Here is a 60,948-nt window from a genome sequence, read left to right on the forward strand (position 1 = left end):
AAACAACCAGGTGTTAATTGTCACCAGGTTTCAACCTGGCGACACCAGGTAATTTGTCTCCTATTAACAGGTAACCAGGTAATTTGTCTCCTATTAACAGGTTGAAACCTGTTAATAGGAGACAACCAGGTTTCATTTTCTCGTGAGGAATATTTATTGGATTGTGCTGAAAATATTTGCAGATTTGCAAGTGTAAATTTGATTTATATAATTATATGCAGCAGTGGCCAATGAAAGCGCAGTACTTAAATTTATTTTTATGAATTATATATTTAAAGCGGGCAAATAATAATGCTAAAAAGAACATGTAATAATCTTTTTTTCATTATGGAAGTTTCAGAACCTGTTTTAAGTTAATAACATTTAGGCTGCAGACTTTTTTCTCAAAATCAATCTCTATGTAAATTATTCTAGAGGAAAAGAATATATTTGATAAAATTATTAATAAAAAAATACATAACTAAAACGTGATAATATGATGGTTTTGATAATAAATTCTGTTAAAATAAAATGAAATCATTTATTTAAAATTTTGTACACAGTTAAAATGCTAATTTTCTTATAGATTTTCATCTATTCACATTTTCTTTGAGAAATAACTACTGTATTTTAAATCTTCTTTCAATCATTCTTCAAACATCATTTGTCATCATTCATTGCCAACGGATTAATTGACTGATGATCATTGTATACCTGTAGAAGAATCATCATTGATTATTAATACAAAATCAGGTTTCACTATCATTTAACCCTTTAAAGGGCCATTTTTTTTCTAGTCATATTATGCTAAAATATTTTTAGGCTTGAAATTAGAATAAGAAAAGGGATTCATTTAGCTTATTAGATAAATTTAATTTGATTAATGAATTAATTTGGTTAATTAATAGTTAACAAATCAAGACACATCATTTTGCCTGAGATAAAGAAATTAAGCATCTAAGTTTCTGACTTACTAAAAAAATTTGTCAGAACTTCTGCCAACCTACATAATTTCATACAATGATTGATAAATTGGGTGGGAAGCATACTTCTCACGGCCCTAGAAAGGGTTAAAGTTACAAAGAGTTTTTTATTCTTTAAACTGTATTTTATCATAGGTATAGAAAATAAAAATTTTTAATACATATAAATGGATAACAGACTATATAAGTTGCAGAATCAAGCACATAAAAATAGAAGCCACTAAAAGTTGCCAATTTTTATTTATAAAATTTTAAAGATTATATTTGATTATTCCAAATCAGGAAAGACAAATACATAAATGATATTCAAGTAATAAGTTCTATTTCAATGGACCTGATTTCATATAATCTGTATGAAAAGCTAGTGCGATTTTCATTACTAATCTTATTAATATAATATACCTTTGCATTGAGTGAATAACAAACAAACAAAAGCCACGTAAAATTCAATAATAAAAAATTAAATTGATAAATTAGCATCAAGCTGATAATACTAGATATTATTTATGGGTTTTAATACGATTTACATCGGTATTTAAAAAAATATTAAGATATTTATACTCCAAAGTGCAATACTTTTAATAATTTCATCTAAAATTTATTATGTTTCATTCATTAATCAGTATAGCCAGTAATAAATGAGGTAATAATTATTTTTCTATTTCGTCTTAAGGTGTATGTACACAGTTGAAACTTTGAAAATCGTTCAAAATATCGAATATTTTTTTATTGCTTAATAATGTTCTCTGATCCTTTAGCTTTCAAACGATACCAAGATGTTGTCAATATTCGAAATATTTCTCGAGTTATAATTATTTTTCTTCAGGTGCTTTCATTAAAATCTCTAGTTACGGTGTTTTTAAAACTCATTTTATGAAGAATGATATTTTACCACTATGTTGCTTCATTCAAACAATCATAACTCAACAAGAAATTAACCAAATGCAATTATTTATATATCAAAATAATCTGTATAAAATAGCGGATGTTTTGTGTCTCAATCAAAGCTATATTTATAGGAATAAATTTTTAATACCTGTTTAAAAGTTAAAATTACAGAAAAAATCTCGCTTTTTCTATTCATCGTTGATGAAAAAATTGTTTAAAAAAAACTATACATGTTTATAACTTGTTTGAGGTAGACAACATGAAGACTAACATTAGGCATTATTTCCAACTAGAATTGTGTGTCTGTACAAATTAGAATTTAAGATATCATGTTTCAAAAAATAGGCTCATTAGCACATTAAATATTATTTAATTAATTAATAATTAGTGTAATATGGTTTTTTTCTCACTGAAATGAGTTTAAACATATATTAATAACCTACTGTAAAAAAACTGGATTTTTAAAGTTAAATTTTTAAAAAAAATCTTAAAGTGTGTACGTACACCTCAATCTTCCAGAAAATTCCTACTATAATTTTGGAAATATTTAAAAGTTTCAGAAATAGCTTGGAATGCTATCTGAAAATTAAAGTGGCGTATAATTCATCTTTTACTTCAATATGTCATCTTTTAATAATTTCATAAGGTTTTGCATAACGAGGAATCAATTTTTTGACAAAAGTCAAACACTCCACAGAAATCCAATCCCTAGTTTGAATCCCAACTTAGAGATGATTCTTGATAAAACCTTATTAAATTGATTTATTTTTTACTTTTTTTTTTGTTAATTCTCAACAGCTTTCAAATTTTCCCAAGTCTGATGTTTCTGGATGACAAATTTCTTCATTTTCAATAAATATTTCAGGTATACGTTCTACGGCTTAATCACTTTCAACACGTCTTTATGCTTTTATCACAAAGCGACCCAAAATATTATGAAGTTCTAGTGAGAAAATAAGATAAACAATTTGGAAGAAAGAAACAAATCTTTCAAAATACTATATTTTTTCACAACTTCTGGAAAAAAGCATCAGTTATGAAGCATTTAATGGAATGCAGCTTATAAAAAAGATTGTAGCTAGAAAATTAACTTCACAATTTTAATTTTATTATTATGTTTTCATCAATATTCAAAAACAGTTATATTGCTAGCTTCTGTATATAAAAGAATTCTCACCTGCACATGCGGGGTCATTAACTTTCGTCACTCTGAGATTCATTCTGACGCACTGACCACACAATAGCATGGGTTCATTGATGGCCAAGGAGTTGCTGGTCTTTGCACATCCGACATCCGTGAACATCTGGAAGAACCGCTGGACTTCTCCTGCGTAGGTTGCAGAGCTCAAAGCGAGGAATAATAAGAACAATGCCAAATACTTCATCCTTTCTCTTCTTTTAATCTATAAAATGAAGATATACATAAGTATTCAATATTTAGGCATTATTATTTTAAACTTTGATTAATGACAGAGTATTCAGTAGCGATCATCTGATGGATGAGAATCAACTTCACCGAGTAAGAATAGCTGGATTAAAGGTCCATAGAATTTTTAGAAATGATTCACATTAAGATTTCTTTCGTTGTTATCATATGAAAGTTTTGAGGTTGGTATGGTGGCTTGTTGTTTGACCAGGATTGAGATTTGTAAATCTCATTCAAAATTGATCAGTACATAGCATCAAAACACATGCTTTAAAACGAAACAAGGACTGATTATTTAGCTTACTTTTTAACAAGCAAACCTCTCTTATTATCTTACAGAAATTATTTCTCTGAATTGAAAATTATTGTGCGTATTTATGGAATTGTTTTGTCTTTTTGTTTTCAGATGAATTTCTATTAGAAATATTTTAACCAGTCAGTTGGCTATTTAATGTTTGTTTCAAGAAAGACCAACGATCACAAATAAAATATTTTCTTCTCTCGCAAATTGAAAATAAACAGAAACAAATTTTGTATGAGCATTTTTTTTGTTTTATTTTTATTTAATAGCTTAAAATTTCAAGTATAATTAGTTCGATATTGTTGAATTGCTACCATCCTTCCTCATAATTTACATTTTTACTTTATTAAAACCATGAAAATTTTTTTAATTACCTTATGAAGATATTTAAAATTGCCTCCTTGGTTTAAAAATATTTAAAAGAGGTAGTATAATGAAGTCGCAATTATTATATAAAGTACTTTTTAAATTTACTTTCAAGAAAAGTATTTCACCCCAATTTACAATCTAACATTTAAATGATTAAATTTCACACATTGAAGGTCAAACTCATAAATCAGAAATTTCAAATAATTTATTTTAAACGGCTTTTACATAACATAATTTTTTGTTAGAAAAATATAAACATTTTATCAATTTTGTCAAAATTTCTATAATTAATATTTGTACTTTAATTCATATATATCATTAATGTATTATTAATTACTTAATCATAAACATTTTTTATATATATTTATAAACAGTATATATATATATATATATATATATATATATATATATATATTACTATAAGTTAGCTCTTATAAATAATTATTTAGTAGGAGAGAATGGGTCAAGGTGACGATTTCAACAGTTGATAATTTTTAATAAATTCAATTTTTCTGTTATATTGATTTGCTTTGCATATGTTGTTAGAATGAACGTTTCTTAAATATAAATAGATAAATTTTGATTTTTATTTTATAAATATTATTTTGCGATTTTAAAAAGCTAATACTAAAATGTAATTTTTTCTTTAAAAGGTGAAACTCCTTAAATAATTGAATACATTTTTACTCTAAGTAGGATATAACTGAATTCATTATTATTCTTATATTAATAAATTAAACATGGTTTTGTATTTTTTAATAATATTTAATGAAAGTATTATCTGTTTAAAAAACTGACCTTCAATAAATTAATATAACTCATATAAATTTATTATCAGAAATTAAACACATTTCCTTAGTTTTAAATTTGTGTATTTCTTGCTCCATCATATTAGCTCTTACAACATTTTCAATCAAAATTTTCTGCTGGAGGATCAAAATAGATCTCACAACAAACAGGAATTAAAGTACATTTTCTTTAAAAATTTCAGTAGATGTCTTGAGTTTTGGACTTGTCAGCTCCTTTTTCTCCGAAAAAACTTAAGTTTTTTTTAGCAACAACTTTTTTTTGTAACCTCTTGCCTTTGTTACTTTAGAATTTCTAGGTAAGCCTTATATTTTTCTTTTTAATCTAACATTTTTTCAGAAAATTATATCATTAAAATAGTATCTGTAAGTTTATGAGCCCTTATTGTAGAGTATGAAATAGTTTGTGAATCATGTGGGTCAAAAACATTACACAAAATAAGTAAAAAAAAAAAAAAATACACGTAAACGCCTGAAATAAATAAAGTAAAAAGCATCCGAAGCAGGACGGCGAGAGCATCAGCTTACCCGATCTTATTGCTCCGACTAGAAAAGCTAAAAACTTTTTATTTCTTTGATGGAATTAATAAGAATAAAATATGAATAACTATGAAAAGTATGTTGTCTAAAGTACTAGTAATCACGTATACAAAGGAACAACCAAATATTTTCTTTGCCAGTCAACGAGCTCTTACGTTTAAAATTTTGAATATTAGAACACATTAGACAAAATGCACAAACGCCATCTGATATACAAATAAATGGTGGAAATGACTCCGCTTTAGGAAGTTTTGATGTTCATTATTGTGGAGCTCTGGTAGTATCCGTAAGGTGATAAATTTAAGAAATATGAACATTCTTTATCTTGCCGCACTCGTCCACTTGCCCCGGTCTCCCCTATTAGGTATTATGTTGACTTAAGCAATAAAATTCTAACTATAATTTAGAAATGCGAGATCAAGATAAATCGTTGATGTTTCTTGCACTTATAGCATAAATTCTGAAATGTACACTACTGGATAATAAAAAGACACCATTTACATTTTCTTTCTTATAAAAATGGAATATCATTAATTTAAATTGATTAAAATAAGTAAAGAATGTTTAAGAAAAAGAATTTTGAACAACTTGTAAATCCGGCAAGACGGCACGATCATTTTTATTTAATAATTTTAAAATTAATCATTATCCAGTCCTATCATCCTTTAAATGATGACATCATCCTCATATATAAAATAGGTTAAAAATCTAAAGTAACGTGTTTTCATTGGCAGCTAGGATATTAAAAATAACACAATGTCACATCTCAATAATTAATTGTGATAACATACGCAGTAATTATCTATGCATTATCTTATTAATATCATTAAATCTGAAAAATATATGCTTAAATGCATTTTTTATCAACATAATCTAAACATTTAAGCTTATATCTTTTCTATCAATATAATTTAATAATTGGTAAATATTACTTATTCGTTCATTTAACTTTTTAAAGGGAGATAAAATAAATATTGAGTTATTTCAAAAACATTCCAACCGAACTTACCAGAAGCTACAAAGAGTTATCTTGTAGTAGTATCAATTCAGTTATATTGGATGGTACTAAAAATGCTCCAATTTTATATGGAAATTTTATAAAGAAAAATATTTTTTCAACTATTATCTTCCCGTCAACAGCTGATATGCTCCAGCTGCTGAATTGTTTTCTAGCTATATTGCTGCCGTCTGATAATCCCATTGCGATACGAAAATCAATCTTTTTAACAAAGACAGATTCACTTTTTGTCATAGTATAAAGCCTATTATTTTGAAATGAGAATATGAAAAAAATTGAATAGTGTATGTAAAATGCAATTCAATTCAAAATTATTATATTCTTTAAAAGTAATATTTACAAATACTATTGGAAGCAATCCAAATCTTGATGTTAATGATGATTTTTTTAAATATTATTTTATTTCTAAACTATTATGAAAATTATATTAATTATCGTAAGCATAAATTAGCATAGTTTTTTATTGAAAAGTAATATTACTCCTTTCATAATATATATAGAAATAAATGGATATAGATATGGATATTTTCAAATTTACAATTTTTTCAATAGATTTCTTTACAAGAATTGCACTTAAAGGAAAGTTTCCATTAAAAGGAAAGCGGTGCAATTCTATCAGAAACATTAAAGAAAATTAGTAAATAATCATCCTCAGTGTAGTGTTACAGTAAAAGATAGCCCTACATCATGTTAATAATTAATATTTCAGAATAAACGAAACATATATGTGTCTTAAATTCACTTATTTCCAATAACATGGTGCAAGATTCTTATCGAATCACCGATCCACCATGAATTTAACTCTGTTTGTTGGTCCCTATATACTTTTAGTTATGCAGAATTAATCAATTTATATAATGTTACAGTTCTAATGTTTGAGCAGATAACGTGAAAAAATGCAATAAAATATATTAGTATTTGGGTACCTATTATGCATTTAATTTATTAGTATACAGGTGTAATTAGTATATTTCTGGTATTTTATTCCATTCAATTCAACAACGAGAAAATATCAATTTTTGTAATTTTTATTTTGTAGTTCCCATTTTGTAGTTTTTGATGTTCTCATCATTTCGTTTTGTTTAGAGAATAAAAAAATTCAGCTCCTTAGAATGCTAATATTTTTCTAATTATTTACGAGATTTAAATGCAATTTAAGAATTTTTCCTATAAATATGTTGAAATTATAAAGGGGGGAAAATGTGATGTGTTTCCCATACGCAAGGTTAAAAATTATTGATAACAAATGCTGATATTTCCTAAGATATTTAAGTGTTTACTTCTAATTTTAATATGATATAACGGTAATATATTGTCACATATTCTGCAATTTTCATATGATTTAATTGAAAACTATACCTTTTCTAAGCAAGCAAAAAAACAGGCAGAAAAATAAGGGACTTTTTAAAATAAATTCGTTATATTTTTCCGAATACGCGTGTTATTTTTACGAAAGTATTGTACGCACCAAGCAAAATTATTGATGACTCCAAATAATATTTTCTTTCATCAAATTTTAGTCTATCTGCTAATTGTCCACAACCAAAATTTCAATGTAGACTATGAAAGTCATGCATATCCTTTGCATAGTCATTTTAAGAGCAGTTCGTCTAGCCTTACAGGAGAAGGTATCTCCTGTAAGGCTAGAAGGAGAGGAAAAATGTATAAACTAGAAATTGTTCGGATATTTTTTGATCAAGTACGTATAAATACATATAAAACCAAGAAAACTAGCCTTTTGAATCGACAAAAAGCATTTCTTCACAAAATAATTTTATTATGCCTTTTTAGTAATGACTTAAAAGAATTTTTTAAGTTATACAAAATTATATATACAATCAAAAAGTATACTCTTTTGGAATCCAGTTTTTCTGAAAATTAAATTCTTAAATGGATGAAGTAATTAAGCATGCAAATAATATTTTTATTTAACAATAGCTGCCTTTAGCAACCAGCCGGTTCGCCAGTGTTAATGCTAACTACTCTATTGTTTTATGTTACTTATTCTCATAATAGGCTTTGCAACAAAAACTTTTAAGCGTCAAATTTTAATTGTCATATGATTCACTTATATTATTAAGTAGGCCTTACGCCATTCTGTTCATTGTACTATGCCTCTCTCTAATTTTCTGTGAGGGCCTGTAAAATTCTCTATTCTAAATTATAGTGATGAAACGGCAATTAATATAAAGACATTTTTTTTTATAACGGAGCTCTCGGTGCAAATTCTAATGAATATTTGCAAATAGCCGCCTTTGACCACCTGTAGATCTATTGGGATCAATCCTCGTTGAAGTATTCAATCAAATATTTTATGTAACTTGCTTTCTTAATAGCGTTTTAGGCAAAATATTTTTAAATTTCAAAATTTTGATAGTCATATAACTTATACTATTATAAAAACTTTATGCGATTCTGTTCAATGTATTATGTATCTCTCACATTTTTTCGTCAGCACCCGTAAAGTTTGAAATTTAATTTCAAGCGAAAGTGATTAAACTTCAATTAATACAAAAATATTTTGTTGAAATCAAACATATTTTTTTAAAATATGAATGCTGAAAACAGAATCGTTCAACATCAAACATTGCACTACGGAATATTTTTTATAATTTATGCAATATCTGAAAGAATTATTCAATAAAAATTCTCTGGTCCATCATAAAATTCAGTTTTTAATTTTACTTTCAAAAAGGTTTAAATGATGTGAATAATAACATTTCATTTAGTTTGACTCAATAAATACAATTTTGAAAACATTTTGAAGTCTAAATTTTATACATTTTTCTTTGTACAAAGAAATCATATTCAGTAAAATATTCTTGACGCTTCAACTTTTAAAAAATAAAAACTTTTCCATATTCGACGGGAAATTTAGCCTAATTATTCTTGAGGAGACTTAAGTCGGTCATTGGTATATTTTCTGTGAGATAGTCAATGGAGTAGTCTAAAAATCGTTTTTATAAGATTACAATATTCAAATTTCATAGGTCACTACGTTTGTCACAAAAGAAATTTTATATTTTATTTAAAATATTAGAGTCTCAACAATCTTTTACTATGTATATATATAAACATAATTTTCGAAGCAGAGTCGTGGCCGAAGACAGAAAAGGCATTTGAATTTTTAACTTCGCTTTATTACCATCCCTGGAGGCAAGATTTTTTGTACAAGCAGAAGCGACCAGCACAATACAGAACGACACAACACGAAAAGCTGATGAAAAATTTATCTCTCTGATTATAACCATGACATTCTGATAGGAATTTCCGTGTCGACCATAAGCAAAGAAATCAGATATTTTAAAAGAATAAACTAGGCTTGCCATCCCCCCCCCCACTTAGCACGTGTGTAAGTGCAACTTTAAGCACCCTCACAGCGCTTCTGTTAAATTAATTAAATAGAAAAGTGGAATGGGACCAGCGAACAAGATAACATTCTAGAATGAAGTCAATATGTGCTGAATTGAGCTAAAAATTAGGAAATCAATTAAATTTAAACCAGACCTTAAAATAGCATTTATATATATATATTATTGGATCAAAAATCTATAAAAATGTAAAATTCGTATTTTTTCAAAACATTTATTGATTCAAACTACATGAAATAGTATTATTTACCTCATTTAGATCATTTTTCCTATTAGATGTATATGCCTAGTACTAACTGTTTAGTAATGAAAAGTTGGGACCCAATTAGAGTGCATATCCTATATATATATATTATATATATTCACAATATTTGTCTTAAACACAACAGATTTATTAAATTAATAATATAGATATTTTAAAAATTCATCTTTCTGAAAGATATCATTTTCATGTTTATTTCATTTCTTATAGACACGTGCTAAAAATTACTCTTTACTATCTCTAACTTGTAATAGGAGTCGATTATTTAATTTGAGCTTTTACACTAAAGTAATAGAAACACATTGATGAAAGCTAATTTTTTTCAATACTTGACCAGGTTAAATTTTATTTTTACTTTATTTGATATAAATTGTTGAAAAATATGCTTCAAATACTTTTTAAAATCTATTAAAAATAGAAACTTAATTTATATGTTTGAAACACTGCCATTATTGAAAAGAAAATTTCTTAATGATGAGATGATGTAAAAATCCTCTTTGTTGTGCGTTATTTAGGGAATACGTTATAGCGGGAAGATGCCAGAATTTCGCTTAATTGGTAATTAATTAAAGTTTAACTAAAAATTTCAAAAATTGCTTGGAGATTGCACATCGTATCTTCTAAAATTTCTATGAGCCAAGTTCTGTAGCTCTAAGTCAAATGGTCTAGCCAGTAAAGCGATAACACGCACAAACACATATTCATATTTATTATAATTAAATTTAAATGTTATAGAACAATTATGAAGTATTAATTTAATTTAACTAAATTTCTCATTTCTGCGGTTGTAAAATGTCGAATCAAAATAATATCTTATGGTATTATGTACGGCACATTTGTTACTATTTACAGAAGTATAGACGCGGCACATGCTACATAAATTATCTTGATTTGATGTATAATTCTTTCATAAAGCAGTACGTCATTCTTTATTGAATGTAACACTGCATTTCAAATATTGTATGCTGAAGGGGCGGAAAGGTAGAATAATAATAAATGTCTAAAATATCCAAAACTGACAATACTCCTTTCTTTACTATACTTTACATGACATGTATCTGCTAGAAATCTCAGTTAAACGTGTATAACAGAAATGTTGCATCATAACTTGATGTTTTTAACTTTGTGCAAGTATGATAAAAATAAAATACTTTTTGGATGCGGAAAGTCATTTCATTGTACAGAAAGCTATTGAGTTAACAATGTTGACTTCATTTATATATATATATTTCATTTGTGTTGGAACAAGAAGAAAGTTTTAACTTACCATCTGCTAGCAACAAGTAAAATATTCTATAACATCTTTGTTTTCCAATGAATTCTTTTTATATAGGCACCATCTTATAAACATTTGGAGCAAAGAGTGAGGACATAACCGAACAAGTAGTATCCGGTAAGCCGAAAAATAATTGTTATTCTAAAACATTCTGTATATCATTAATATGAATTTTTCTAGAAAAACTTATAAATTTGAAATCTTTATACATCTTTAAACAAGCAATTATTTTAAACTAGACAATATAATCAATATTATTGCTTGCCTAATTTTTCGCAAGTCCTTCTCTTTGCATAAGATATATCAGAAAAAGGAAACAAGAATTACATTTTTAAATTAAAATCTAATTTTATAAGCCATGTGTTTCTAACGTGTGTAAAACTTTTAAGATTTCAATATTATAAATAGTATTTTAAATATTACAAATTTGTTAGTTAAATAATAAGATGAGGTATTTTCATTTTTTTTTTACAAAATATAATTTAAATTCTACTGCCTAAAAATAATTTTACGAAATATTTATACAATAATATCTTCAACAGAATCCATAATCCAGTAATTTATATTTTATTGGTTGATAAAAACTTTTAAAAGAATCATTGTATAAAACATAGCAAGCAAGATACTTATCAAGATTCTATGATAAGATTCTCTTTAAGACCTATGCGGAATATTTTAATATATTTTGTTAAAAAATTAACAATTTTTGAAATTTGTTAATTTAATTTAAATTAATTTTTTTTTGAATTTGAAATGTACAAATTTTAGAATTCATTAAACATGAAACTATTCAATATATTTTGATCTATTTGCAAAAATATAACACCTGATATGAGTAAAGTTTGTTATGTTCCATACAAAACTAAATTACAGATTTTTCGATTAATTTAATCTTTAAAAATCAAATAAAGTCTTCGATTATTAATCCATTTTTTTACTTTTTAGTGGAAGATCTCAGCTCATTTATATGAGTTTTTCATTTATTTAATGTGGTTGTGCATTTAGATTATATTTTAAAATACTTAATTACATAATCTTATATATAAATGCAGTCTTTGTAATGAATCTTCATTCTCGAACAATATTTTTATAGGTACACTACTTTTTATAACTCAATTAAAATAATAATTTCTATTCTGTCATTGATCAGATAAGTTCAGTGAGTTTTTTCATCTAATAAATTTCCGTACAGACGACTTATATAGCCTGAATCATTTCTGGATGACATCATTCAAACCTTTCTTTAAATTAATGCAGTAATATAGATTCCTCCTTTTCAATCATACCTGATTATTATTCAATTAAATAAAACCTCTGTTACTAGTTGCAAAACATCTTTATTACCATTAAAATTGTCAATATTAATTGGCAAGCTACAAAGAATGTCTCAGAGAAATATTTCGACATTTCTTTTGTTAATACCTATAAAATATGTTTTTTCACTAAATTTATTGTTTATTCTATTTATAAAATGACAAATTTCGTATCTAAAAGTGATCTATTCTCAATGTATTTTAGAAAGAGATTCATAAATATATTTTTAGAAATCTTTTTCTATTTTTAATTATACTTATTTTTTACGACATTTTTCCATACATAACGACATTTTTTTTTCAGCCTTTAGTGCAAAAAAATGAAGTACCTGGCATTTCTGGTAGTTTTCGTCTCAGTTGCATCAGCCGTTGTTGGTATTGATATGACACAGTTCTATGAGCATTTCGTCGCTGTGGGTTGTACCAAGACCCCTTCCTCGGGGTCTAACGTGCTGTTGAAAGTATGCGGAACATGTCTGCGCTTCGTTTTTGATGTAAAGAAAATTGATCAGGGATCGTGCGCTAGTAAGTACTGATTTGGCTTTTCTTTTGACTGATTAAATGCAGGTGCAAAATATTACAAATACATTTCAAATATCGTGGTAATGGCGAAGTAATTAATTTATCATATTTCGAAAATATATATATATAGAAAATATAAATATACTTATTAACAGAAACATTTGATAAAACTATTTAACTTTAAACGAAGGAAAATTTACAGAAATTCGCATGTTTCATAAATTTATCGCATTCCTTTAAAAAGATTAAGGTTATGGTGGTAAAATGTAAGGTATTCTATGAAAGCAGAAAGGGAAGATATGCTGAAAATGTTAAAATTACCTAAAAAAATCTTAAAAATCTGAAAAATTAGCATATTTGTATTTAAAAAAAGATTCAAATAGAATTTTCTGTACGGATACACATCTTCAAGGATCAATTTCAGAATTATATATTCCCTTTTTTTGAAAAAAATAGTTAGACTTATAGCGATTTAAAGTTATAAACAGAAACAATAAACCAAAATTCTTCTTATTCATTACAAAAAGAATCGTTATCAATTTTCTATCACTATCGATATAAGGTCAAAATGAATGTATTAAAATAGTATTTCTTTAAATAAACACACAAAATTGAATGTTGTGATTGAATGTTGTATTATTTAACTATTGCGAGATATTCAACTTATTTATTTTTTTATGTATTTTGCAGTATTACACCACTTTAATTAAGTTACATCGACCGGTTAAATTTAAACAGTAAGTAATATAAGAGGTTTCTCACAATTTTCACTTCTCCCCAGTTTACAAAAATATTTCTCTGATCATTTAAGAAGGAGAAAATAAGAGTAATATTGTATTTATCAAAGACAATATTAAAGCCATTCAAGATGAATAAGATAGAAAAACCCAGCATTAAAATTAATCGGAATCGTAGATGTCATTTTTTTTACTTTTATAGGTTACTACAGAACATTTTTAGGCGCATCTTTCCTTTTTTATTGTTTTGCAATACAATTCTTTTACATAAAACTCTGAAAAGCTCAGCGTTCTATTCATTAATCTGACCAAAAAATTTCAATAAATTGTATATGAAACAAATTGTTGTATTAATCCTCGCTGAGAATGAATGAAAGGCATTCAAGGTTATCCAAGATAAAACTTTATCACCGGGGGAAAAAAATCATAATTTTGATGTATAAGTTACATAATTTAATAGTGCAATCTTTCTATTTTAATGAAATAAACAGAAAATATCTTTGAATTTTCTTCCTTCATTAACACTTTGGAAGGTAAAAGCATTTATTTTCGCTTCGTTTGAAACGCCTTCCATCATAGGATCGGCTCTAGAAATGAATAGCCTCTGCCACGGCATAGGATACCAAACATATAAGAACACCATTTCCTGAATATAAATTTGAAAATTTGCACTCTTCATAATGATTGTCGGCTGGAACATATCATAAAGGACAACATATAGAAAGCTAACGAAAATTATTGATATTGAGTCTGTAAGAGAACTCATTTCTTTTTCTTTATATTATGAGAGAGAAAAACTGCGAGCTATCTACTATTCTTAACTTCATACTATTTTCCCTCTTCTACTGCGTTTTAAATATACATTACACCGAAAAAATATTTGTATAGTTAGAGTTTATTGAGCGTTAAATGTATGTACCATTATACTATATATATATATACAGAGATGGGAAAGGAGCACAATTATTTCGTATCGGGTACCAAAAGCACAGAAGCTGGCCCTAATAAACTGCATATAATTCTAGCCTCTATAAAGTCTTTTCTTTGTTCAAAGCATTCGTAAAGAATCTAAAGTGAAGATATTCATTCTATTTTAAATATATTAATATTAAAATCCTGAAGGCGATAAAATATTATTTTTAACAAATTTCTTTTCTTTTTATCCAACTAGATCTGACGAGATAATTCCGAAGTATTTGATGAGACATTTGAAAGAATTGCCGATTTCTAAATGAGAGGCATCTTCTCAAGACTGCAAATTCACACAAGAGGTTTCATCATTTATTTTATATATTATAAAATTCTAAAAATTCATTGGTTACTTAAAATTATGAAATCGAATGATCTTTGAATATTATTATTATTATGCTTATTCCATTATTTTCTGCATTCACAATCAAATAAAATCAAACTCAAATATTCTGTTGTTTTTTTCACAAAATCCATTGTGATAAAGTAATTGAATTTTCTTAGTTTTAATTTGGTTGCATAATAATTTCTCAAAGAAATATTTTACATCTTATTTTCTGAACCTAATGAAAAAACGATAGGAACATAAATTGAGACACGTTTGTTTATATTGACCATCCTCATAAAGTTATGTTTAGGAACGCATTTCTTAAAGCTGAATGTAAAGAAAACCAAAATTACCACACAAATACATTAAACTTATATTAACCTAAATATATACTTTACTAATATGTAGACCATAAAGCTAAAGTGCAAATATCGTCTTTCATAAAGTTGGTTTCCTTCCAGTTGATATTTTCCCAATAAAAATCAGTCACTACAGACAATAACTTTTATAATTCATACCCAAAAAAACAAAAATTCATCGACTTCATATAATCAGGAATATATAAGAATTTATATAAGAATCGTGAAATTAATTTCATTACAGTTTATCCTTTTCCTTTGCTTAAATTATGCAACGATTTCGAAAATGTTCGTTTCTGATTTGAATAGATTGCATTAACATACACGTGGAAAACATTAGTTGGTGGCAATAGATAAAATTTGCTATGCAGTCTCATCCTTTGTAGATACCTTAGGATGATTAGTATGATTTTTTTATCAGCTTATTTTGCACAATGATTTATTTTTACACTTTTATTGATGGCTCTTTGACTTTTCAACTGAATTGTGGGTCATATTTTCGGCAGTTCTCGGGATATAAACAAAAGTACAATAATTCTCCACATAGATAATTCTTCACATAGTAGGTCCTCTATTAGGCAACTCGTGTAGAGCTGTTTCACCGATACAAACATTTATGATAAGAATTGATTTAATTCGAAATTATTTCAACCAATCAATACCACCTATATAATGAGTCAATTTAGAGCTCTATATGCATAATTATACTAAAAGAATTTAATTAGCACCTTTAATAGCAAATTTACATATATATTTCCAAACATTTTTCTTCCAAATTTTTCATTTCAACAGTCCCAAAATAGAGTTATAGGATACTTCAAGTGACCTACTAGCAGCAAGACAAATTTTGAACAGCATTTATTACTGAGGTCCTGTTCTTACCGTAACTTGTTTCAGAAACAGAAACCAAAAAATAGATAACGGAAAGTTTTCAAGTCGCGATGCAAGTACAAAAAAAAAAAAAAAAAAAAAAAAAAAATTAAAAAGTTTTTCATAAGAAAATATTAAAAATGTTTTTAATTGAATACTTATTTTCGCTTACGCAATTGGAAGCCTCAGCAGGATAAGGGCATCCCTCCCACTTCCTGTCCCATTTGGGTCTACATAAATAAAATATTAAATATTGCTTTGCTTCATTCCTGTGACCCTTTCTAAAACTGGATCTAAGGCACATCCCTCCTACGGGTTTACTTTTATACAACCAGCAAGCCAGTAGTATCGAAATGAAGCTAAATACAAATGAAAAAAAAGACGAAAAACAAACTATGTTCCAATTATAATATCAGTATTTTGCATCTTCTGTGCTTATAGGAAAAAACTAATAAACTTTCCCCCACGTGTGCATAAACACACACAAAAGTTGTGTCGAAGTCTTATATGATGCATGGAAGTTTTTAATCGGATGTTTTGACTTTATTAAGGAATACATATATCAAACAAATAAATGTGCATTTCTTCAGTTCTATATCCTCTTTGTTCCATTATAGATAATATTAATTTTTAAGCACAATATCTACAAGTATTTTAGTGACCAAATCACCTGAAACAGTTGTTCCATAATGAGCGTGCCATTACCTGCCAATTTTTTCTCAAATTTGCTTCTCAAGATTAACGTATAATTTAACGAGTTGTAAAAAAGCAATTCAAAATTGCATTTCGTTATCATTCATCGGCATTTCTAGCACTTCAAAAATATAACCATATAAATAGAAATGTTAATATACAATATTCTATTCGTAACTGCATTTTATAATCAATAATAACCATTCAGAGAAATATCTAACATATCACATGACAAAATGGAGAACAGAAAAATAGTTCCATATTTCGTTTCCAGTCTAATTCTCAAAATTAATGTGCAATTAATGCTCTATTAATATCATTGTAAAATAAATATCAATTTATTTTTATTGTACCAGAAAAATAAATTGTTCCTTAGACCAAAACTATTCACGAAATCTTTCGAGAAATAGATTTGAAATGAAACATTCTTCACTTAGAGTATGCATTTTTACTTTTAGTTCTATTCGAGCTGTCTTCCAGAAATCAGACACACCCATCCTTGTTCTTATTGTAGTTTCTATGGGCATATTTGATAAATACAGTCAAATAGAATGTTAAAACTATTCGCATTTATAATTTACAGAAAATAAATTGACGTCTATTTATTAATAAACACAATAGATTAAAATTTTCAATGAATTATGTTCACTACGGGAAATAAATTATGAAGTATCCTTATTAATAATTAACACGATAGATTTAATAAAATTTGCAATAAATTATGTTCACTATCATGACTCCTGCTTGTGATCCAAAGCTTCCATTCAATTTGGTTACTACTTCTGTACCATCCAATAACTATAGAAAGACATCAAATCAGATATTAATTATAAAATACAAGCGGAAGACAATGGTATGAGTAACAACATGTTAAATAAAATACTAAGTCATGATATATACGTATAAAAAAACTTTATTGGCATACAAAGAAACATATACAAGATTACAGCTATGAAGATCCTAGATGCATTTTAAATAAGATACAATTCTATTTTGTTGAATGAGCTTGATAAGAAATCGAACAAAAGTCAAAGTATTCATTTAATAATATAATTAAAACATTATTATATTTAAGCCTCTCACAAGTTTACGAATCTATGACAACTAAAATACAAGTAATTTGAAATACAAGAAATCACAAGTAAAAATTTAAAAAAGGAGTAACTCCATACAAAAAATTGTTCATTTAATGCAGATTAATCATTTCTTTAAAATTAATCATTTGTTCCAGATCATACTGCATTTATTTTAATTATTTAATAAGTTATCCTTTTAATCATTTAATAAATAAATTTTAAATCCAATAATTTGTAGGAATGCAATTCTAATGAAAATATAATTTATAATATAAGCTTTCACATCGATAATAAAAAGAATTTAAAAGAAAAATAATCTACGGCGACGCTATTTAGAATTCATCGCATCCATTCGATATTTAGATTTAAAAAAGAAAATACTACATTTTATTCTTAAAAAGTTGTCCATATACAATTTACCTCGGTCAAACGAAAGCGACACATTTTATCCTTAAACACATTGATCGCCATGTTGATCAGACATGGCGATCAATTAATATTTTTGAGAATTCAAAGGATTCTTGATTGACTGGCCGGCCGAGCCAATCAATAATCCTTTTTCCAAGAACTTAAATATTTCTTTAAAGCTTAGATTATGAGAGCATATTTCTCAAAAACCGCTTTCATGACAATTAGATGTAGCTAAAATACTTCGGACTTAAAATATTAAATACTAAATATTTGTTTTTAAATATAACAACTATTAAAATAACTAGTTTAAAAGAGTAAATGGATGCAATGAATATTCCCTAGCATATTTACAAATAACAGAATTAAAGTTTAGAGTAAGTTAAATATTTAAATTTAATTATTTTATATAGTTACATTTAATAGTTAAATGTAAATATAATTGTGCACAATAAATTATTGTGCATTACATTCGAGTTACTAATAATTTTCTGGTTTTATAAACTAATGAAAGTTCATAAAAAGTGAAATACACAAAATTTTTCAATTACATTCACATTAAATACTTGCTAATCCAAAGTTTTAATCAGTATACAAAATCATTTGTACAAACATGATAGCAACATCAACAATATCCGTTAATTATTTTTATTTTACTTTCAGTTAAATCTTTTTATCAATATTGAAATAAAAGATTTTTTTAGCACTGCTCAAATTTCTTTGCCTTATTTTTTCCCATTTATTCTACAGAGAAAAATTTTATTCAGCATAAATAACTACTCAAACACAACTTAAAATTTATTTTGGACGCATGACCATAAAGTGAGCTCATGCAGAAACTTTAATTATTTGATTGAATAATTCTGAAAACCTTCCGCTTAAAATCCGATATCTTTAAACCAAAACAGATCTCGAGATCGTTATACAAACATCTATATAACAAACAAAATATACAGCAAATAAAACAGTTCATTATTGGAAATATATTACATTTGTAGAATTTGAAATAATTTCTCTTCCAAAAAATAAATATTTGAAATAGCACAAAATTATGAAGGCGCGGATTTCGTTTTCATTTCTATTGCATATTTGAAGGAAAAACAAAATGATTTTTTTTTTTAACTGAAATGCTGAAATTTGCATGAATTCTGGAGGAAATTCTGCTAAAATTTAAAACAAAAACTTCCATTCAAGGAAATTAATTTCAGTAGGGTGGTAAATTTTTAAAGCTTTCAGAAACAATTGGAAGTAGGTTTCTATTTAAAATATTTCTCTTAAGTTCCAATAAGCATCAATTACAATGAAATTCCTAAAAAGGCATAAAAGTGTTTTCCATAGCTACAATAATTATGGAGTTATTTTGGTAATTATAATTCTAGAAGCTGTTACTTCAATTAAGAAAATCCTGTACAAGTACGTTACAACTTTATAAGTAAAAGATATTAATAAACCTGTAACGACAAACATGATTACTATTGCATTTTCATAGCTACAGTATTAGAAAATTGTATCTAAAACTTGGACAGTACTGGAAAAGTGAATCAAGATTACAGGCGAAATTTACTATAAATGTTTTGGTTTCAATATGCTTTGAATGTACACCCCTTAAGCGCAAGATGTCGAACAATATTGTTACAGTATTTCCACGATACTATATGGCATTCAAAATATTTTACAGTTCTTGTGACAAGATCAACACAGTTCATAACTATTCTGGATTATTGCCAAATTAAAATAAGAACAGAATATGCATGAGGATATTCATTTTTCAGTCTTAATTTGTGTCAAAACTTCAGGGCAATAAATGCAATATTATTTCATACAAAATTTGTTTTGAATACCACAAACATAATTGAAAATAAATGCACAAAAATTCATGTAATATAAGTTTTTATAATAAAGGACAGTTTCAAAAGTTAAATATTTGCATAATGATTAAAAATCTCTCAAAGTGTGTAAATAATGACATTTTCTTTTATAGCTACATCATTCAGTTCCTCTGAGCAATTCTTTATGCGATACATTGCCGGTTAATTTTGCCTTCATTCCTCAAGAAGTTCTTTTCAACCACCTGAAATGCAACTCTATTTGTGTTACTTTCCACTAAGTTTATTTTTAGCGCGCTATGACGATATTGGGTTTCAACTTCTGCCCCTGTTAAAGCCAAATGATATTCAATATCAACGATCCTTTCAAAAAAGCGTTTAAAGATGCACAGACTTCCAAAAATAATGCTGATTGCATGAAGTATCACATTTTCGCTTTACTGAGACATTTCTATCTATATATAGTTGGTTTGTATCAAAGCACTTTAATAACATATGTTGAAGTTGGTATAATGTCACAAATTTGACAAATCATCCACACTTGGATCTTTATGGATCTCCATATGTAATTTACTTAAATGCTTAACATTTAAATATAACTTCATATTTATTCAACCTTGCATGTTTGGTCATGATCAAATCTTGAATCCTGAAAAAAAAAAAGTTAAAAAGATTTTAATATAAGCCAGTTGGAATTTCTCAAGGTTACTGTGAAATGGAAATGAATAGATAAAAACTTCTCAAAATCAAATAATTCAAGAATGAATCTGGAAATATGAATCTAGAAAATGCGTTATGAAGGAGACTGAATAATACAATGTTCCTTATTTGAAGATGGTAATGTGAACATAGTAATGTCACAATTCTGCTGTCTTTTGGACTAGAAATTATTTGCAGTGAGTTATTTTAAATGCAATGCAAAATTTAGATAAAAATTTTAAGGAAATTTGATAACAAGCCCTAGAACCCCTTCCTCAGCTATGTGTATTTATTCCCTTTGAAGGAGGGAAAATTCAGAATAAAATGAATAGATTTTTTTCACATGTCAGGAATAATCAAGAATATAAATACTTAAAAATATTTCTTTTAAATGTTTTGCATATATTATAATATAAAAGCTTACCATTCCTTTGAATTACTAACACTTTGATGCAATCGTTCAAAAAATATTTTCCTCCACATCCAGCTCAGTTTTTAGCTCTCGAAGATGTCCATGGAGCTGAGGAGGAAATAGCACTGTAAGCAGTAATTTAGCAAAACGGCATCAGCATGTGAAGAATGAAATGAAATTGATGAGTGCCTTTCAAAATAAAAAGGAAAAAATGTTTAAATATCTAAAATTTGTTTAGATCATTTAGTTACAGCTTTACAATTATAATTTAGCAACTTACCTAGTTCATTTGATATCTTCCTTCCAGACATCTTCCAAAAATAACTGGAGTCATTCGAATTTTTATCTGGATCCAAGAAGATGGTTGCCTTACAAGTGGAAAATATGCCGCTATTGAAGATTTGAATAATTACTTCTCTGCGGTATCCTGCTCAATAATAAGAATACGCTGCAATTTATCTTCATTTTTCGTTTGGAAAAGTCCGATCGAAACTTGCTCTTGCCTCTAACTTAAATACAACATCTAACTCGTACTACACGAAGAATTTCAACCACATGGATTTTTTGTAACCTCCAAGAATGCCATCAATTACATTAATTTTTTTCGTTCAATAATAACAGCACAAAATACTTTAACCAGGATTTTCCACTTCTGTCGCACAGGTCTACATCAAGAAATCCATTTGACCTAAATACCTTCGCCTCCAGACGGTTGTTTCGGTGGAAAATTCGAAGATTAGAAATATTTTCTTCGTACTCATTCAGAATATCCAGATTTAGATTCAAATGTATTTTGGAAGCTTTAAAAAATGCAAATGTTTAAGAATTAAGTTCTCTGCTTGTAATTTACTTACAAATCGTAAAACAAATTATAGCTTTTGAATGAATTCCCAAAATTCTTTAAGTTTCTCTGCTATGGTTTCCAATTAAAAAGATGAATTTTAATTACTCAAATAAGTTCAAAAGCCGATTTAAATCTTTCTTCCTGTTTACGATAGACATTTTGATATTGTGATTATTTCATCCATTAGACACCGAAACTATTTTTGTCTTTATGATCACAATTAACTCCTATGATAATGTCTTTACGGGATATTTTTAAACCATTTTGAAAGTTCCATCCAATGCATTGGGAATTTTACCTCAACTCCAATTTTGCCGAGGTCAGATCATTAAGACAATCCAAAATCCTATTCATATTTTCTGAACATGTCCCTATTCAACCTACTTACGAGAAATTATAAAACTTGCATTTTATCAGATCAGAGCTCTTAATATATTCAGTTAGTTTTTAAAACACCGTATTAGGGCCGTACCAAAATGAAATAGCTATCTTTTTAAAAATTCAGTTAAGATTTTTCTTAAGTTGAAGATTTTTTATAGAAAGGGATAATGAACATTTAAAAATTGCAACATCTATTGGACTAACTTTTGCATTGTAGGTTGAAAAATAATTGTAAAGATCATGAAAAGAGAATGAATTAAGCATTTTAGCAAAATGACCGAAGTAAATTGCATAAATAAATAATTAAACTGATGATTACAAATAAAATAATTTAAATAAAACATCGAATTATTTTTGGAGTCGCAAACCGCTTTCAAATGTACTGAAAATGAGTACTTCTTAGAAAGAGACTAATCGATTAACCCCTTAACTGTTTCATTTTCTTTACTATCTAATAAGATGACACCTTATATTTTGCGAATATTTTCTTATTTTGATTCAAATAGAAATCCATTGCATACTTGACTTATCTATGTATTTGAAGTAATTTTAATATTGAATTATAATCATCTGAATGGCTTATTTTTTTGCTTGCAACTATCAAAATTCGATAAATCGATGCACGTATGGCACTCGGACAAAACAGTTAAGTGGTTAAACCATGATTGGATTCAGGGAATGTTAAAGAAAATATGAAAATACTAAAACCTATAAGCAACTTAAGCATTTATAAAGCATTTAAATTAGTGATTTGACTTCAAATAGGTTTTCCGAGCCAAATAATTTTTTCGAATTTAATCATGAGAGCTTTATTGAAATACAAATTGCGCATACTTTCTGCATATTACAATTTTCATAAGTAAAATGCGATTTACTTGAAACTCGACAGCATTTAAAACTTATTACAATTATTTTTTACAATCGCTATGCATTGCAACTATCGGTATAAACAATTAGAATTGTGAGAAGCTTTTATAAGTTACCACTAATCAAAATTTTTAGCAGTTCATTCTACATATTTTTAGTTATGTTAATCTGGTTTGGAGTAAATTTTCAGAACCTATCATTAAATTTCCAAAATTTGATTAACAAAAATTTATCAAAACTTATTATACATGGGTTGAATAAACCTAAAATTTCAGATTCTAAAATAATGTATATTAACAATAAAGCTTTTTAAAGTTATAAAACAAATAAAATGTCATTTTATTTTTTAGAGAAAAATACTCGAAGGGAATTAGCTACTCCGGAAACTAAGAAACAAATGCCTGGACGAGCTAGCAATTAAAAATTATTGCTTTAGCTAAAGAAAAATAAACTGGCAACAATGTTACTAAAACGAATTTTAAAGGAGAAAATCACCAGATAGAAACTAAAAATTAGAGAAAAACAACGACTTTCAATGACATGAAATTAGCACATAGATCTTATCCTATGAAAAAAAATCGTTAAAATTAAACAAATGATACTTCAGTCGATGTCTATTCAAGCCTATATGACCTATTAAAATGTTATGAACAATCGGCGTCCCTACAATAAGTTGAAGATTAAGCGAATAGAATTTAAATTCAATATATAAACAAATTAGATTGGCGTCACAACATGCATTAATTCAGAAATCCAGAGTCAAAATTGTTTTAATCCAAACTTCGGTTTGAAAAAAATTACTTCAATATTCGACGTATGAATGGAAAGTTCGAATGATGTGATGCTGAGAGTTTATCTTGATTTAATAGCGTAATATGCTGAAGAAATATGGGTCTCATTACAAAAAGAACGTTTAATCGATAAGGCTTTCCATTATATTTTTTCCTATCAAAAAATATAGCAGAAGTAATTCCCTTACGTACAGTATCAACAATAAGATTACATTTTATGATTAGAATAATTCTATTACGCATTCTTTCAATAAACTGATTCCTGCAACGATCCAAGTTTTTGTTTTACTTCCTTCAACTCACGATTATAACATTTTAATTGAAAATACCCTTAATCGGGATCCAGCATTCACCAAACTACAGCTTTCATTTGCTTTTCGTTTAATATATACTCTCTATCCACAAGAAATCAGATCCTCATAAGGCCACAATTCTCAACCTTTTTCCTACTCACCATCACATTTCACTCATTTCCCATCACGACAAAAAACAAGCCCCACTCTCACACTCATTTCCCATCACGACAAAAAACAAGCCCCACTCTCACACTCATTTCCCATCACGACAAAAAACAAGCCCCACTCTCACACTCATTTCCCATCACGACAAAAAACAAGCCCCACTCTCACACTCATTTCCCATCACGACAAAAAACAAGCCCCACTCTCACACTCATTTCCCATCACGACAAAAAACAAGCCCCACTCTCACACTCATTTCCCATCAAGACAAAAAACAAGCCACTCATTTCCCGCACACACCCCACCACAAAAAAACCAGCCACACTCATTTGCCGCACACACCCCACCACAAAAAAACCAGCCACTCATTTGCCGCACACACCCCACCACAAAAAAACCAGCCACTCATTTGCCGCACACACCCCACCACAAAAAAACCAGCCACTCATTTGCCGCACACACACCACAAAAAAACCAGCCACACTCATTTGCCGCACACACACCACAAAAAAACCAGCCACACTCATTTGCCGCACACACACCACAAAAAAACCAGCCACACTCATTTGCCGCACACACCCCACCACAAAAAAACCAGCCACACTCATTTGCCGCACACACCCCACCACAAAAAAACCAGCCACACTCATTTGCCGCACACACCCCACCACAAAAAAACCAGCCACACTCATTTGCCGCACACACCCCACCACAAAAAAACCAGCCACACTCATTTGCCGCACACACCCCACCACAAAAAAACCAGCCACACTCATTTGCCGCACACACCCCACCACAAAACCAGCCACACTCATTTGCCGCACACACCCCACCACAAAACCAGCCACACTCATTTGCCGCACACACCCCACCACAAAACCAGCCACACTCATTTGCCGCACACACCCCACCACAAAAAAACCAGCCACACTCATTTCCCGCACACACCCCACCACAAAAAAACCAGCCACACTCATTTCCCGCACACACCCCACCACAAAAAAACCAGCCACACTCATTTCCCGCACACACCCCACCACAAAAAAACCAGCCACACTCATTTCCCGCACACACCCCACCACAAAAAAACCAGCCACACTCATTTCCCGCACACACCCCACCACAAAAAAACCAGCCACACTCATTTCCCGCACACACCCCACCACAAAAAAACCAGCCACACTCATTTCCCGCACACACCCCACCACAAAAAACCAGCCACACTCATTTCCCGCACACACCCCACCACAAAAAAACCAGCCACACTCATTTCCCGCACACCCCACCACAGAAAACCAGCCACACTCATTTCCCTTACACACCCCACCACAGAAAACCAGCCACACTCACTCATTTCCCGCACACACCCCACCACAGAAAACAAGCCACACTCACTCATTTCCCGCACACACCCCACCACAGAAAACAAGCCACACTCACTCATTTCCCGTACCACCACGACAAACAAATCAATCATTTCCCATCACGACATAAAAAGCCAACATCCTCACTCATTTCCCAACTTTTCGCCCACATTTCCTATCACCAGAAATTCATTATTATAACACTTATCTGCCGGTCATCTCTTCCCCCACAAACATGCCTATCCCTCAGGATTTTAATTCCCAACATTAATCACTCTTGCATGTCAATCTTCCTTCACTCCAAGCATTACAATTTTCCACTTTCCAATGTTCTCTCTACGACGTCATTATCCGTTCTATACATTTATGGTTTTATCGATATTTTGCAATCAAATCCTTGCATAACGTGGAACAATAGAACTTTTTCCATAGATAATTTGCCATTTAAAGCTGTTCATACTTCGGCAAGATTAATGGGATGCATTTCATTGCATTTAGATTAAAAGACGTCTTAGACAGCAAATATTTCACAAAAAAATTGGGAATAGAAAACATTACGAGGCCAGCACCATTTATTACTATTTTGACACCCTTCAACAGTTAGCTTTCCATAATTCATGAGTAGGTTCCTAACATCCAAGGGTTTAACAATTTAAAACTCGACTTTTACCAGATCTCATTACCAATCCATCAAGTCTGACAGTTTATGATCGTGGATCAGTCCTTTAATTCCAAGATAATTTCATTGCCAGAAATTACTCGTTCTGCTTTGGTGTATACATTGATTTATGCGATTCATCAATTATTAATGGATTAAATGCTGAAAGGAAAAATTGCACGAATAATGTATACGCAATTTCATTTCAATAAATTTAAAAATGTATTTCGGATAAAGAATGATTCATCAAGATTTCGTCTAGAGAATGATTTCCCAATTACACAAAACATTCTTATGGTTTGGAATTTTAAAGCCTTGATTCTTTATTCTTGGCCTTGTGTATTTTCAAATGGATAATACACAAAAAAAATTTTACTCAATTGTAAACACTGAAATTTTGAAATTCAAGGACAACTTAAGGAAACTTTTCAAAGAAAAATTGATATACAATTCGATGGAAATTTTCGATAGATCGTTTTATTTGTTATAAAATCAGATTTTCAAGTTACGTTATGTTTTTTAAAATCCTTAATGATTATACTTTATTAAACTATGAATAATTAATGAATTATTGCTTTTAAGTTTAGGGATTTTCTGATCAGGGCAAAAAAATAGGGCGTGCAGATGCCAGTCACAATTAAGGTTTAGTATAATTCTGAGAACATGAATAAAATATTTTAATTGTCTAAATGTTCAATAGAAACGACTTTTGTAGGCATTATGGAAATGAAATATTTAAAACTTCAAAATCTAAACTGAATTTAAGTGTTACGCTTTGGAATTTGAAATCTTGAAAATGACAATTTTGAAATTCTTAGATGAATGCAAAACCAAATAGTTTTGTTTCAATTTCAAATGACGAAATAAAGAAACTTAAAGGCAATTTATAAAATCATTTCAAACTAAAAATTAACTAAAAATATATACAGAAACCTTTTATTAAATTTCAATCAAAGGATTTTTTTGATATGTTAATACAATCAAATCCATCTACTCAAGTTTGTAATTGCTGCACAAAGTAATATCTTTAACGAATAATTATAATAAGTTCTTACATCTATTGAAAGACATCGCATTTCATTAGGAATACTATAATATGCAAAAACGCGAAATTCTTTACTTAGCAAAATTATCATGGTCAAAATAATATTCAAAATTTTCTCCAATACGAAAATTGGCGGTAAATATTTAGAATCCCATAGAATGGTCAGTAATTTTTAAAACTTCCATAATTCCTTCTATCTTAACACGGATCCAATCCAATGAAATGCAGCACTGGAAAATCGATTTCACGCTTACTGAAATGAATCGCAACTTCAAATGATCTGAAAATCAATGAATAAGGATTTGACTTTTTAAACTCATAGTTGAAAATACGTTTGTCTAAAATTGCAAATTACTTTGAGCATTTTAAAAAGATAATCGCACACTTTACACACTGTTTATTCTCTTTATGGTGTAGAATTTTATTTTTTTAATCTATAAAGCAAAATTTATATACGAGTAATTATATGAATTTAAAACTAAGCCTATCCTGTAAAGAAACAATTTATCTTGAATGACATGGGAAATCCGATTTAATGGAACAGTTGAGCAATTTGAATACGAGGGAGCGCATATAGAGATTCAGCGAAGTAAAACAGTTGAGAAGCTGAACTTACGCAGGGATTCAATCTCACTCATAATTAGATAAAAGCTAAAATATTTATTCCATACACTGGGATTCGTCAAATTTTAATTTGGATGAACAAACATGATTGGCTTAAATTGAAAATATCAAATTTCTATCATATTTGAAAGATCTAAACAGGGCAGCATAGCTACGAAGAAGCTCAAGAAATTGCAAATACATTGGAAGGAACGTTCAAGATGGTTAGAAGTATCCTGAAAATAAATTTCACTGGACTTATCATTAAATGAACTTATGATTGAATTATTACCGATGAACTTATTAAATTGTATCAAAAATCAGCAGCGACGTCAGTGACAGCCCGAAATAAAAGTGAAATATAGTTTTATTTTAAAGTTAATATTTAATTTGCAAAATTAGAAATGATTAGAATAAAATCAAATATTTAAATTTTTCTTTTCAGCTCCAGCGGATTAAAAGAAATACTGCTTAATTAAAAAAATTCATTTAAATAAATGAAATTATTTCTTTAAAAGGGTGCCTCATTGAAAAGATTGACTAATTCGAAAGCTACTAAAATGCATTTGAATCTGAAATACTAGTTTCCAAATGAATACTGAAGAAATATTCACGATCTTCGAACATTACAGATATATGGCTATTGAGTGGCAAAAAAGCTGAACTTTTATGAACGAACCTGTGATAGTCCAACATGACAAAGGAAAACATCAAAAGATTGTCTTGCTTTCTGTCCAATAAATGGCCGTCGTTCAGTGGCATAGAAATGTTGATATTTTTTTAAAGACAAATTGTGTCTAGTACTGTAAGTTGCATCGAGAGCTTGCCAGAGACTTTCCTACTGAAGGCTTGAAAAGGTCTTGAAATACCATACTTAAAGGAGTATTGGACACAAGGATACTTTTCCACATTCCACATTGTTTACCTGCGAAATAAAGAGAAAAATTTGATTAATTACTGCGCATATAAAAAGAGATTTGTTGTACATTTTCAGCTGCTAACTAAGCAATAGTCTTACAAAAAGCGCAGCAATTTGCATAATATAGATAACATACAAGAATCTGCTTTAGTTTTACTCGTATATTCAGTATATTTATATTACTCTTATATTACTCGTATACCCTTTAACCTTCCTCTCATTTCTGAGGTTGCAAGATTCTGAAACTCATTTTACACTGGCTTTGTAAACTTGCAATGTATTGTTTTAAATAAAATCTCGAAGTGTATTTCGTAAACATGAGTACCTCCAAAATTTCATGTACTTATCTCTGTATTATACAACGGAAGGACTTACAAATTGGGAGACCAAATGATAATCCACAAAGACTTCTAAAGGTTGATTTCAGTAGTTTAAGTTTCATGAAAGCCTTTTATAGTTAAAAGTTGGATAACATGATTTAAAATCGAGTACCTTCTTTAGATAATTGTGCAGGCCACTTAACATATTCAACAACCTATTAGATCTAGAATTACTGGATTAAGCTCAGTCATTTGTAGAAACTTAACCTTTCTTTTTGAACACAACTAAATAAACATTCTAAAATTGAGAATTTTATAAAACTTGATTTTTAATTCAAATTAATTGCAAGTTGATACTTTTAATCATTATCATTGAGGATATTGCCTCCCTCCTCCCGAAAACGCATTTGTACAGTACTTTAAAATTCAAAAAATTAGCCCGTATTGATACAAATTCATTGACTGCTTTAATTTCCATAATTCTTTTTAATTAGTTGCAGACAGCTGTACTATACTTTTTTTCTTAATATAATTGCTTCGAACAAAATTGAAGGATTTGCAATAATCAGTGTTATTTTATTAACCTTCTTGCGACTAAGCAAAAATAATTTTCACTTCATTAATAATTAATTCTTTTATATATTTCAAAATATTGAATATTTTAACGTATATAAATTCGACATTCTGTGAATTTCACGATGGATCATTTGCTTCGCACAAAATGCTACGGCTGATGCAATCAGGCTTAATGAAGTCAGAAGATTCAAACTTGAAATATCATGCTATGATATTTGGAAATAGATTTGAAACTCATGTACATTTATATGGCTTCAATTAATTATCTGTTAATAAACGTGACATTTTTTTCTTGAAGTCAGGAGTAAATGCGAACTTTTAAATCAACGATATGGAGTAATTTTTAACTAGCATCTTAATAAGTAGGAACTGAAAGGAAGACATTTGAAATCCCGACAAATCAACATTTAAATCCAGTTAGGCTTAAATATCATTTTTAATTAAATATTGCACATTAACAATTAATTTTAATACCTAAATCATAAAAAAGTCGCTTCTGTATAGATGGCCTGTCAAAGATTCAAATAAAAATTATGAAAAATCTTTATTAAAAAAATCGAAATGAATTCTATATGCATTCAGATACTTTCAATGATTCACTGTGGGCGATAAATGAACAATTTCGTTTTAGGATTTCGGTTAATGAGGATTCTAGATTATCGGGTCTTCCAAAAACATTCCAAATAAAATTTAAACGAGTAGTATTTGGAAACTCATTTTCAAATTTCTAACCCTTATATCCTTCGAAACTCTTTACTTAACATATGCGTTTACAGTCAGAATGGCTTATATTCTAGTCAATTAAATATTGATGTCCTAAGAGAAAAAAATTTTTCAAGGTTTAGGCACTTAAATGCAGATGAATTCTTCAAATAAAAATATATAGTGTCGCGGAAGACACGTTGATAAAAACAGAAGTAAACAGTTTCGTAAAGTACTTGGAGAAATTAATAGTTTCGTTGTTAGTTCTGTAAAATATTCGTTTGAATAAAAGAAATTAATATTTAGTTATCATTAAAATAGGGCAAATTTAATACGCAAACAAAAACAGATAACTTACCTCAATCTAATTTTCTCTCATTTTTACACTAATTTTCCATTAAAAGAAAGGTCCAAAATTAGTTCTTTTCATAATTTATACCAATAGAACACATCACTTAATATTCATTTTTTGCTGACTTCGAATCAAAATTATGCAAATCGTAACTGAAAGACCGAAATAGTTTTGCCTCGTTGAATTTATGACTCATTCTGCCGAATCGAGCTTTACATGAAGAAATGTTTTAAAAATGTAATATTAAATCCTAACCTTAGCCCATTATTAATTCAACCATTTCTAAAAGTATTCGAGAAATTATGATATTTGTATTTTTAAAGCAACTGAAATTTCCTTAAGGATCGATTTCCTAGTTCGAAAATGGTTCATTCAATATTCTAGTAAATGGGAAATATATATTACTAAGGTTTTACACTCCAATAATCATACATAAAAGCAATGAAATACGTTTTGTTTCTGAAGATGCATGCCGTCTAATATATTTTAAAGTATAATAATATTTTCCAACAAAAATATTTTTATGGCACAAATTTGTTAATCACTAAATTCAAACAAACAAACCACTTAATAACCAGTTATAAATGCTTACCAGTTCAGCATCTGTTTTCATGGATATCCCAAAACAAAACGGATATAAATTAGATATATTAAATAATCTATTGCAAGCCAAAAAATATCGTTAAGGCATATTCATAGCATCCAAAGTGTTGCAAAAAAATCTTGCAAATCCTACAAAGAACTACGAAATGAAATGCGACTCAGATATGTTTCTATCAGAATGTAAAGAACTGGAATTTTCTAGAAAATTGTTTTCTTCTTCAAAAGACTTTCAACTGGCGCCATCTCAGTAGGCGGAATAAATTTAAATTATATATTACACCATCACTTACACAGATTTGAACCCAGAAATAACATACCAGAGCATGTACAACAATATTTAGGGCAATAAATTTCAAAAATAAGACTGATAGATATAGCAGAAAGCTAAAAATAATGGTGGGGAAATAAGCTCATTTATTCAGTATATGTAGTAAAAAAACTGTATATTATCTCTGGGTATTTTTTCTTTCTGGGAAAGAAAAGTAATGGTCCAACTGAGAAAATTTGGATTCGATTCTTGATTAACCTTTGCTGGAATGTATTAACATGAATTTTTTATTCATTCCTAAGAAAATCAGTAATGTCATTATCAATTTAATTGATTTTTATAATTATAACATACCCGTTTTTAATTTCTCGTCTACGTAGTATAAAATATACGTAGTAGTAATCATCAACAAATTTTAACTCGAAACTTTGACGAATCACCATGTTTTAGATCTCCCTCAGTTCGAAAAACACACTTTTGGAAAATCTAAGTCTGTGACAAAGAGAACTCAAAACAGCTTTGAGCTAGATGATTGAAATTTGGTATACGATCTTTACACTCAATTTGTAGATCCAAAATATGTAGATTTCTATCCAATTTTGAGTAAAATGTGTTCAGAGGAAATCCATCTGTCGGGTGGTACGAATACAAGTTAACTACTTGTTGTTGTTTATAATGGCACTTGCGATGGAGAAGCTAGCTGACGTAGTCAACGATTTTAAGGCAAGGGAGCGTCTCTTGTTTATAGCAGCGCCAACAAGGGCCAAGACTATGTCTTAGCTACTCACGCATCACATTCGCTTGCACAACCCCTTTTTACAGGGGGGGGGCACATTCACACTTCTCACAGATAGAACAAATGAAGAACAACCATGCCCGAACCGGGAATCGAACCCAGGACGCCCAGATCACTGGGAAGACACGTTACCCCTGTGCCAGGACGCCGTCACGAAAATTACTAAACGAAGACAATTAAATAGATAATATTCGGTACACTGATTTAACATCTATAGTGTAGACACCTGTCGAGCCAAATTTCGAGCCAAATTCTGCAATGGGTTGATTTTTTATCTATCGGGTTATACTTTCACAAGTATGTAAACACAATTAATCAATACCGAAAGGACTAAAATATATCAAAATTGGTGAGTGATTTTGTGACTACAATTGTAGTTCTGTGCTAAATTCTGGTTACAATCAATTGGAAAAAAACGCATATAAATAACAAATTCGACTTTTGGATATTATTAACGCATGCCAGAGATTAATCGCCAAATAAGTTGTCACGGATCACACGACAAATTCAGTAAAAATGCTAAATCCCCTCCAAAAGTTAGTATTTCGCAACTATTGTACGTCAATGCCATGTAAGGCGTTCTCTGGCATGACATATTTATTAGAGAATATGCGAGAAACTTTGGGGTTTGTTAACTTGCTGTACACTTCTTCAATGAATAGCTTCGTAAGATCTTTGACTTTTGAGATTAATGTCATTAATGGCTTTTATACTAATGGTTGGAATCTCCATTCTACTGAAATTGTATTTTATTAAGCAGATGAACAGAAAAGCGTTTTTGCATGAGTGATCATGAAAAATGGGGTACTGATCCACATGTCACCATCAGTGATTTTTTTTTTTTTTTGTATAATAATTGTTTGATTGTAAACGTTTTTTTTAAAATAATTGTTTGATTGTAAACTATATACTAATTCTTAAGTGATGGTAAATTATTTTAAAAGCTAAGAATACTCTATTTGAAATTTCATAATCTATTAGTACTTCCTCCATTAACATTAATTGCGTTGAAATTTCTCGTCAAATATAACTTTTCTTTTCCGTAAAAAAATTTCAGTAAAATTTTTCAGCGTAAATTATTCTTATTAAGATGAGTTGAGAAGCAGGAAAATCAAAATCCACTTAATTCCTCGTTAAAATACTTTGTAAAATATTTATTGACGTAGAAAAGAATATTCTCTGCATATAAATATTTTATTTTGCACCAATAGTATTATACTCATTTTTTGCCAGGCCTAATTTCCTATATGGAATTTATGTTTTGTAATAATCTATATGTATTCTATATATTGTCCCACGGAGGGGCTCCTCTTAATAGAGGAGGAGAAGTTTCCGACATAGTGGTTGGTTCTAGCCACCCCTGTGGGTACACGAAAATTTGGGGATCTGGCTCCTTCTACCGATGACGGGGCGTACTTCCTTAGGAAATTGTTGTACAACGTCCAGTGATGTTCTTCAGGACTCAACCACAATTCCAGCCAGTGTTGCTGTTGCGGCAGTCCGGTCATTCAGTTTGTGATATGGCATCTATGATTTTGTACTCTAAGATTATAAATTATTATGAAAAGGAGCTTTAATATTTGAGTGAAAATATTTTCCTAGATGCTAAAAATTTCAAACAATTATCTTTTTATATTTTTCCCTATATTGCATCAATCTTACTTATCATGAATGTTTGGGAACAATCATAAAAGTAATAGGGTTGTGCAACTTAATGCATCATTGTAACTGAAATGTATTAAATTGCCATTTTATAGTATTTGTTTATCACGTTCTTGGTGTCAAAACATTAAATTATTTTATTTATATTATTTTTATTAAAATTTTTATTTTTATTTATTTATTATTTTTATTTTATTTCAATGCTGTTTCTTCTTGAAAATTAACTTTGAAATAAAGTAAACATGAGAAATGAAATGTTCTCTGTATATTAATCCGTGTATTCATTAATTTGAATACATATAATTACAAACACTGCTAGAAAGAAATAAAATTATTTATTTATATGTTTATGCACAGTTTATATAAAACATTTAATTTTTTTGAATTTTTCATCTGCCAACATTTTGTTTTTGCAAAATATATATTCGATTACATATCTTCATTCTAACTTTCTTCAAACATCCCAGGAGATAGCCGCTGATCATTGTATACCTATTAAAAAGGGGAAACATATTATTAATAGCTAGTCAATAATTCTAGTTTTAGAATTAAATCTGAATCTTATTTACCAGCCTAAAGTTATTTTATTGCTTTCAAATCATTTAAAGACAAGAAAAAAAGTATCAAAATAAATTTCATTTTTCCGAAGCAAAATGAGGAATAGAAATGATAATTAGGATACTGAGAATAAATAGAATAACAAACAGTAATCCATTTCTAAATTTAATCATAAGATTTCAATAAATTCTTCAGTTATGTCTATTCTATGAAAAAATCGTTATGTCTATAAAAAAAATTCCACTTTGTGAACTAAGAGAACCGTCATTCGTCAGAAATATTCTTGGCAAAAAATTAACTTTTATTTAAGTGTTTTGAAAATTCGATAGAATTATTCAAAAATTTTATCAGCTCTCGTCTCGTATTAATATAATTGCTGTGATATAAATATCATATTTTTATTAAAAGTTATGATTAAAAATTACACCAAAAATAAAATTTTAGCATATACGTAGTTGGATTACTAATGGTTCCATTATTTTATCATCATTCAAGTTTTCATTCACATCATTTCAAATTCATCTTTAAAATTCAAACAATTCAGGCAATTTCAAACACTAAAGGAGGAGAATAATATTAGTCGCAAAAATGTACATCCAACATATTCTGCAAATTCAAAATATGAATTAAGATGCATTTTTTTAGCATAGCTTAATATTTAACAGAGAAAATAATTTAAAATTATGTTTTGTTGTTGCAATTTCTGCTTTTATTTGCATTCCAAAACTAAATCCCAAGTTTTTAAACCAGAGGGAGTGGTCTCCAAAAATCTTTCTCGGTTATTCTCTTATAAACTTTGTCATGCCAAAAACTTGTCATGCCAGTGGTACAGAATAGTTATGAAAAATTAACCTTTATCGTAAATTTAGCATTTTTAATAAATTTAACTTGTGATCCTTGGCGAGTTTTTGGGAGTTTCATCCCAGAAATGCATACATAATTTGATATATTTAAGTCATTCCGTTTTTGAATTAACGCGTTTATATGCTTATCGACCGACAGACGTCACTCCGTAGTTGGATTTGGCTCAAGTTAGGCAGGTGTCTACAGTATAGAAGTTAAAACTGAGCACCGTATCTTATCCATCTAACTCTCTTTGTTTTGTAATTATCGTGTTAATTCATTCGAACATCTGGACCGACGGACTTACTCTGAACATATTTGACTCAAAATTTGATCGAAATCTGCAAATTTGGTGTATATACCAAATTTCAACTGAATGGTTCAAAGCGTTTTTGAATTATTTTTGACACAGACAGACATTTCCAAAAATGTGTTTTGAACTCAAGAAAGTCCAAACTAGAAGATACATCAAAATGTGGAGTTCAAATTTTTTGGCGATTATTTTACTTTGTTTATACTACTTATACGAGAAAGTAAAAACTCATGATGATAAAAAGGGCTCTCTCTCACCTGCGCATGCCGGATCATTAACTTTAGTTACACTAAGCACCGTTCTGACACACTGGCCGCACAATAACATGGGTTCATTAATGTCCATAGAATTATAAGTCTTCGCACATCCAACTTCTGTAAACATCCGGAAGACCCGCTGGATTTCTCCCGCAAAAGCTGTGGCACTCAAAGTGAGCAAAAGGAGGAATATCAAATACTTCATTTTGTTTCTTGTACTGTAAAGAAAAAGTTATAACCCATTCACCCATTCAGTAATCAGATCAAGAATATACAGCATGAGACAAAACAAAGAAACTGATTTCAAAGTTTTCTATGGAATAAGCATCAATCGAATTTATATAAAATACACATATTTCAAGAGCTTATTTACTTCAGTTTTGAATGCAAATTTTAAAGATTTGAATATGAATTCCTTGTGTTGCTCAATATCTGAAGTCTGCGAATCCCTGTCAAACATTCTTTAGCATGTTTTGTTCGATTCTGATAAGAGACGATGTAATGCAGAGCTATGATTGGACATGGAGGATATGGTTTTTCAATCTGTAATCACTTCAGTGGATTAGTTATCCTTTTGAAAAACACAGAGTACTGCTAAATGGGCTATTCAGATATCTAAACTGCTACCCACTTGAGTTTTTGTGGGATGCGTCTAAACTCTCTTGTATGTACCTCCATATTCAACTGTCATCACTGATTTAAAAAATCATTGTTGTTTTCATCATCGTCAGAGACATGCTTAAATTTTTCGAAGAGGCTATACTTTCCAAACGGTGTTAATTTTGTGTTAGAGGCTATATTCCGTTTATATACAGTCTTCACAATTTAAATGTTTCACATTAAATTTATCAGTGAGCGGACATGCTTCCTTCAACGATACCTGAAAATTTGGAAAGTATCAAAAATAATCATGTCATCATAGGCTTGGTATAAGGCGCTTCTCGACTTTTACTTGGTTCAGTATATTATATTAAATTGTAGTAATATATTGAAACTGAAAAGTCAATAAAATTAATAAAAGAAGACGCTGTTTGCTTAATGCTTTATGAAACATTTTTCCTTATAAATTAAAAACGAATTTTCTCTTGGGAACATCTTTATGTGCAAATATTGAATGGAATTCCGTGATTTCTATCACAGGCATAGATTATTAGAAAGGTGTTGAAAACTTATTAATTAATTACTTCCTCCCTCACGGGAAGCATAATCGGAATGATTATTTTCTTCCTGAAAAGGATAAACCTCTTTATAAACTCATTTAATTAATTTGGAATACCATTTCAATTTGATTAAAATAAAAATGGAATGTAAATGAAATGATGCATAGAATGCTAAGAAAAAGAAAGAAGAAAATGAATGTATAAGAAAGCTAAGATTTTTTTTGAAAATCTGCTTTCACAATTTTTTTCCAACTAATTTTGATTTAATTTTTGTTCATTAACTGTTAAACGAAATAAGATTTTTAATCTTCCAATGAATACTAAAAGTGATAGGAATTGAGATTTCGAAATTCTAGCATCGAAATGTATTCAGTTAATATTTTACAACCTGCCTCTGTTGTTGAGAAGATATCCTCATGATAAAATGTTTTACAGCTTCTTCACACTTCTTGCTATTTCATGCCAATGGAAAAACTAATGCAAGAGAATTTACAGTAGTAATTGAAAAATTATTAGAATATATAAATGATTTTCAATGCCATATTTGTGAAAATATTCTGTAATAATATGAAAATATTGCTTTGGAAGCAATCTGTAAACATTAGCTGGCAAATTAATCGTCTTTAAAAGAAATTAAAATTAGAGATGAATGAATCTCACAAAGCTTCAAACTTACCAGAAATCTCAGGTTACAGATCGCAGCTCTATACTTTTCGGCCGTATTGAAAACTATTAAATATGCTTCCATAAATAGGAACAGTCAGTAATGGAACAGGTGTTTTTCGGACAATGATCTTCCCTTTTGCTGTCGAATAATTGCAAAGGCTATTGTTTTCACTTTAAAAGTCAATGGGATAAACAAATAAAGGGTTTTGTAAATCACAGTCAAGTCTGTCAAAAGTATCAAGCACGTAATGTTGAATGACATTTTGAAAAGAGGTAGAATAATACGATAAGAATGAATTAAATGTCTTAAATCAAAACTTTTAATATATACAGGGTGTTGCCGAATTCGACCGACAAATTCAGATTGGGGATGGAAGGCATCAAGAGAATAAGGAATCACCATTCAAAATGGGGTCCAAAACGATGTTTAGTAGGTAAAAATCGCAAAAATATATGGAGTCGAAAAATTGTTAGAAACTGTAAAAAATTAATTCAAAAAATAACGAATGCTATTTCAACTACGAATTTTTTTTAAGTGAAAGCAGATTCTTAAATTTCTTTTCATTCTGGTAACATGCGGATTTGATGATCTAGGGATCGTAAATCACCAAAAATTTCACTTTAATCACTTTAGAGCCCATATTTGCAAAAAATATTAAAACGTGAAGAAAAATAAAAGCTTAAAAATGTAAGGTCTTTTATATTCTATAATTTGAAATAAGCATGTAGTATGAGAACAGGGGAATATTAAAGATATTCAAGTAAAACCAAAATGGGAACCAGAAAACATCGCTGCAACATCAGTACCGATGTTCACAAAGAGCGTTGTCAAATTCTAAAAACAAATTCAGAGCAAGGATAATAGGCGTTAAGTAAATGAAAAATTACCAGAAAACGTGGTCTCAGTTAACGTTTCCCAATTAAAATCGGAAATCGGGTGGAGTTCGCATGCTGGATGCTTGATGCCACACAAGTGATGCATACTTTTCTACAAGAGTTTTATTCTCAGACGAAGTCTGCGTTGCGAGAGTAAGTGTCTTCAACACGCACAATTCGAATATTTGGTCATTCTAAAAATCCCCACATCACTATCTCATCGAACGTACAACACAAGTTTGATATTAAAATCTGGGCAGAGTCACCTATTTGAACCGTATATTCGCCCCGAACGCCTCAGTGGCACAAAGTACCTAGTTTTCTGCCAGGAGGTTCTTCCAAATTTACTGCAGGGAGCACCGATAGTTGTACGCCAGAATATTAGCTAAATGCATGATGAAACACCAGCACATTTTAGTTGCATTCGTGAAATCTGATTTGCTGTTTGCCAATAAAGTTTAACGAGCAGCAATTCTGCAATGCTCATTAATGAATACTTTCTCGCTGCTTTTATTTTTTCGAATGCATGAAAAATTTACATATGAGAAGTCTTCTTCTCAATTACCTTGTCCCTAATCCTCTCATTCATAGGGGTATTCTCTTCGCCACATGATTGTCTTTTTAACATCTGTTTTTTACGATTTTCACTGAATAAACGTTACCTGAGACCCAAATGTTTTTGCCATTTTCACTGAATAAACGTTACCTGAGACCCTATGTTTTCTGGTAATTTTTCATCTACTTAACGCCTATTATCCTTGCTCTGAATTTATCTTCCGAATTTGATAACGCTCTCTGCGAACATCGGTACTGATGTTGCAGCGATGTTTTCTGGTTCCCATTTTAGTTTTTCTTGAATGTCTTTAAAACTCCTCTGTTCTCACACTACACGCTTATATCAAATTATAGAATATAAAATTTCTTACATTTTCAAGTTTTAATATTTTTGCAAATAAGGGTTCTAAAGTACTTTTTTTCATTTACAGTAATTTACGACCCCATAGATCATCAAATCCGCATGTTACCAGCATGAAAAGAAACTTTAAAGAATGTGCTTCCACAACATTTTTATTTATTTATTAATTTTTTACGGTTTCCAACAGTTCTCCAACTCCACATATTTTTGCTATTTTCACCTACTAAAAGTCGTTTGGGACTCCATGTTGTATGGTGATTATTTATCCTCTTGATGCCTACTATCATCCCTCTGAATTTGTTGGTCGAATGCGGCAACACCCTGTATATATATATATATATATATATATATATATATATATATATATATATATATATATATATATATATATATATAACATAGAAATTTATTAATTCATAAGAAAAAGTGAATCGTTTTTAATAGATGCACTGAAGCTATTAAAAACGGAACAGTCTATAGCTTCAGATATTGTTACAAATCTGCAATGTTATTTATTTGCATAATTAGTCTCATAGTTAAGAAAACATATTTAGAAATATTTTTAATGGATGCCATATCAATGGCCCCTGTCCATGGCAACAATTTTGAGAATCTAGCAACAAAAGTAAATATTCTTGAAAATATAAGGTTTATGATGATACCTATTATGAGTCAATATCTGCAACTCCTTCTAGGAAATTTGATGTATAAAAGGAGATGCTCACTCAAGCATTCATTCTTTATTTTGGGTTGATTGCAGAGCGGGTTTCTAATTGTAAATTCTGAGCGATATTGCTATTTTATTGTTAGAGATTCATTGTATGCTATGTTGTGAATTTTCACAAGGACTGTTCGTGTATACCTCGTTTGTATGTTTGTGCTGTCAGTGTTTTCTTATTAAATCTTCAATTACATAATATGTTGAACTAAGCCATACATGCAGTATGTTGTGTATATTAGTCTTTCGACATAAACACAGAAGACGAATTTCTACAACAAAATTCTTATAGCATAATTCTGAGTGTTGAAATATACATTTGCGGTCTGAATTCCCATGCAAGATTACTCAAGGATGTAACTGGCAACAGTTTATCTTAATTAACATTAATACATGCTCTAATTATATTGAAGTAATAACCGACTATTTTCAAAGTATTTTTTCTTCTTCTAAAATTGATAGAAAATGTTTCGACTCAAGACACTAGAATAACGACTTCCTTGGCGGCTTCGTCTACCCCTCTTCAGAAACCTTAAGAAACTATTCATTGAAAATATATCTCATTACCTAAAGCAGTCCTCGACAAAGGATACAAAAGAAAATCGCTGAAATTTTGCATTTCCGAGGGGTTTAAAGTTTTTTTTCCTTATAAAATTTTCTATGTTTCACTAAAAATTTGAAATATCAACTTCTTACTCCCCCCCCCCCTATATCACATTTTCTATATTTTTATTCAAATTTACTGCTAGAATAAGGTTTTCTGCATTTTTAAAGATCTATAAAAACAATAAGCTTATACTTGAGTTCATAGCTTCAAAATAAAGCAGGTTTTTTGAATTTTTATAACTGATCCTTTTGATCTCGAATTAGTTTAATACATTTATGAAAATTTTAATTAATTCTTAAGAAGGCGAAATAATTGAACCATTGATTTCTGACATCGCGTACTAATTATTTTTTCTGGCAATAGAGTGCATACTGCTTTCGCATTTCATTGCGATTTTTATACAATGAATGAAGAAATAACCCGAGTGAGACTATTAAAAAGTTTCATGGACAACATGTCAGAATGTGAATTAGAACAGTAACCTACAGTAGAAAACTAAATTATAATTCAAATATTAAAAGAATAAATATTTAATTCTGCATAAAAAATTGAAGCATATTAAAACTAACATATCAAAAGCATATTAAAACTGAAGTATATTAACTTAATTTAATTTGCATAATTTTTAATTAGAAAAAAAAGACGCACCTAGGATACTTGACGCCCTTACGAAGCGGGGGGGGGTCAAAGTTCCCCTCTATAAGGAATGCTGCTATTACTTTGATGATTACGTCTTTGCGATACTAAAAGTGAGAGAGGTTACTAGTACATAAGTTAGGCCAAAAGTTATAAGGTTATTTTCTCGAAAATGGTTGGCAAAAGCTCTTTAATATTTTAATAAATGACATATAAATATATACAACTATTACATAAAATCTCATCCTGAATTCAATTTTACAACCTATGCCCTAGTTTATAAAAGTTCGGTGATTAAAATAAATGATAAAAAAAAGCAATCAAAACATAAAAATCAAACAAAAAAGATAAACCAACAAGTAAAATCAATGCATATCGGGGTAACTCATCATGCGCCGCATGAAATCCACTGCGCATGTAAATGATTAATTGATTGATGATTAAATGCATCCCTTTTCTCCTTTAAATTTAGAAGTACTGGAATTTGGAGTGTCAGTTATCTTTCTTTCTTTCACTCCGATCCAAAATTCGCACTTGTTTTTTCAGAGTTTCTTTTTTTCTTTCTCTATCTCTCATTGAATGTTATGAGTTTTGGCTTCAATTAGTTGCCTTGACAGAAAAATATCTGCTTTATTGAAAATTTATTTTTTTATGGTTATTCTTTTAAAAAATTGCATGTGTAATTTTCAAAAACGTTATTCAAATGAAATTTTTTATGAGGAATCAGTTATTATTAATTATTAATAATGAAGAACGGTATCTATTGCAAATCATTTATTGCACAGTTTATTTGATGTTCGTTTTTGAACTAGCATTGCCGACAGCTGACTGGGTAAAAGTATTTCAGCCCAGATATGGCTAATGGATAAGGTTTTATTTTTAATTGCAAATTTTTGATAAATACTTCTGCATTGCTGCTCATTTCTGAGCTGTCGTGCTCTTCAGGGTGCTGGGCATCTTATTGCTGTCCAAAATTAAGAACTCCGTCTTAAAATAACCTTCTTTTTGATTCCAACTGATGCGCAACTATTAAAAATCACAAATATTCAGATTTTGTAATTGAATTTAGACATTTTTCTGGCTCATTTTACTTCAAGAGATGTTATTGAATGCTTAGGAGTAAGTTTCAGTTCTAGTTTCAACTTTTACTTCAAGAGATTTAGACCTAGCAATTTAAAGCACTTACTATATCACTCTGAGACTCTGTTATGGCTTTTTGCTTTGTCGTATACAAATATATTAAAGATTTAGCTTAAATATATTCCATATTCATACTGTGCAAATGTGTAGATTTTAATTATATTAAGAGTTTCATATTACACAATTTTCATACCATATATTATGGCAAGTATTTGCCGTCCTCAACACACACACACACACAAAATCTCAAGAACAGTCTGTTTTTATTAAAACATTTCATGCATTTCTGGTGCATGAAAGACTGCTATTTCCTTTTTCATAAATATGTTCATTCATGTCATATAAAAATGTTAGAACCTGCTTAATGAGCAACTTTCAGCGATCAGCTGTTTGCCCACAATATCAATAGTATAAATCTAATAATGTTAAACAAATTTGATAAGCTGCATCTTATTATACCAAATGAAAACATGCACAATAAACACAAAGCTTCTGATTGGTTAGCAATGTACGTAAAATTGGAGAAATCGGTTCAGTAATTGAGGCAGGGAGCTGTGTCAATGTTTTGAGATATTTCTTGAAAGGAGGGGGGCGATCATTAATAGAGGTTATAATCTTTCATTTGAAAAAAAATTGGCGAAATCAGTACAGTTATTAGGATTCTGAGACTCTGTTGTGGCCTTTTGCTTTGTCGTATACCAAATTTACGAAGAAAAGTTATTGTAGTAATCGAACTCGAGATTTTGACGAGTTCCCTGTTCCAGACCTTCTAGAATTCGAAAAATATATTTTTGGCATTGTATGTAACTACCTGCAGATATAACGTTGTAGTCAAATAAACATATTTTTAGCGTTATATCTGTCTTACATTATTTTTCTATTGTTCCTTTTTCTTTTTTGTATACGATGAAAAAATACTGTAATTGACACAAAAAAAAAAAAAAAAAAAAATTGAACTCGTGATCATGACAAATCTGCACTCTTCAGACATTCCTGAGGCTGAAATATATTCAATTATGTCTGTATGTAGGCAGAATAAAGCAAACCCACTTTGTGTTAAAAGGATGAAATGTGGTAGGTGATCTTTACACCAAATTTGTAGATCAAATTTTGAACGAAATCCATTCTGTGGAAATATGTCTATCCGGTTTCCGAATATAAATTGACACGATAGCTTCTGCTACGGCTAGTATAACGAAACGGATACAATTTGGTACTTAAGTTTGATATCTAAATTAATTTTTAAGTTTATCTCTAATTAAATATAGATATCTATCAAATTTGGAACCAAATCCCTCAAAGGCGTGACCATACGTCGATTTGTGCTTTCGCAAACATATAAATGAGATAACACAAAAATACAAGGACTTAAATATGTGAAAATTTTTGAGACTACATTTGTCAAATTTTGGTTTTATTCGATCTGGAAAAAAGAAGTCCATAATACAAATTTGGTGTTCTGGTTATTGTGTTCGCATTCCAGCAATAAATCGCCAAAGCAAATAGCCAAAGATGGCAGCTAATAGGCCCTTTCATAACTAAAATCAATGACATGCCAATACTTGGTGCCTGCATATTATTGATTGCCAATGGCATCCAGTTCATTCGGGCTCCGATTTTTTAATCAATTAAAACACTAATAAAAAAGTTAAAAAAAAACATCGAGGTTCAGATTTCTACATTCTACAGTATGTATGTGTGAAATTTGGTAATTGTATGTCAATTTTTGTAGCTGTCTAGTCTGTAGAGCATCAAAATACACACTTATCTTTATTAGTAGTAGAGTATATTTCCATTCATATTTATCCTTTTTATTTATTTATTTAAATTTTCATGTATTTCGGTTTCAAGCATTCAATAATATAAATATGTATAATATTTAGAATTGTAATTTATGAAAAAATTCACAAATTTATTCTGATTTTTTTTGATGAAGTAGTTTGACGAGCGGTGCTTAATCCATTTTACATCCATTAAATTTTTGAAATTAACATTTGATTATAGGTACAGAAAGTGTAAAATGCGTAATTTCATAATATATGTCAAGTTAAAGTTCTGCCTGTATATAATATAATTTATTCAAATATATAATTTTGTTAAATTCGTCAATTGTCAATCGCCATTGCATTTTGAATACTTAGAGTGAGATGGGTGAAAGGGAAATGTCTAAAATCTCAAAAATGAGACGTCATTTATTTCATGGACGAGACAGGTAATGTCAGTTATGTGATTATGAAACAAATGTTGTTTGACAGCTTAATATAAAAATAGTTACTTCATCAAAATATAAAATTATTCATTTCATCATTTAAAAAATAACAACCAAAATTATACTGAAAACAATAGGTACTCAAGTTTTGATTTCGTTTGATTCCATTCAGTCAGTATCAAATATGCTTTCCGCCAACTTGCCATCTGCTAGTGAAAAAACAAATGCTGAAGAAATCTGCGCTTTGATTGTTTTTGCATATATAAATAAGCATTATCATACTTTATAGGTATATCAGAGCATAACTAACTAATTTTTCAAGAACTCTTCAGGTAAGTATGAAATGATTCTATTTTATTTAATTTTCGTAAAAATTAATATTGTATTTAAAAAAATGTAAGCATTTTGATTTCCAGGAACGGGGATTTAAAAAAAAACTATAAAAATGTAAATTATAACCCAGATACTTAACATTTCTGCTTGTGTAAATGAAATTTACTAATATCTTCGAAAAAATGTATTCAGTAACCATTTCCAGCTTTCTGTTAGGAATTTTGTCTTTTATTATGTTAATAGATCTAAAATAATTGGCTCGAAAAATAAGAATTGACTTTATATGCACAACTATCTATTAACGGCTGTTGGTTAGATAGTATTGCAAATAAAATAATTGTAGCTGTAGGAGCTCTGCAACTAGCCCTTTATAACACATTGCTGATAGTCGGCATAGCTTAACATTTTACCTTTTCTAATTAATTTTGAATAATTAAATTATTATTCAACAAAATGTACTAAAAAGTTTGTTACTTGATGTAGCCCTACTTTCACAAAGAAATCATAACTATTTTTAAACGTATTTCTATATATGTGAAACGCTGCCGTACGTGGCAAAGAAATCGCTTTTATTAATTATTGCTGAATGGCAACAATCAAATATAGACAAACAATCAAATCACATGCGAACGTTCCATATTGATTCATTGAACTTTTTTACAATTTAATTCAATGGTTCTCTGATTAATCAAGCAGTAAAATATTATTAGAAATCCTCTGGATAGTACTAACCAAACACTTTATTCCCTCAGAGAAAACAATATGTAAAAGATTTCAAGAAATAGGTAAATGAAGCTAAACCAATGGCTAAAATATGTTCAACTACTGCCAAATGAAGATTCGCAATGATTTATTTATATAAATTGGTGACTACATCTTCCAAAACTATTATGTAACTTACAAAAATAGTGCTTGATCTAATACAAAGAAATTACCTTTTTAATGATGTCAATTTCATTTTTGTACAAGGTTTTCTCTTTATTTTTTTATATTTATTAAATGCAACACATAATTCGTAAAAATCAATTTTTAATGTTATGAAATTCTAACTCATTCATCAACACATTCAGTCACGTGCTTTTGCTAAATCAAAATTTAAAAAAAATTCTTTGGATATTAATTCTGAAATAGGATTTTCACTTCCGCTTTTATAATATAAACATTATTTATTTTATATGCGCTGTAATTTATTTTGTCTTATTCAATAAGATTCAAGTTAGTTTTCCGGTCTTATCAAGCAAAAGAGTGAATTTTTTAAAAAAAAAAATACATATATATTCGACATTAGTATTTAATAAACAGCGAGAGTGATTTCTCCAAAAACTTTCTCGCAATGAAAGTGTTAAGCCGAGAATGCCTTGCATAATATTGACGCATTATAATTACGAAATATTAATCTTTAGCGTGAATTTAGAACTTTTACTAAATCTATCGTGTCATCCTTGGAGAGTTATTCAGCAGTTAACCCCTTAAGTGCGATTAATAGTATCCAAAAATTGAATTTGTATTTTAGATAAGTTTTTCCGTTCCGAATGAAGCAAAAATATCACTCAAAACTAAAATTGTAGTCACAAAATCCCATTCCAAATTTCATATATTTAAGTCATTCGGTTTTTGAATTATCGTGTTTACATGTTTCTAAAAGTATAGACTGACAAATAAGCAACCCCTTGTTGGATTTGGTTCCAAATTTGTCTGGTGCCTACATTGTAGTTCTTAAATCTGTGTATTGAATTTTATCTAGCTAGGTCTCTTCATTTTGTACTTATCGTGTTAAGTTAACTAAAACTATGCAGCGAATACATTTATTTTATGTGAAACATAAACGTATTATGAAAATAAATGTGTATGTAGGAATGTTGCTTTCATATTTTTTTATAAAGAAATTTAATTTCTCAGCATTTTGAAGTAATTATTATATATAAATGATTATTCTTTGTTAATAATTATATTCAAATTTCAAACTCACGAAAAAAATACAGTTAAATGTAGCTACCGTTTCTAAAACGGAAAAAGCTACTGCATCCCCGAGTGTCCGTTCCTCTTATACATTGAACAAATGTGCTTTATTATGAGCATGCGTATCGGCAAACATCGGTTATGTTCTTTTTATAACAACACCTTCTTTCTTCAAAAATTATGTAGCGAAACGAATGCATTTTTTTATATGTGAATAGTGGCATCAATACGTACTGTAGGTTTTATTTTCCCCTGAGAGACATATTTTTTTCATGTGTCTCCCAGTGCTATTGTAAGGCATTAAAAGAATACTATTATACTATTGGTATATTTAGAAATCATTTACAAATTAATTAAATTAGTGACTAGATTTATACTCACTTATAAAACTAATACACACTGAAAAAAAGCTATGTTGCGACAGTTCAGCGATCGCCCTTGCTCAAAAAGTATTTTTCTTCTTTTCCCTCTAGCCTTAAGAAACAGTTATGAAGTACTTCGGGCTTTTGGTAATCTTTGCCTTAATTGTATCTACGTATGCTGGTACAGATATGGGACAGTTTTTTGAGCATTTCATTAAGGTAGGATGTGGCAAGTATGTTTCTTCAGGATCGGATACGTTGATGAAAATATGCGGATCATGCTTGCGCTACTCTGTCGATGTAAGGAAAATTGATCAAGGATCATGCCCAAGTAAGTATTAATGCGACATTCCTTTCAACTCATTATTACAAGTGTGAAATATGACAAATTTACTTTAAACAATCAGCAAAATAAATTGTTAAGATTATTTATTAATTCGGAAAGAAATATAACATCAAAAGATTGGTCTACTAAAATCGTTGAATCCTAAGTAGGGATTGCAATACCGGACCAAAATTTCAATACCGGTATTCGGTATTTTTTAAATCTTAATACCGAGATACCGGTTTTAATACCGGTATTAGAAATTTTGGAAAAAGAAAGAAAACACAGGTGTTTCTTTTTTTTTATTTGCCAGTTTTGTTAGAGAGTGTAAATATCACAAAAAATAATTTGTAACTTATAAATTATAACAGTATATAATCACAAAAAAGTAAAGGAACATCTTATTTATTTAAATCACAAAAAAAGTGTAAATATCACTATTCAGTTTGTGGTACTGTTACAAATTTTTGAAATGTGATCTAAAAAAACGAAATGCATCAATTGTACTGTCATTAAGCCTGAAAAGTAATTTTGTGTAAAAATTACCAGCTGCCGAAAACGCTCTTTTGGCATCTACGCTAGTTGGTGGTACTGTTAGCAATGCGCGATATACTTTTTCCAAGTATTTACTTCTAAATCCCTCATCTTCAAATAAATCGATTTCTCGTCGGATGGCTTTGGATATAGCTGATTTCTGTATTGTATTTGGTTCGTTGAAATTTTTTTATTTATTGCTAATTCTAATTTTTGTTCAAGAGACAATTCCTTTTCACTATCGACAGTAGTGACATCATAATCTTCGATAATTGAACCGAATTCTGAATGTGGATAGGTTTGTGGGAAAAAGATTTTTAGAAACTTTACTCTAACTTAATCAGATTTGAATTGGTTATTTTCTTTTCTTCTTTTCATTTTCATTTTTAAAATCCTTAGAATTATGTAAATACCATAAGACATTTTCTATTTCGGTAAGCCTTTCTTCTGTGCGATTTTTCAATTTAATATAGGTGGAATCCGAAGTTTCTATATCCACAATATTTAGATCCTTCTGTTCTTTATATTTTTGGTATAATACATCTATTACTCCTAATTGAATTCCATGTGCATAGCACAACTGCTGATTTGCACCAATCAACTTTCCAACTTATTTCATAATTGTTGCTCCATCAGTCGTTATGGATATAATATTTTCTTTCAGGGATAATCCACGTTTCGCTCATTTAGATTTAAGCAATTAATTAAGTCATTCATTAGCTATTTAATTTCGCCCGTTAGGGAGACATAAAAACAAAAACGTATACTATATTGCTATATTGACGATCCATGAACATATAGTGGAGACAATTTTAAAAATTTCAAGTAAATACCGAAAAACCGGTATTTAAACTTGTGAATACCGGTATTACAAAATTGTACAAATGGCTCAAAATACCGGTATTCGGTATCCCGGTATTGCAATCCCTAATCCTAAGTGATTCCATTAACTTTGACAAATAACGAAATTATAACATTGCACAAAAATAACAAATCAGTTGTAAAGTATGTATACTGCCTTTCAAGCTTTGCTTATCAATAAAAATCAAAAGTTAAACGGAAAATTTGGCAGTTGCAAACTTAATGCAATGAATTTACTAAGCAATATAACTACAGCTGACATTAATTTATGATAAGCATTAATGATATATAAAGATGTACATATTAAAGGCACAATGGAGAAAAGAAGTGGAAACTTTGGTACACATGTTATGTAATCAAATTTAGATTTTAATACATTGATTAAAATTGAAGGAAATATCAAAACTTTTCATCTTTATTTTATGCTTACAAACATAAAATCATTATCTTTTCCTTTATTTGAACTAAGCGTGAATTTTGATGAAATAACAATTTTACTAGAAAATAATGCTGTAAAAGCGAAGTTCCACGATGAAGGTAGTGAAATTAATAAAATTAAAATGATCACGCTATTAATCAAAAACATGGATATGAAAGAAATAGCACATATAATGTAAATACATACAGATAAAATTTATATAGATGTATATATTCTTTGTCCTACAAGGCAAATTTTATAATGCTAATAGAATTAATATATGTTATATGGAAATTGTTAATGATATTCTGTAAAGAGCAAAAGAGTTTATTGATTGAGCACAAGATTTTTTATTGATGATATAGTTATAAATAATAACAATCCATATCCCCCTCTTTTTATATTCATTTTAAAAGTAATATTTCTTGATTTACTTTTTAAAATTTAATTTTAAATATGAAACTTTTAACATTAAATTGCGGTACGATTTTAGCAGATAAATAAGACTCTCTTTCATTATAGAGTGGCTTGTTAGAAATAATACTTTGTGAAATGTATATGAACAAAATCGGAAAACAAATATACATTTTTATGATCTCCAACTACAATTTCAAAAAAAATGTATTAATATTTTTTTTTCCTGTTAGATATATCTGCTAAAAAATAATTTCAATTTTAAAGACTTTTAGATACATATATATTTCAATATTATAAAAGACATATATGTACTAAATAATTAATCCTTTTCTTTTTATTTACCAGATCCTCGAACCTAATTTCTGAGGATTGAAACAGTCACATGGAAGAAATAGAAATGGATGAATGAATGCAAGGCAATCTCTCTAAGCAGGAGAAACATTCAGAATATGAATGTATTAATTAATCTGTATTTAGTAAAACTATGATAAATTGCTAATAATTCTAAGGATAATAAAATTACGCATTTTTCCTGTCATCATAATTCTTTGTATTTGATTAATTTCTTGTTAGAAATGCAGACAAATAGAAATTAAAAATAATTAACTATTTCACAAATAGAGTATTTGATATTGAAAAAGTGAAATAAGCAAAATGACAGATTGCTTATAAATAGGAGTTTTTTTTCGGAAAATTAAGTAAAACTAATACCAGCACATAAGAAAAATTAACTAGAGAATAAAGATAAATAAAAATGAATACCAACTTTTTGAACGACTTAAGAATTATGGAATGACAGAAGAATCGTCTGTCATCGAACATCCAATCAGAAACACTAAGAAATTCGCGAATAACAGAAGAATCGGTTGCCATCTAATTAAGTTCATTTCAATCTTTTACAATTTTAATAAATAACGCATTGCTAATTTATTCATAAGCAGAGACTATAATAATTCCAATAAATAATTGCTGAATATAACTGAACAATAAAAACTCTAAATGAATAGTATAATTTACATTTAGCTCTTCAAACTTCAAGAGACGATTATTTTTATTATTGAATACAAAAATTTTTTAACTTTACTTGAATACAACATAAGAAATAAGTTTTCAGTTACAGGGCCCTATAATTTTTTTAAATTTCAAACTACTGTGGACTCAAGGTTTGGGTCTATTTAACTAACAATTCAAAACTAAATAAGTATAAATTTTAATGAGGACATCAAATTAACCTAAGTAAATTTAAATGCATTTTAATGTTTCGCTAATAAAAAAAAATAGTAAATCAGAAAAAAATTGAAATTACAAATAAATTCTAAAAATATTTTAATGAGCCAAATTTAACAGAATAATAGGAATTGGAGTTCATTTTTCAAATGATTTTTTTTTTTACAATGTCAACTCTGATGTCCAGGCGTATTTCGGAGCTCTATGGGAAAGCACACCAGGTTGGCAATTTTGAAAGAAGTTCACTTTCCTCTCAAAAAATGTGCAGCACAAAGGAAATGAGAGTAATTTAATACTACTTCAATTCATTTATATTTTATTCTTTCATTAAAAATAGGCAACATATAATTCAAAGCAATCATTCAATCAGCAAATTGCAACATTCCATACTTTAAGTCAAAATATTTTTCTTTGGCAACGGAATTTTATGTTTCATTTTAATGGTATTACTGAAGTGATCAAATTTCCTAAATTTCAAATATGGTGTTTTCATGAAATGTAGATATAGAAACTATAGATAACTGATTTGTAGAGAAGAAACTTATAATGACAAGCATAGATTCCTGTTCACAACACATTACTTATTTAATTAGTCAGGTCTCTCAGATTAGTTTTTTGGGAATAAAACTTTTTTAGATTCATACATGACAAATCATAAAACATAACCTGTAGCACTTGATAATTTGCATTTAAAAAAATCTTTCATATCACTCCAAATTATTATAACAGCAATCCTTGGTCAGCTCAGAAAATAGAAACTGTATCTTTATCTAAATTATATCTGTACATAACCGTTGAGCATTAAGAAATAAAAGTACTACTTATTAAGTAGGCCTTGATCATTATCAGTTTTAAATGTTAGTATTAGTCAATTAATATGGTGTCAAAAGATTGTACAAGTTTTGCCTAATGTACAGCTACAAATATAAAATAAAAAATCTAGAACAATGATTCTCAAAAAAAAAAAAAATGGTATAAGTTTGAAATTTTAGTTTAGAAGAAAGAAGAAAATAAAATCAAAAAATATTAAAAACTCAAATCAAAATATGGCAAGATATCAATAGGTAATGTAAGAACAAAGTATCATCATTTACAAAAAATTATATTTAGCCTTGTTATGCAAAAGAAAGGAATATAGAAAGTATTAAGAATTCGAAAAACTTAATTAAAGGGAATTCAATTTTTCATTTCATCAGTCCCAAAATAGCTATAGGATACTTTCTTCAAGTGACCTACTAGCAGCAATCAACCTACTTACGAAGGTCCTGTTCTTACCGTAACTTATTTTAGAAACAAAAAATAGATAACGGAAAGTTTTCGAGTTGCCATGCAAATACCCCCAAAAAAATTGAATAAAAATTTTCTTCATAAGAAAATATTAAAAATGTTTTTAATTGCATACTTACTATTTTAGCTTACGTGATTGGAAGCCACGACATAAGAGCACCCCTCCCACTTCCTGTCACATTTGGCTCTAAAATATTAAATATAGCTTTGATTCATTCCTGAGACCCTTTCTAAAATTGGATACCAGGCACATCCCTTTTACGGGTTTACTTTTATACAACCAGCAAGCCAGTAATATCGAAATTAAGCTAAATACAAATGAAAAGAAGGCGAAAAAACGAACACTATGTTCCAATTCTTACATCAGTATTTTGCATGCTCTGTGCTAGCAGGAAAAAAACTAATAAACTTCCCCTAACGTGTGCATAAACACACAAAAGTTGTGTCGAAGTCTTGTATGATGCATGGAGGTTTTGAATAGGATGTTTTTACTTTATTAAAGAATACATATATCAAACAAATAAATGTGCATTTATTCACTTCTTTATCTCATTATAGACAATATTAATTTTTAAGCACAATATCTACAAGTATTTTATTCATGACCAAATGACCTCAAACAGTCGTTCTATAATGCGCGCGCCATTATCTGCCAATTTTTTCTCAAATTTGCTGCTCAAGATCAATGTATACTTTAACGAGTTATAATAACAAATGATGGAAGTATGTTAATATAAAATACTCAATTCGTAACTGCATTTCCTAATCAATAATAACCATTCAGAGAAATATTATCTAACAGAACAAATGACAGAATGGAGAACAATTCAAAATTAAAATAATGTGCAATCAATGCTCTATTAATATCAATGTAAAATAAATCACTTTATTATTATTGCACCAGAAAAATAAATTGTTCCTTAAGCCAAAACAATTCATGAAATCTTTCGAAAAATTAGTGAAGAATCTTTCATTTCAAATCTAAAGGTAGGCATTTTTACTTTTAGTTCTATTCGAGCTATCTTCCAGAAACCAGCTACACCTGTCCTTGTTCTTATAGTTACTGTAGTTTCTACGGGCATATTTGAAAAATACAGTCAAATAACTGAACATGAAAGCTATTCGCATTCATAATTTAAGGAAAATAAATTATGAAGTCTACTTATTAATTAACAAGATAGATTAAATAAAATTTGCAATAAATTAGGTTCACTATCATGATTCCTGCCTGTGATCCAAAGCTTCCATCCAATTTCGTTACATTTCTCTACCATCTGATTACTATCCAATTAGATGTCTTTCTACTTTAGTTATTATAAATTGCATGTGGAAGTCAGTTGAAGGAGAGACAATTAACTTATTAAATAAAATATGAAGACAAGACATACGTATGAAAAATTTTATTGACTTACAAAGAAACATACAAAATTACAGTTATAAAGATTATACATGCATTTTAAATAAGATGCAGTACATACAGTTAAATTATTTTATATCTTGATTAATGAGTTTAATAAGAAATTAAAAAAAAGTCAAAGTATTCACTGAATATTGTGATAATTATATCTTGTATTTAATCCTCTGACAAGACTATCAATCTATAATTACGAAAATATAAGCAATTTGAATTACAAGAAATCATTAAATAAAAGATTAAAAGATCTGTGTGACTCCATATTTTTTTCATTTAATACAGATTAATTACTTCATTAAAAGTGTCCCTTTTTTTCCAGATTATATTGCATTGATTATTTTATTTTATTAAAAAGGTTATCGAATTAATCATTTAATTATTAAATGAATTTTATATTTAATAATTTGTAGGAACGCAGTTCTAATTAAGCATATTGTAGAAGAGAATTTTGAATCTAAGCTTTTATATCGATATTAAAAAATTAAAAGAAAGATCTATGTCCACACTATTTAGCATTCATCGCATCCATTCGATATTTAGATTAAAAAAAGGAAATACTACATTTTATTCTTAAAAAGTTGTCCATATATAATTTACCTCGTTCAAACGAAAGCGACACATTTTATCCTTAAACACATTGATCGCCATGTTGATCAGACATGGCGATCAATTAATATTTTTGAGAATTCAAAGGATTCTTGATTGACTGGCCGGCCGAGCCAATCAATAATCCTTTTTCCAAGAACTTAAATATTTCTTTAAAACTTAGATTATGAGAGCAAATTTCTCAGAAACCCCGCTTCCATAACAATTAGATGTAGCTAAAATACTTCGGACTTAAAATATTAAATACTAAATATTTGTTTTTAAATATAACAACTATTAAAATAACTAGTTTAAAAGAGTAAATGGATGCAATGAATATTCCCTAGCATATTTACAAATAAACTAGAATTAGAGTTAGTTAAATATTTAATTTTATATAGTTACATTTAATAGTTTATTGTGCATAATTATATTTACATTTAAATATTCTGCATTATATTCGAGCTACTAATAATTTTCTGGTTACTAATAAATTTTTATAAACTTGTGAAATTCATAAAAAGTGAAATAGAACAAACTTTTACAATTACATTCCCATTAAATATTTGCTGATCAAAAGTTTTAATCTGTACACAAAATCATTTATATAAACATGATAGCAAGATCAACGATAACTGTTAAATATTTTTTTCTTATTTTACTTTCAGTTAAATCTTTTTAGCAAGATTGAAATAAAATATTTGCCTTATTTTTTCCATTTATTCTACAGTGAAATTTTATTCAGCATAAATAACTACTCAAACACAATAAAGTTTTGGAAGCCTGATCATAAAGTGAGCTCATGCAGAAACATTTGATAGAATAATTTTAAAAACATTCAGTTTAATATCCGATATCTTTAAACCAAAATAGATTTCGAGATTATACATACATCTATATAACAAACAAAATATACAACAATGTACTAAAACAGTTCATTATTGTAAATTTATTCAATTTGTAGAATTTGAAATAATTTCTCATCCACAAAATGAATACCTAAAATAGTACAGAATTATGAAGTTAGATTTTCATTTCTATCGCATATTTGTATAAGAAACAAATACAATGAATTTTTAACTGAAATTCTGAAATTTGCTTGAATTCTGGAAGATATTCTGCTATAAAATTTAAAACAAAAATTGCCACTCAGGGAAATAAAATCCAGTAGAGTGATAATTTTTTAAAAACATTTGGAAGCATATGTAAATTTAAAATACTTGTTATTTAGTTCCAATAAATCTCAATTACAATGAATGCCTAAAAAGGCATGATAAAAATGAGTCCTTTCCTTAGCTACAGTAATTATGGAATAGTTTTTGTAATAGATCCAGAAGCTGTTACTTGAATTGAGAAAAAAAATTGTAACATACTTGTACATGATTAAGTAAAAGATATTAATAAATCAAGAACGACAAAAATGATTTCTATTGCCTTTTCATAGCTACAGTATTAGAAAATTGCATCTAAGATTTTGATAGTACTGGAAAAGTAAATCAAGATTACAGGCGATATGCAGTACTATAAAAAATTAGGTTAATATTCTTTGAATGTACATCCTCTTAAGCACAAGATCCCGAACAATATTGTTGCAATATTTCCACGATGCTATATGGCATTCAAAATATTTAACAGTTCTTGTCATAAGGTCAACACGGTTCATCACTATTCTGAATTAATGTCAAATTAAAGTCGTGTTTAAATAACAGAATATGCATGACGATATTCATTTTTCAGTCAATCTGCGTCAACACTTCAGAGCAATAAATGATAATAAATAAATTATGTATCATTTCATACATGTTTTGAATACCACATAATTAAATAAAATAATTGAAAATAAATGCACAGAAATTCATGTAATATCAGTTCTTATAATAAAGGAGAGTTTCAAAAGTGAAATATTTGCATAATGATTAAAAATTTCTCAAAGTGCGTAAATAAAGACATTTTTTCTTTTATAGCTTCATCATTTAGTTTTTCAGAGAAATTCTTCATGCGATACATTTCTAGTTTATTTTATCTTCTTTCCTCACAATATTTTCAACAGCCTGTAGCGCAACTATTTTTGTTACTCTTGGGTTACTTTCTACTAAGTCTATTTTTAGCGCGCTATGACGATATTGGGTTTTAACTTCTGACCCTGTTAAAGCCAAATGATATTCAATATCAGTGATCCTTTTAGCAAAACTTTTAAAGATGCCCCGCTTCGTCTTCCAAAAATAATTCTGATTGCATGAAGTATCGCATTTTCGCTTTACTGAGACATTTCTATCTATATATAGTTGGTTTGTATCAAAGCACTTTAATAACATATGTTGAAGTTGGTATAATGTCACAAATTTGACAAATCATCCATACTTGGATCTTTATGGATCTCCATATGTAATTTACTTGAGTGCTTAACTTTTTAATAACTTCATACTTATTCAAGCTTATAGTTTCGGTCATGGTCAAATCTTGAAGCCTGAAAAAAAAAGAAATTTAATATAAACCAGATAGAATTTCTCAACGGTACTGTGAAATGGAAGTGAATAATAGAAGAATACTTCTCAAAATCCAATAATTCAAGAATAAATCTTTAATAAAAATTTAATCTTTCATAATGAATCTTAATTCATTATGAAAGATTAAATATTACATTTTTCCTTATTTGAAGATGGTAGCATTAGTTATATCACAATTCCGCTATCTTGTGGGAATAGAAATATTTGCAGCGAGTCATTTTAATTACGAAGTATAATTTAGATAAAAATTTCCTTACAATTTGATAAATATACCTAGAAAACTTTATTCAGCTATATGCATTTATTCCCTTTGAATGGGAAAAATTCAGGATAAAATGAATTTATTTTTTCACATATCTAGAATACACAAAAATATAAAAACTAAAATATTTCTATTAAATTTTTTGCATATATTATAATATAGAAGCTTACCATTCCTTTGAATTATGGCATCAAAGTGCTAATCATTCAAAAAATATTTTCCTTCACATCCAGATCAGTTTCTACCCCTCGAAGATATCCATGGAACTGAGGTGGAAGTGGCCCTGCACGCATTTATTTAGAGAAATGGCATCAACATGTGAAGTATGAAATGAAATTGATTTGCCTTTCAAAGTAAAAAGAAAAAAAATATTGAAACATCAAGTTTGTTTGAATCGTTTAGTTATAGCTATACAATTATAATTATAATTTAGTAACTTACCTAGTTCATTTGATATCTTCCTTCCCATCATCCAAAAATAACTGGAGTCGTTCGAATTTGTATCTGGATCCAAGAAGATAGCTGCCTTACAAGTGAAAAATATGCCGCTCTTGAAGATTTGAATAATTTCTTCTCGGCAGCATACTGCTCAATCAGAATATGCTGTAATTTATCTTTATTTTTCGTTCGGCAAAGTCTGATCAAAACTGGCTCTTGCCTCCAACTTAAATACAACCTGCCATTATCAAATTCAAGTGGATACACATTATGAAACTGCAGGACACTTGCATTTTATTGAAAGAGGCGAATCGAAGGCAAAGACTCCTCAGTCATTCAAATGTCTCAATTGCGTTTTATGTAAAGATGTCAATTTGAAAGTGCATTTTCTTCAGTAAAAGTTTTTTTATTTGTGATCAGATTTCTTTCAAAATCCAAACTGAAAAGTATTTAATTTTTACCATATGCCACAGTTTAAATAAAAGCATCATAAGTTAAAAGAACGTTCACTTAAAGGAATTTTCTCTTAAAACAATTTACTCCAGCATTATTACAAGAAAGATAGCAAGGAATTGATGGAGGAAATGCATTTTTTTAATTAAAGAATGTCATATGCAGGCCAAAAATTCTTTAATGCTTAACATAAAATGCAATTCCATTTATGCTTGGGTAATTATCTTCATTCCAGAAAAGGCTGATTGGATTTTTCTTCAGTTCCATAGATGAACGACTTGTATTTGATTCGAATGATGAAATTATTTCAACCAAAAAGGATTTTCTTCTGAAAAAATCCGAAACCTAACAATAAAACTCAAAATCTGCATTCAGTTATTTAGAGTTATTGAAAATTTTCAAACACATGAAGGATTTTTTGTAACCTCCAAGCAAGCCATCAATTACGTTGACTTTTTCCAGTTCAATAATAACAGCACAAAATGCTTTAAACAAGACTTTCCACTTCTGTCGCACAGGTCAACATCAAGAAATTCATTTGACCTAAACACCTTCGCCTCCCAACGATTGTTTCGGTGAAAAATTCGAAGATCAGAAATATTTTCATCGTACTCATTCAGAATTTCCAGATTTAGATTCAAATGCATTCTGGAAGCTTTAAAAAATGCAAATATTTAAAAATTGAGTTTGCTCCCTGTAATTTATTTACAAATCGTAAAACAAATTATAGTTCTTGAATGAAGAATTCAAAATTCTCTAATAAAGTTTCTCTCTGTTATGGTTTCCAATTAAAAAAATGAATTTCAATTACTCAAATAAGTACAGTTCAAAAGCTGATTTAAATCTTTCTTCGTGTTTACGATAGACATTAATTTTGATATTGTGATTATTTCGTCCATTAGACACCGAAACTACCTTTGTCTTGATGATCACAATTAACTCCAACGATATATCTTTACGAGATATTTTTAAATCATTCTGAAAGTTCCATCCAATGCATTGGGAATTTTACCTCTATCCCAATTTTGCTGAGATGAGATCATTAGGCCAATCAAAATCCTATTCATATTTTCAGAACATGTCCCTATTCAACCTACTTACGAGAAATTATAAAACTTGCATTGTATCGGATCTGAGCTCTTAATATATTCAGTTGCTTTAAAAACCAACACCGTAGTAGGGCTATGCCAAAATGAAAACTTTTTTTTTTAATTCAGTAAAGATTTTTTTAAGTGGAATATAATTTCTTTATAGAAGGGGAGAGTGAACATTTGAAAGTTACAACGTCTATCGGACTAACTTTTGCATTGTAAGTTGAGAAATAATTTTCAAGAACATGAAAAGAGAATGAATTAAGTACTTTAGCGTTTTAGAAAAATGACCGTGGTAAATTATATAAGAAATATAATAAAACGTATGACATAATTAAAATAATTTAAATCAAACATTGAATTATTTTTGGAGTTGCAAACTGCTTTCAATTATATTGAGTAATTCTTATCAAGAGAAAATCGATTAAACCATTATTGGATTGAGTGAATGTTGGAGAAAATTATGAAAATACTGAAACCTATTGGTTACTTTAAGTAATTCTAAAAACATTTGAGTTATTGATTTACTTCAAATAGGTTTTAAGAGCAAAATAATTATTTTTTAATCATGAGAGCTTCATCGAAATACAAATTTTGCATACTTTCTTCATATTACAATATTCATAAGTAAAATGCAATGTACTTAAAACTCGACACCATTTTAAATTACAATTATTTTTACCATTAATGTTTACTTATATATTACAACTATCTGTATAGACAATTAGAATTGTGAGAGAAGCTTTTATACATTATCACTCATTAAAATTTTTCAGCAGTTCATTCTACATATTTTTGGTTAAATTATTCTGCTTTGGAGTAAATTTTCAGAACCTCTCATTAAATTTCCAATATTTGATTAACAAAAATTTATTAAAACTGATTTATTATCCATGGGTAGAATAAACCCAAAACTCCATTATAAATAATGTC

General features: G+C 28.8%; 3 long non-coding RNA genes across 3 annotated transcripts; 1 reads left to right on the forward strand and 2 right to left on the reverse strand.

The window, feature by feature from the left end:
- Nucleotides 1–34,959: 34,959 nt before the first annotated feature.
- On the reverse strand, nucleotides 34,960–38,579 carry LOC129971472 (uncharacterized). Its single transcript, XR_008784805.1, has 3 exons — nucleotides 38,451–38,579; nucleotides 36,615–36,832; nucleotides 34,960–35,135 (listed from the first exon to the last, which is right to left on the reverse strand). It is a non-coding gene; the product is annotated as an uncharacterized LOC129971472 (long non-coding RNA).
- Nucleotides 38,580–45,727: 7,148 nt separating this feature from the next.
- On the forward strand, nucleotides 45,728–51,295 carry LOC129977458 (uncharacterized). Its single transcript, XR_008785214.1, has 3 exons — nucleotides 45,728–45,874; nucleotides 48,308–48,527; nucleotides 51,097–51,295. It is a non-coding gene; the product is annotated as an uncharacterized LOC129977458 (long non-coding RNA).
- Nucleotides 51,296–57,238: 5,943 nt separating this feature from the next.
- Nucleotides 57,239–58,858, reverse strand: LOC129977469 (uncharacterized). The gene is made up of 3 exons (XR_008785215.1): nucleotides 58,475–58,858; nucleotides 58,204–58,378; nucleotides 57,239–57,731 (listed from the first exon to the last, which is right to left on the reverse strand). It is a non-coding gene; the product is annotated as an uncharacterized LOC129977469 (long non-coding RNA).
- Between the last annotated feature and the right edge of the window lie 2,090 nt (nucleotides 58,859–60,948).

This window comes from Argiope bruennichi, chromosome 1, assembly GCF_947563725.1.
Source record: "Argiope bruennichi chromosome 1, qqArgBrue1.1, whole genome shotgun sequence".
Lineage (NCBI taxonomy): Eukaryota > Metazoa > Arthropoda > Arachnida > Araneae > Araneidae > Argiope > Argiope bruennichi.